The sequence below is a fragment of the Somniosus microcephalus genome, unplaced genomic scaffold (assembly GCF_052327205.1).
Source record: "Somniosus microcephalus isolate GS21.2 unplaced genomic scaffold, FLI_Smic_1.0 scaffold508, whole genome shotgun sequence".
NCBI classification, from domain to species: domain Eukaryota; kingdom Metazoa; phylum Chordata; class Chondrichthyes; order Squaliformes; family Somniosidae; genus Somniosus; species Somniosus microcephalus.
In genome coordinates, this window is record NW_028225695.1 from 40,987 (window position 1) to 113,075 (window position 72,089).

General features: G+C 43.7%; 2 protein-coding genes across 2 annotated transcripts in view; one reads left to right on the forward strand and one right to left on the reverse strand.

The window, feature by feature from the left end:
• LOC147081632 (uncharacterized) overlaps window positions 1-292 on the reverse strand; it is a 2,091-nt gene extending 1,799 nt beyond the window's left edge. Inside the window, exon 1 of the mRNA XM_085980762.1 lies at window positions 1-292. This exon is cut by the window's left edge and continues 1,799 nt beyond it. Within this exon, the coding sequence (XP_085836888.1) occupies window positions 1-240 (240 nt within the window). The 5' untranslated portion in view covers window positions 241-292.
• Window positions 293-14,072: 13,780 nt separating this feature from the next.
• LOC147081633 (V-type proton ATPase subunit C 1-A-like) lies at window positions 14,073-50,732 on the forward strand. Its single transcript, XM_085980761.1, has 9 exons — window positions 14,073-14,192; window positions 20,361-20,452; window positions 20,906-21,004; window positions 27,017-27,085; window positions 28,953-29,045; window positions 29,134-29,227; window positions 37,191-37,288; window positions 41,921-42,047; window positions 50,053-50,732. The coding sequence occupies exons 1-9, from the start codon at window positions 14,136-14,138 to the stop codon at window positions 50,146-50,148; spliced, it is 825 nt and encodes a 274-aa protein (XP_085836887.1). The 5' UTR covers window positions 14,073-14,135; the 3' UTR covers window positions 50,149-50,732.
• Window positions 50,733-72,089: the final 21,357 nt, after the last annotated feature.

Here is a 72,089-nt window from a genome sequence, read left to right on the forward strand (position 1 = left end):
TCTCCATAGGGCAATTAGTTCTTTGGCAGTGGTGCCCCTGTTACTTTTCCAAATTAGTTCTTGAGCCTTTTTAGCGGCATCTAGATTCTTAGTTCCTCCTAGTGGCCATTGATCACTTCCTAATTTCTTATTTAATCCTCCCGACAACTGTCTGAGTTGCTTCGCTTTGTCAGGATGTTGTTCACAAAGGGTCTGTAAGGCGCTACCCGATTCAGTCGTGGTATCTAAACAGTTGCCCATCTTACTCCCCTTGTGAACTTTACACAGTCGCGTTTTAAACTTGTTCAGAGCCTAGGCGGGTCAAGTGAGATACTAGGTCGACACCTTACCTGACACAAGTACTTATTACTAAGTTTACACAGTTCCTAGTTATTCCCTCAGTACGTATACTGACTCTCAGTGATATCCGATCACTGACCCTCAGTGATATCCGATCACTGACCTAATACTCTAGTTATTCCCTCAGTACGTGTACTGACCCTCAGTGATATCCGATCACTGACCCTCAGTGATATCCGATCACTGACCTAATCACCTATCCCTTCCAGTATTCGCCAGACTGACCTGGATCTCGGCGGGACACCACACGGGAGTTAGCGATTGGCCGACTTGTCGTCAGACTGGCGGAATCGGAGGAAAACCGAGGCAGTACAAAAATTACTCACATCGGGGGCCCATTTCCTCCCTCCACGTCCGAGACGATTCAGCTCCGAGTTCGCAGACTCTCGGTGACTGTCCGTTGAGATCCCACTTCTGACACCAAATGATAGAACGGATTCTTTTACCCTCAGTCTGGTTCAGCAAACACTGAGTCGAACAACTGGAGAATTCAAACGATTTATTACCCGCGGAGTCTTACTCTGAAATGTCAGCACCGACTCCTGCAAGAGTCTAACGAACCCAACAGAGCAAGCCATTTCTCATACAGCGTGCTACATTTTTATCCCTGCTTTTGAGAGAGCATTAACACCTCGTACATTCTGCACCAATCATGAGCTGTGCATGTATACATTTAATTGGATTTCCTGGTCTGGCAGTTTGAAATAAAGAAGTCACATTTTACTGAATGGGTTACAGCTAAGTAAACATCATGGTAATGTGTTACGATCACCTCAACATTATGGTAATGTGTTTGCAATCACTAAAGTCTAAACAGTTTCTGCTACATTGTTTCTATCAGCAAGGGGTAACATCATGGGTGCCAGCCTCGTTAACAATTAAAGATCAGGTTAGCCCTTTTTACTTTTCTGCTGCTTTTACAGTTTCTGGTTTCTGTTTCTCGAAATGATATTCTCAGATTGAGCTGGTTCATGGAAGATTTTACCTTCGGCGATATGCAAATGTGCTTGAGGGAAACTTGAGCAATAATTTCAATTCGGAAAACAAACGCAATTTGCGCCTGATTGCCAATTGCGCCCAAAGCAGAAACTCTGCCCCTCCATACCCAAGTCCAGGTCATTTATATATAACAAGAAAAGCAATGGTCCTAATACCGATCCCACTGGATATATCTCTCCAGTCAGGAAAAACTCCTGTTCACCACTACTCTCTGCCTCCTATCCCTTAGCCCATTACGTACCCAAGTTACCATCATCCCTTTAAGACCATGTGCTTATATTTTCTGAATCAATCTGTTATATGGCACTTTATCAAATGTCTTTTGAAAGTCCATACCAATGTTGCTCCTGATTTTTCTTTTGGGTGCACGGCTCCTTTAACGGTCTGTGGCCCATTCAAAGTTTCGTGCATGCATGAAATTTCGCATCTGAAAAGCCAGTCCAGGGCTGCACAAGACCAGCATATGGCTGTGCAGTTTAGAGGGAACTTTGGTCCATACATACATGTACCATTATTATCAACCCTCTGTTGCTTCATCAAAGAACTCAATCGGGTTAATCAGATATGATTTGTCTTTAACAAATCCGTGCTGGCTGTCCCTTATTAACCCATGCTCCTCCAAGTAAGAATTTTGTCCTTGACAATGGTCTCGAGTAGTTTTCCCAGCAATGACATTGGACTGATTTCCCTGTCATTACCAGGTTTATCCCTCTCTCCTTTTTTGAACAGGGGTGTATCATTTGCAATCCTCCAATCACCTGGCACCACTCCCAAATTCAAGGAGAATTGAAAGATTGTGGTCAGGACTTCCGCTATCTCCATTCCATTCCTATAGCAACTGTGCCAAAAATACTGCCCTGCAGAATTAATGATCACCCAACAGTTGCAGTTCCTTGGATATTGTGTTCCACAGATGTTGGTGCAGGTCTTGCAGATTCCTGTCTAGAGTTATGACCTGGATATCCTGCAGTGAGGCCATCGCCCTCAGTTGTTATAGGCCACTATTGTTAACGGTTTACATTGGAGAGGAGTCCATAAAAGTGAACAAGCAGAATGACCAGCCTTTTCTGTCAACACAACAAGGCTGCAATGTATCAAAGGTTACATCGACTGAGCTGCGTCTGGTGTCCAGTTTCGCAGAACACGTATGGATCTTTAAGCAGACCGCTAAGCCACATCCAAACTGAGGGCGATGGTCATCGGGCGACCACTGCGTTGTTTGGCGTGATTCAGGTGGTAGCGGTTTGAACAAAAAGCTTTGTGCCCGATGCCATTATTGAGTGGGCCTCTATTTAATCAGCCATTCAAAACAGGATGGCTGATTTAAATAGAGGCCTCTTGAGCACATAAAGCTAGGCTGACACTCCAGTACAGTGCTGAGGGAGTGCTGCACTGTCGGAGGTGCCGTCTTTCAGATGAGACGTTAAACTGAGGCCCCGTCTGCTCTCTCAGGTGGACGTAAAAGATCCCATGGCACTATTTCAAAGAAGAACAGGGGAGTTATCCCCGGTGTCTTGGCCAATATTTATCGTTCAACCAACATAATAAAAACAGATTATCTGGTCATTATCACATTGCTGTTTGTGGGAGCTTGTGTTGTGCAAATTGGCTGCAACGTTTCCCACATTACAGCAGTGGCTCCACTTCAAAAAGTACTTCATTGGCTGTAAAGCACTTTGAGATGTCCGGTGGTCGTGAAAGGCGCTATATAAATGCAAGTCTTTTCTTTTTTTCTCATGGAAGAAGGAATGTGGACAGAGCTAATAACTTGGATGGGTTAGTGGGGGATTGAACATAAATTCTGCAGTTTTGAGAAGGATTTTGAGGCTTTGGAAGGATTGTCACATTTTTCAATTCTTCCATCAGCCTAACCTATTCTCTGAAAGTCTATGATCTTACGTTGTATCAGTGGGAGTCAGCTGGAATCTTTATGCTGTATTCCTGATCCACACTAAGTACTATACAGATGCAGGCAGTTCACTATTGGTGAATCTCACTTTTCTACCAAAATTTTGAAACCCATGAAAGTAAAATTAGTCATTAATGACCGAAATTACAATGATGGGAATGTTAAAATTATGATTGCTTAAAGTTTACTTTTATTGCTCATTCGGTTGGATTTCAAAGTACAAATGTAGGCTCTCCATATATTACCCTATGTACATACTAAACACTGGATTAAAAATTACATTTTCAGCAATGTGAAAACATATGAAAGGTTACTTTATACTATGGCTTCTGTCTTTATACTATTTTGAACACCATTGCATATGTTTTTCTCTGCTGTTCTATGTAAACAAGGCTGACATTATTTGTGCCAACCCTGTGTACAACAGAGTATAGGAAACTTTGGTTTATCCGGAGGTTAACTGTCCGGAATGCTCGAGCCACCGGCAAAAATCAGGAGCAGTTTCGTTAGCTTTTTTTTCTTTTCGTTGCTTTTTTTTCACCAGTCAGGCTCTGCAAGGTCTCGCTGAAGCTGTTGCTAAGCTACAGAGACGCTTGCAAGGTACGGCTGACTGTTTAGAAGCTGTTGCTAAGCAACAGGGTTTGTTGCCAGATACGGAGCTCAAAATCTCCGTATGTTTCAACATTAGCGCTGGTTTGTCCGGCAGTTTTGATGGGACAGTCCCGTCGGTGCCGGATAGCACAAAGTTTCCTGTACTTACTTCCTCTGCTATCATAGCAACACTCCTCTGCCTACAGAACAACGGATAGCTGTAACAGAATAGAATTTTCACCCTTCTAAGCATGTGTATCTTCTATGTATTATGTCTTCTAAAAAGTGATGTAATCCCATTTTAAAAAGGACTATATGCATTGTTTTGGAAACTGATGGCTGTTCAGAGAAATTGCTTAGTTTTGTAAGAGACTAGCTTGATGGTCTTGCTATTGGACAAAGCTTTTGGGATCTGAGGAAGAAGATTGGGTTCATTCAATGGCCTCAACATGTTTCTTTTTGGAGCGGGAGAAGATAACGTTTGATATATTGTACATGCTACAAAGATTTAAAGAACTCTAACCTCATTACACTCCTGCTGAGACAGTGCATCAGATGTGCCGTGTTGATTTATGTAACGAAAAGATACTTCTGCCACTTCGTAGCAAAACATCACGAGCTGAGATACAGTTTCCTTAAGGTATGATGTTGATTGTGAAGTTGCTTTCTTTTGTTGATTTTATTGACTAATTTACATTTTTAAATTAAATTGCATTGTTTTCACTCACCAGAAAACATTGATGGTGTGACGTATTAATGAAAATCAATTGTAGTGTGAAGTTTTAAGTGTCGGGTTCTTTTGGCGGGGCAGTGCATTGGGATACCAAAGTACAGTGAACACTTGGTGAGTTCCTGATCCCAGCCATGGCTTCATGGATGTGGACAGTTATTTATCTACACGGATCGGGTGGAGAAGCAGCTGAGTTGCTATGGACCACATTTATACACAACTGTGAATTGCAGTGTCCTTGCCCCCTTACTCCCGTCAGCTGTGGAGATCTACAAGGGGTTTATATTGAGTTAGGTGAGACAGGGTTTTGTGTTAATGTATGATTTAAGATATATGAATTTCACTAGGACATTAATTTTGTAGTATTTGACCATGTTGTAACTAGTTTTTGTCCATTTTGAAAATGAATTTTCTCTGCCAAACAGAAAACGAGTGACTATCATTCTACATCATCATCTTGTGTACTTTCAGTAGGCAAAGTTTAATTGACAGGCTTGATTTTAGTTACATTTCAGATTGTAGATGAGATTAAGCTTGAAAATGATGCTCTCCATACTTGGTATGAAACTGGACTTGAAGTAGTTATGGGAGCCTTAAAACACAAAGCATTGTGGAATATTTACTGAAATGCATACAGCATTTAAAAAAAATCAGAAGTTATAATTGCCAAGATTGGACACATAGTACATTGCAGAAAATTCTCTGTAGCTGCCCTTTTCATTTCAGTTAGATGAACTGCAGCTCATTTTATTTAAAGAAACTGAAAAGGAGAGTAGAGCAAACTATACCCAGAACATTAGCCATTCTCTTTTGGGTGCTGTCTGACCAGTGCATTTTCCAGTATTTTCTCTATAGTAGATCTTTCTTGTGTTTTTAATTTTCATGTCTCCAGGATTTAAAAAATTTCATCATTTTTCCCTCTAGTTCAGTACTGTACTGTAGTGTGAAGTTTGAAGTGTCGGCTTCTTTTGGTGGGGCAGTGTATAAGGGCACCAAAATACAGCGAACACTTGGTTCAACACGAGGCCAGTGGTTGAGCGCCTTTGCTTTGCCGCTGACCGCAAATTACGGGCCAATAATGACGTGACTTCAAAATTTGTTACAGAATAGATCATTACATCTTTTTCTATTCGAGAACAAATTTATCAATTCCATTGCAATTATGCTGATTTGCTGAACTTTTTTGCTATAAATAAGGGTCATTTTTAACTTTTAAACTTAAATTTGTTGTAAATGCCTCTTCATATAAATCTTACAATTATGGGCTTCTTTCTTTCTGGTTTCGTTTCGGAGGATTATAATCCAGGTTGTTGGAATCTGATCTACAATCTATATTTCTTGGAGTCCTTCACTCCTTGACCCACCTATTTCTGCACTATTCATAAATGATTACCCTAATGTTTGTTTCAAAGCTGAAGTCTTAAATGTAGACAGACCCATTTTATTATTCATTGCTTGTTTCTTGTTTGACTTTCATCCATGTAATGACCTACATTGCTAGCTTCTTGCCCTAGTAGGGAGAAAAATAAGCTAATGGTGTGTTTACTTTTTATGGTTGGTCTGGATTTATTTTTTTGGAAGTGCAGCACCTACACTGCTCACTTGCTTTAACATCCCATGTCAGGAACTAGTCGCTGTTAGGTACACCAGACTCCGCTGTATAATGTGGATACTAGGACAAATTCCCTACATTTTTACTTCATGGGTTTAACGCCTTGTTCGTAGATCCATGTGCTCTCGGGTTTACAATGACATTGATTCCTTGAACTTTGACTTGGTTATAGTGTAAAACTGCAATATTTGCCACCAAAATTACTACTTTATCACCAAATTCTGTTTCAATCATATGATTGTGTATCGTATGCAGAGTACATTGAAATGCTGATTGATAGATTATTATGTGCATGTGAAAGAATTTGACTGGGGTTTAAAGCCAAGTTTGGTTATTTTGACGTTTCTAATTTGTTTCATAACAGTAAGTGAAAGCCCAGAAACCAACATTCAACCCCTCTTCCATAATTGTTTTAGCTTGTATTTACTGAATCAGTGCTTGCTTAACCCAGATCTCCCCCAGAATTGGCTGTATCAATGTAAACAGATAATAGTCTTGCACATACATCCAGTGTGTACCTCCTTTTGAAAAATATCTTTACTCTTGTCTGCATGTGCACATGTGCTCGTGCTCAACATTTAGAAATACGGTTGTGAAGTGCCCTGCTGAGAGCCAGAAGTGTAAGTGGGTCACTCTGACCACAGCTATTTGAATGCTGCTCCCTGATGATGATACTAGATCTCAACATAATAGCATGAGATGATTAAATAACAAATCTTCTGTCATTTTGAGCGTATTTGTATTACTACATAATCAATGTGAAATGTTCTGTACAATTGCAGTGCGGCAGTAATGCTGAAATAGGACTGCAAGGTAAACCATTACCACAAGTTAAACTGACTTTCTGACTGGGAAATGATCCAACCGGCCTTGGCTTTTTCTGCTGCCAACTTGTATTAAACAATCTTATTGCCTTCGGCCCCCACCACAAAGTCCTTACCCTTGCCACTGATTCTGTCACCCTCCCTGGCCATAGTCTCAGACTGAACCAGATTGTTTGCAATCTCAACCTTCTATATAACCACGAGCTGAGCTTCCAATCTCATATGCTCCAAGTCTCAAAGACGGCCGACTTCCACCTCTGTAAAATTACCTACCCACCATACCAGTCTATCTGCTGCTGAAACCCTACAGACCAACTCTCCTGCCTGGCTGCCGTTCTCCACTCTCTGTAAATGTCATCTCATCAAAACGCTGCCATATTCTGTCCTGTACTCGGTCCCGCTCACCCATCGCCCTGTTCCTGCTAATTCACATTTGTTAAGTCTGTGTGTTATATTGAGAATTACTACACAGACCACAAGAGTAAAATTTAACAGGTCTTTACTGGTTGAAGGTCAGGGCGGAACTGCCCAATAAATCATTACACAGCACTTATATACTGGTGTGGTCACCGCCGGTATTACAGTATACAGCAGCCAAGAGAAAGTAGTGCAACTCTTAAAATAGTTCTCTTAAAGGTGGAACGGTTACATACACTACAATCCTCCCTTTTTAGCTTAACAGTACATATATTCCCCATTAAACATAACATCATAACATATATACACAACTTCATGTAAACACAGTTCACAGATTCAGTCTCTGAGGCGGCGCCTCCTGCGCCTCCTGACTCGGTCCGGATAACGCCTCGGTGGTGTAGTAGTTTTCGGTGGTGTAGTAGGTTCTTGTTGCTGGGGTGACTCATCTAATAGTCCTTCACTGGACTTAACAGCTTGAACTTTCGTAACTGCAGAACCAGCATTGCTGCCTTCTAAAGGCTCAAGTACCTTGGGAAGTTTTTCTGCTTCCAGACTGATTTGGCTCAGTTCGGAGGGACCACGTGCGTGACCTGGTAGGGGTGATAATGGTTCAGATGAGTCATCATCTTCATCATCATGGGACAACTCGCATGAATATACTAGATTGCTGTCCTCCTCAGTATCTACGTCCTCCAAATGTTTTATTATTTCTATTTTTGGAGCGTCAACTGTGAGTGTGGCTGTGGTCTGTGCATTACTTGATTTGTAGCTATATTCACCAGAGTCTTTGGGTGTGAGGTTTGTAATGGTAAGTTCTATCACATTCTTATTTTGTTTAAATTTGTATCGGTCAGCAGATTCGATTAAGCTCTGGTCTTTGTACCATCTGACCATCTTGGGAGTAGGTGTAAACTCACAGCTCAAAGTAGCAGAATGCTTCTCTTCCCCTGTAATGTTCTGTAGTTCTTTGACCACCTTTGACGGAGGCTCTTTAATAGTCAGCCTCGCCTCAGATTTTGATTTCCCTGCAATAAACTGCAGCAAGCCGGTCATCTTACAAGTTGTTTTTTCCAGAGTGAGACGATGAATAGTGCCACGATGCTCAATGTCCACATCTTCAGAAGCATGAAGAATTTCACCATTTAGTATCCATTTTGGAGGCTTCACGTCAGCAACTGAAAGCTCACACTCAAGAATGGCGTCACTTAGCTCTGTCACTTCCACATCACATATGGTTTTAATGATGGCAATTGGTTGCTCTTCTACATATAACTTTGCTGGGCTTTGGTCATCTATGGCATCGCACATGTAGTTGCCTTCATCTTCAAAAACGACATTATTAATAACGAGCTTCCTGTACACATCTTCACTCACAATCTCATATTTATTACTGGGATGAATCTCTTTGTCTTTGTAATACCACTTGACAGCAGCATTTGGCCTGGAAACCTTGCATTCGAAAATGACACGATGTTTCTCCATGCCAATCTTCTCTCTTAAGGGTTTCACAATTTTAACTGGTAATTCTTTAATTCGAAGCAAAGCTCTGGAAGTAGCGCTTTCAGCAACAAATTTGATCTCTGCAGCATCTTCAGTTTTTGCCTCTGCCACCAATTCCCTGAGTGGCTTATTACTGCTGACACTGCTCACAAAAGGGTGCTCTTTCTTCTTAGCTTTCAACTGATCGATGAATTTGACATATTCCCTTTCTTGCTCAGCTTTGATTCGTTTGGCCTCATCGCGCAGACGGTTTGTGTGTTCCTGTTCCATTTTCTCAATCAGCTGCTTCTGCTGTCTTACCAGATTCTCCCACTCTGTGTCAAAGAACTTTTTCTTTGCATTCATCTCTTGCTCAAAACGGCGAATCATTTGTTCTAATTGCTGTTGTAGTTTGAAATTGAGTTGAGTTCGAGCCCGGTGTTCCTCAGAAATGTGCATGTCTGTAGACTGGACAGACTCAGAATCCTCTGTCAAACTATGTTGTTGTTGTTCAGTGGAATTCTGTTCTGATACTTTATTCTCTTCTGAAGCATTTATGCACTCCTTCGTTTTTCCATCATTAGTCTGCAAGTCCATTTTAGACTTGTCTTTGGCACATGGGCTGGTCTTACCATCATCAGTTCCAGAGTCTGAGCTGATTGTCTTCACCGAGTTCTCACTCTCTGCTTTGTCACTGTCACTGCTGCATATGCCCTCATCCAATATTCCGGACAATCGTGCAGGTTTGACATTTTTTTTCTTTCCGGAATCTACCGTTATTGCTTTTAGGGAGTGCCAGTCCATATTTATTTTCCTGATCCACTCCCATCCCAGAAGTGGTGGACCTCCCTCAGGTAGTACATATATGTCCATTCCTTGGTGTTCTTTGCCCTTGTGTACCACCTTGACTTTTATCTTTCCGATGGGGTATACTCTTTGCCCCGTGTATGTCTTTAATACTATCTCCGTATCCCGTAGGGGAATATGTTTGAATAACCTTTTGTAATCTTGCTTATTCATGACTGTCAACGCCGATCCGGTGTCCAATTCCATCTTCCTTTGGACTCCTGCTATCTGCAGTGTGACCCAGATAGTTTGTCGGTCAGCTTCCTTACTCACATTGTGAATTCTCAGACTACCCAGTTCCTTGCTGTTGGAGTCTGAATCCGAATTCTGTTCATCCGAACTCTTCTCAGCCACCTTATGTACCTTTCTGCACTTTTCCTGCGGTGACTTTTTGTTGCTGGTCTTCTTTCCTGACCGGCATACTTTAGCTATGTGACCAAGCTTGCCACATTTTCTACATTCCTGGTTTTTAAACCAGCATTGGTTCTGATCGTGTGTTGTCTTCCCACAACGATAACATTTCGTTGTACCCAAAGCCATTTGATCTACGCTGAGTACCGCTGCCTTCAGCTGCATTTCCGCAGTGCCTCTCGCTGCGGCTTCGTGCGATGCTGCAATAGAGACAGCCTTATCAAGTGTAAGATCATTCTCTTCAAGTAGCCGCTTTTGTGTTCCTTCTTTCGACAATCCGCACACAAATTTGTCTCTCAGTGCCTCTGTCAGTCCTTCCCCAAACTGACAGTATTTCGCTAGCTTACGCAGTTCAATTAAGTACTCCACGTTGCTTTCCTCTTTCAGTTGCGTTCTCGCATAAAATTTAAACCGTTCCGCTAACATCAGCGGTGTGGGGTTCAAATGATCCTTCAGGACAGCAACAATATTAGCGAAAGTCTGATCCGTCGGTTTAGCTGGTGATAGAAGATGCTTCAATAGTCCGTATGTCTTCGCACCCATTGAGTTTAGTAAGGTTAGTGCTTTATCTTCATTTGATATTTTATTTGCCTTACAATATATCTCTATGCGTTCTACATACGTGGCCCAATCGTCAACATCGGGATCAAAATCGTTGATGTTACCACGCTTAGGCATCCTCGCGATCTTCTTGAGAAACAAAAGAATTATTTATTTTTTTTCTTTTACAAAATGGTGGTTTCCCGCGCTTGTCTTCTTCCCCCGCCTCCGAAAATGGCGGCTTCCTGCGTTTGCTTTTCTCCCCCGCTGGCTGTAATGGCGATTGCCGTATTGCTGCGTTCGCCCTCCCCCAGCGGTTTTCAAATCGCGCCTCCCAGCCCCTCTTGCAGTCCGGTCCTTTCCCCCGGCTGCGGCTGAGTTCTCCGCGGTTTTTTTTTTTTTTCTTTTCTCCCGCGCCTTACGCTGACCCGGTCGCTGCGCCTCACGGCCTCGGTAGCTGCCCGGCCTTTTTCACCGGTCGCGGTCGAGCTCTCTCTCGACGCTGTTGCGTCTCCCAGCCCGCTTGCAGCCCGGTCTCTCTCACCGGCTGCGTTTGTATTCACCGCGGCTTCCATGCCTTACGCTGCCCCAGTCTCAGCGCCTCTGGCCCCGACTTCTGTCCGGCTCTTTTCCCCGGCCGTGGTCGAGTTCTCCGCCCTTATATCCTCCGTTTTTTTGTTGTTATTTTCTCCCCTACTCACAGTCAACGTGGCCGACTTGCTGCTCGTCGCTGATCGGCTTACCCAGCACCGTGATAGAAGGGATGATCACTGCCTGTTGCTGATGGAAGGCTTCGTGTCAGAATTCTTCCTTCGCTCTGCAGACTCGAGTCTTTTCTCAGCAGAATGGTGAGGGCGGATGCCTCTTCTCGACGCCCGTTAAACTGCCTTGGATGTATCTCTGCCGCAGGGTAAGATCGTACTCATCGCCACTGTTAAGTCTGTGTGTTATATTGAGAATTACTACACAGACCACAAGAGTAAAATTTAACAGGTCTTTACTGGTTGAAGGTCAGGGCGGAACTGCCCAATAAATCATTACACAGCACTTATATACCGGTGTGGTCACCACCGGTATTACAGTATACAGCAGCCAAGAGAAAGTAGTGCAACTCTTAAAATAGTTCTCTTAAAGGTGGAACGGTTACTAAAATAGTTCTCTTAAAGGTGGAACAGTTACATACACTACAACATTGGCTCCCGATGCATCCAATTTAAAATTCTCATTCTCGTGTTTAAATCCCTTCATGGGTTCGCCCCTCCCTATCTCTGTAACTTCCTCCAGCCCTACAAACCCCTCCCCCAAAGTCTTACTTTGACTCTGGCCTTTTGTGTACTTCCCACTCCCTTTATTCATCATTGTCAGCTGTGCCATCTAAACCAGACATGCTCGAATTCTCTCAAAACCCCCCTGTCCCCCCTCACCATTTAATTTCAAGTAATGTGGTTTGAGCACAGGAACCTGCTGTCTATTTCGTCAGTTTGCTGCCTACTTAACAAGACTTTTGAAAACTGAATAAAACTGGTGCTACAAACAACCATTAAGAACACAAATGTGTTAAGATTATACCGTATCTCTATTCAGATGAGACTGAGATTTACTTTGTGGCTTTTGATATTATTTAATCCCTTTTATAAGCTTACTACCTTGTAACACCTTCCACGCCATGTGCTATCTTCATGCTAGTTTCATAGTGTGTTGTATAGTATTTATAATCTTCCTTTACACCTCATTCATTAATGCTTTTTGGAATACTTAGCTTTTTTTTCCCCTGCCAATTTTATTCCTCTTATGAAGGCATTGACCTCTTGCGGCACTGATCCACGGGTACCCTATATAATATGAACCTCGATGTTGCATTTCTCATCTATTCTGTTGCAAGGGCATCGTTGTTGAATCCGATCATGTCTTTGCTCAGTGTCCTTGTGTAGATAGCCAGCTTGGTGCAGGTGGACAGCAATGATCAACTAACTCAGCCAAGAATGGGGATTGAACCCCTACCTGCCCCCAGGTCCATATGGCTCAGCTTCTTGTTACTTTAAATAGTTGATTTGGTGAAGCAGTTGTGGGTTAAATGGGCTTTATAATCAAGTGAATGATCTCCTGGATTGCCGCTTCCACTCACTGTTGGGTGACTTTAGTTCTATATGCTTTTAAACAATTGACAGTGTTCATTGCCACCCTAATGTTAAGAGCTCACTGTAACTTGTTTCAGGCTGAATTTGAACTTGAATTTTAAATGTTGAATGCAGAATTATGTATATAACCATGAAATGGTTAACTTTGATCTTTTTGTACGAAATTAAATTTCATGGAGTATACTATTCATATTGAATTCTTGTGATTTAGCTTAGCTACTTATTACAGTAGTTTCATATCTGTGCTCCTGTGTACAAATAAAGTTTCCATTTTACTGCAGTGTAAAGTTTGCTTTTCAAGGTCAATTCTCTAAGATTCTAGCTACTTATGATTCTGAAACTATGTTCCTATACACAAGGCTTTTATTTAATTAATTAATAGATGAACAGTGTTCAAGGCTGTGGGTCAAGCTTTTACACCAGGTAGAGATGGAAAAGGAAACCCATTTGGCCCATCCGAGCTCTTCCTTCCAGAAAGAAATGCTGCAGTCTGAGCCACAATATCCAGCTGTTAAATGATTCCAGAGTTATTGCTTCCACTACTTCACCTGGAAGTTCATTTCACCTGTTGATCACTTTGTGTGAAGAACTTCCTGACTTCAGGACAGCACTGATGCTGGGGGCACTGTACTCAGCACTGCTTTCTTGCCCTTCCCTGCACCCAACCCCCCCCCACCGCCCTTTTATAAAAAAAAACTGAGTAATGCTCCTAACAAATATCAACTGCTTCATATCTTTCAGCCAATTTCATAGGCATTCCCAGGTTTTTGCATTGAATTCCTTATGCTTAAGTAGCTGTAGCAAGGGCTTTTTGAATGTCCAAGTAGACCATATTGTATAGCTTTCTACCATCCATTTGAGATGTTGCTTTGTCAAACTTACAGGCAGGACTTTCCCCATCTAAATCGCTGACTGCTATTTACTAGATGATTGTCATATAGTAAACCTTTAGTTAATTTATCATTGATTCTGTTATTTACCTTGTTCTGACATAGGATTGCCAAATCTATTTTGGCACAGTTTTTGAAAATTAGTACAATATCAGCTTGTTTCTACTCTAGTGGGATTTGTTTAAAAAAATCTGAAATTTTGACTGCTTAGTGCGCCAACATACCTGTGCGAAATACTGTCGGCTCACAATCAAAATAATTCAGATGGGTACATAGAATTTGTTTAACTGGTCACGGCTGTTTTTATTCTAACAAAAACTGAGAATCTTTGTTCTATTACATTTTTAAAACAGGTTGTGTTTTTTCCCCTAGTTGACTTGGTCACCTATATCACAAGTTTTCAGTGGGACATGGCAAAGTATCCAATCAAACAGTCTCTGAAAAACATTTCTGAAATCATTACTAAGGTCGGTGTTTAAATTCATTTTTGGAACTCAATAATGTGCCTTTAACACAAGTTCTGCAGTCTGCCAAAATTTCCAAGGGATATTGTGTGTAAATATTTCGTGTTCACTAAAGATATTTCAAATGGTTTAGTTTTGAGTGTTTTTATCTTCTAATTTTATAATTGTTAGAATCACTTTGGAAACTTGTGAGCAGAAATTAACAGTAATGTTTAGATTTTACTCCATACATTATCTAGTTGCGGAGGAATATAAATATTCTTCTGTGTTAAGGCCAAATAACGTACAACTGTAATGTCCATAACAGATGTTCTAATATTTTATTTGCTTTATTGAGGATACATAGTCATACGTTATAGTCATACGGCACAGAAGGAGGCCATTCGGCCCATCGAGTCCGTGCTGGCTCTCTGTAGAGCAATCCAGTCAGTCCCATTCCCCCGCTCTATCCCCATAGCTGTGCAAGTTTATTTCCCTCAAGTGCCTATCCAGTCTCTCCTGGAAAACATTGAGTGTCTCCGCTTCCACCACTTCCGTCGGCAGCGAATTCCAGGTCGTCATCACTCGCTGCATTTAAAAAAAAGTTTTCCTTACATGCCCCCTGTATTTCTTGCCCAAAACCTTAAATCTGTGTCCCCTAGTCCTTGTACCATCAACTAGTGGGAACAGCCTTTCCCCGTCTAGCCTATCCAAACCTGTCATAATCTTGTACGCCTCTATCAAATCACCCCTCAACCTCCTTGACTCTAATGAAAACAAATCCAACTTCTCCAACCTGTCCTTGTAGCCAAGACCCCCCATCCCCGGAACCATTCTGATAAATCTCCTCTGCACCCTCTCGAGGGCCTTCACATCCTTCCTAAAGTGTGGTGACCAGAACTGGATGCAATACTCCAGTTGTGGCCTAACCAGCGCTTTATAAAGATTCAGCATAACCTCTATTTTTGTACTCAATGCCTCTATTTATGAAGCCCAAGATCCCATAAGCTTTGCTAACCACTCTCTCAGTATATCCTGCCACCTTTAGGGACCTATGCACATTAACTCCCAGGTCCCTCTGTCCCTGCACACTCTTTAAAACTGTGTCATCAAGTGTATATTGCCTCTCCCTGTTCCTTCTGCCAAAATGCAGGGTAGCAGTGACGTACAGGAAAATAGAACAATTGTTTGTGTTTTATGGACTGTCAACTTGTTGATAATGGTGATTTTAAAATGGTTTGCCGAGAACCAGAAAGCTACTGTTTAGAGCTTGCTACATTTTTTTTTTGTCATGCCCACATTCCCAACTATGGTAGAGTTGAAGTTTAGTTTGGTATGAATAGAGCTTTTATTCTGTAAATTTGCCAAAGAACCCTTGATAGCAGTGGCTGATGCAGATGTAATGTTCTTGGAAGCAGTGGGTTGCATGTCATTGGCACCAGTCAATGGCATGGTCATAACAGTTGGGTACAGATGCTATTCTGCAACATAAAATTTAGCATCAACTCTCTCTACCATTTCCAAGTAGCAGTGGGAGTGTGGATTCTTTACCTGAAACTTCAGGAGCAATTGCTGGTTAATCTTCCAAGCAGCAATGATTGATGACAGCCTCGGAGTTACTACAGAGGAGGTGAAAGGGACAGTAGTGGCAACATTTCTGAGCTCCCTGCAATGATCTCCCACTTGATGGTACTTAATACTTCGAGTCTTTCTGTTAAAGGAATAAGATTGAGGTGAAGGTGGTTAGGTCATCTCTGGCCTGGTCAGCTAACTGGTTCTGGCGGATCATCCCAAGGATTGCTTTCAAGTTTTGTTATTTATTCGAATGGTCTGAAATGGGAATGTTCAGTACTGAATGGATACCATTGTATGCTCTGCTTGGTACTGAATGTTAGAGTCTTGGATTCTTTCCATTAGATTTAGGATGGAGTGAAATATCGAGCTCCAGAAGTGTTTTGAAACCTACTTTCTCCCACAAGACAACACTTCTGAATCAAATTTTCATTGTGTTTTGCTATATGATAGATTTTATTGCTCAACAGTATGTTATACAATAGCTTGGTATAACTGGCCACTTATGTAAAGCACTGAGCACTGTTTTAGAAACATAGAAGATAGGAGCAGGAGTAGGCCATTTGGCCCCTCGAGCCTGCTCTGCCATTTAATGAGATCATGGCTGATCGTCCAAATTCAGTACCCTGTCTCTGCTTTCTCCCCATATCCCTTGATCCCTTTAGCCTTAAGAAATATATCTAACTCCTTCTTGAATATATTCAATGAATTGGCCTCAACTGCCTTCTGTGGTAGAGAATTCCACAGGTTCACCACACTCTGGGTGAAGAAATTCCTCCTCATCTCAGTCCTAAATGGCTTATGACTTACCCCTTACCCTTAGCCTGTGACCCCTGGTTCTGGACTCTCCCGCCATCGGGAACATACATCCTGCATCTAGTCTGTCTAGTCCTGTTAGAATTTTATAAGCTTCAATGAGATCCCCTCTCATTCTTCTAAACTCTAGCGAATATAAGCCTAATCGACCCAATCTCTCTTCATACTTCATTCCTGCCATCCCACGTATCAGTCTGGTGAATCTTCGCTGCACTCTCTCCATGGCAAGAACATCCTTCCCAATCTGTTGCTGTTCAGATAATAATCTGCCTTCCTGTTTTTGCCACCAAAGTACATAACCTTGCATTTATCCACATTGGGCAGATGCATGGCAGATGCAGTATAATCACCCAATCTGTCCAAATCACATTGGAGTTTCTCTGCATCCTCCTCACCGCAAACACGCCCACCCAGCTTTGTGTCACCTGCAAACTTGGAGATATTACATCCAGTTCCTTCAACTAGATCATTAATATATATTGTGACTAGCTGGGGTCCTAGCACCGATCCCTGCGGTACCACACTAGTCACTGCCTGCCACTCAGAAAAAGACCTGTTTATTCCAACTCTTTGCTTCCTGTCTGCCAACCAGTTCTCTATCCAAGTCAGTACCTTACCCCCAATCCCATGCGCTTTAACTTTGCGGGACCTTATCGAAAGCCTTCTGAAAGTCCAAATACACCACATCCACTGGTTCTCCCTTATCTATTCTACCAGTCACACCCTCAAAAAATTCCAGTAGATTAGTCAAGCATGATTTACCTTTTGTAAATCCATGTTGACTTTGTCCGATCCTGTCGCTGTTTTCCAAGTGCTCTGCTATTACATCTTTCATAATGGACTCTAGCATTTCCCCACTACTGATGTCAGGCTAACCGGTCTATAATTCCCTGTTTTCTCTCTACCACCTTTTTTTAAATAGTGGGGTTACATTAGCTACCCTCCAATCTATGGGAACTGTTCGAGTCTATAGAATTTTGGAAGATGACCAGCAATGCATCTACTATTTCTAGGGCCACTTCCTTAAGTACCCTAGGATATAGATTATCAGGCCCTGGGGATTTATCGGCCTTCAATCCTGTCCATTTCCCTACAAATACTGATTTCTTTCAGTTCCTCCCTCTCATTAGACCCTATGTTCCCCGATATCTCTGGGAGGTTCTTTGTGTCCTCCTTTCTGAAGACAGAACCAAAGCATGTGTTTCATTGTTCTGCCATTTCTTTGTTCCCCATTATAAATTCCCCTGATTCTGACTGCAAGGGACCTATGCTTGACTTCACCAATCTTTTTCTCTTTACATGTCTATAGAAGCTTTTACAGTCAGTTTTTATGTTCCCTGAAAGCTTACTCTCTTACTCTATTTTCCCCCTCTTAATTAATCCCTTTGTCCTCCTTTGCTGAATCCTAAACTGCTCCCAATCCTCAGGTTTGCTGCTTTTTCTGGCCAATTTATATGTCCTCGCCTTGGATCTTATGCTATTCCTAAATTCCCTTGTTAGCCACAGTTGAGTCACCTTTTTTGTTTTATTTTTTTGCCAAACAGGGATGAACAAATTCTGTAGTTCATCCATGCGATCTTTAAATGTTTGCCATTGCCTATCCACCATCAACCCTTTAAGTAACGTTCCCCAATCCATCTTAGCCTAGTCGCACCTCATACCATCGTAGTTTCCTTTATTTAAATTCAGGACCCTAGACTCTGAGTCAACTACTTCACTCTCCATTTTAATGAAGAATTTGATCATATTATGATCGCTCCTCCCCAAGGGGCCGCGCACAACAAGATTGCTAATTAATCCTTTTTCATTACATAATACCCAGTCTAAGATGGCCTGATCTCTAGTTGGTTCCTTGACATATTGGTCCAGGAAACCATCCTGTATACACTCTAGGAATTCCTCCTCCACGGTATTGTTACTAATTTAGTTAGCCCAATGTATATGTAGATTAAAGTCACCCATGACAACTGCTGTGCCCTTATTGCACGCATCTCTAATTTCCCGTTTAATGCCATCCCCAACCTCCACATTACTGTTTGGGGATCTGTATATAACTCCCACTAACGTTTTCTGCCCCTTGGTATTTCTCAGCTCTACCCATACAGATTCCACATCATCAGAGCTAATATCCTTCCTTACTATTGTTAATCTCTTTAACCAGCAATGCTACCCCACTTCCTTTTGCTTTTTGCCTGTCCTTCCTGAGTATTGAATACCCCTGGATGTTGAATTCCCAGCCTTGGTCACCCTGGAGCCATGTCTCTGTAATCCCAATTATATCTCATCCGTTTACATCTATTTGCGCAGCTAATTCATCCACCTTATTACGAATGCTCCTTGCATTAAGACACAAATCCTTCAGGCGTCTTTTTTTAAGACTTAGTCCTTTTAGAATCATTATTTACTGTGGTCCTGATTGATTTACACCCTTGATTTTCTGCCTTCCACTTTTGCTTTTCTCCTTCCTGTCTTTTGCTTCTATTCTTGCTCCCCTTTCCCCTGTCTCCCTGCACAGGTTCCCAACCCCCTGCCATTTTAGTTTAAACCCTCCCCAACAGCACTAGCAAACACTCCTCCTCGGATATCGGTCCCGGTCCTGCCTAGGTGCAAACCGCCCAGTTTGTACTGGTCCCACCTCCCCCAGAACCGGTTCCAATATCCCAGGAATTTGAATCCCTCCCCCTTGCATCATTCCTCTAGCCACGTATTCATCTGCAATATCCTTCTATTTCTACTCTGACTAGCACGTGGCACTGGTAGCAATCCTGAGATTACTACCTTTTTGAGGTCCTATTTTTTAAATTTGCCTCCTAACTCCCTATATTCAGCTTTTAGGACCTCATCCCGTTTTTTACCTATATCGTTGGTACCTATATGCACCACGACAACTGGCTGTTCACCCTCCCTCCCCCTTCAGAATGCCCTGCAGCCGCTCCGAGACATCCTTGACCCTTGCACCAGGGAGGTAACATACCATCCTGGAGTCTCGTTTGCGGCTGCAGAAATGCCTATCTATTCCCCTTACAATAGAATCCCCCATCAATATAGCTCTCCCGCTTTTTCTCCTCCCGTCATGTGCAGCAGAGCCACCCATGGTGCCAGGAAGTTGGCTGCTGCTGCCTTCCCCTGTTAAGCCATCTCCTCCAACAATATCCAAAGCGGTATATCTGTTTGCACCTACTACTCTGCCTGACGGTCACCCATTCCCGTCCTGCCTGTGCAGCCTTTACCTGCGGTGTGACCAACTCCCTAAACGTGCTATCCACGATGTCCTCAGCATCGCAAATGCTCCAGTATGTATCCATTCGCTGCTCCAACACCGCAATGCGGTCTGCCAGTAGCTGCAGCTGGATACACTTCCCGCACACATGGTTGTCAGGGACCCAAAGTAGCATACATTGTAAGTATATAGTAGAGACAAACAGAACGGCATTCAAAATGCAGTTGGATGTTAATACGCAAGCTGCACTGGAAGATTCAGTGCTGATGGGGTGAATGGCCTTTTTTTGTCCTTTTACATATGCTCAGGCCATAATTCTTGCTGATTTCGACATTCATTCTTTTGCGAATGTGCTAGGTAGGCCCTAGTTCATTTATAACTTTTGCAGAGAAGTTTTAAATAAGTAATCGACTGCTGGGATACTGGTTGTCTGTGAAAAGGGGATAGTTTCAATTTACACTGAATTTTAGCATATATTTGATTTCCAAATGCTACAGAAGGTTTTCACTTATTTTTACTTGCACACTGTTCCTGGGCCATTTGAAAGATCCATTAACTATTATATGCTGTTTGGAAATTTGCAGCAAGTATCACAGATTGACAATGATCTAAAAGCAAGAGCATCAGCATACAACAATCTGAAAGGAAACTTACAGAATCTAGAGAGGAAGAATGTGTAAGTTATTTTTTCATGTGTATCATAATTTAAATTGAATTGCCTTGCATTTAATCTGCTTTACAATTACTGTAAAGTTAGAAGTATAAGTATTTTTACCTCTTGCTCTTTTGTTCTCCCTTTTTATGCCACATCCCCAGCTTAAGAAGTTAGATACCTCAAATAGTCATTTTACAGTCACTGGGGTTTACAGTTGCTTCAATGATGGGAATGTTGGAAGTTATGGTGGGACCACTTTGGGATTAAGTGGTTATTCCCATTTGTAGCCTATTTCTTGTCCATTCGAATTAGGAAATGTAAATGTAACCTTTTGAGAATTAATTCTTCATCCTTGGCCTCGACCATTATTGTGTCCTTTCGAAGCGCTTGTAAGTATTAATGATATATTATTTTCCCCAGGAGAACTGCAGTATTTACCTTGTGCTGATAATTGGTTTGTATGGTCATTTGTAGGGGAAGTTTGATGACGAGAAGCCTTGCTGATATTGTGAAGAAGGAAGACTTTGTAATGGACTCTGAATATCTTGTTACTTTGTTGGTAGTTGTGCCGAAGTAAGAAACTTTTTTTAATTGTTTTTTTAAAAAAGTTGTCAAAAGTTTAAAAATTGTGTACTAGTTCAACATGGCTGGTTAATATGAAAAAACCCAAATATTGATGGTAAAAGCTGAAAGTTCTAAGAAAAATCAGATGAAATGTGAAGAGATGCATTTTGGAAGGAAAACTGAGGAAAAACTAAAGTAAATGGTGACATTTTAAAGCAGGGTGCAGGAACAGAGACCTGGGGGTTCACATACACAAATCTTTGAAGGTGACAGGACAAGGTGATATGGCTGTTAAGTGTTTTACTTTAAAGTTCATTATCCTCCATATTATTACAAGCATGTCAATGCCTTGGAGAGGGTGCAGAGGAAATTTCCTGGAATGGTGCCAGGGATGAGGGAATTCAGGTGTGTAGAGAGACTAGCGAAGCTGGGATTGTTCTCTTGGAGCAAAGAAGGTTAAGGGGAGATTTAATAGAGGCAATGCATTTGGGGAGGGCTAAAAAGGCAAGGGAATACACAATAAATGGTAGGATACTGAGAAGTGTAGAGGAACAGAGGGACGATAGCAAAATGCTGCAGATGCTGGAAATCCGAAATAACAACAGAAAATGCTGGAAAAACTCAGCTGACACAGCCCTCGACCGTGTCCATTTTATCTCCCGCACTTCTGCCCTCACCCCTGCCCCTCCCTCCCGGAACCACGATAGGGTTCCCCTTGTCCTCACCTTTCACCCCACCAGCCTCCACATTCAACGGATCATTTTCCGCCACCTCCAAAGTGATCCCACCACCAAACGCATCTTCCCCTCCCCTCGACTTTCAGCATTCCGTAGAGACCGCTCCTTCCGCGACACCCTAGTCCACTCCTCTATCACCCCCAGCACCCCTTCCCCTTCGCCCGGCACCTTCCCGTGCAAGCGCAGGAGATGCAACACCTGCCCTTATACCTTCCCACTGTCCAGGGCCCCAACACCCCTTCAAGGTGAAACAGCGATTTACTTGTACTTCTTGCAATCTAGTATACTGTATTCGCTGCTCACGATGCGGTCTCCTCTACATTGGGGAGACCAAACGCAGATTGGGTGACTGCTTTGCGGAACACCTCCGTTCAGTCCGTAAGGGTGACCCTGAGCTTCCGGTCACCTGTCATTTTAATTCACCGCCTCATTCCCACTCAGACCTCACTGTACTCGGGCTCTTGCATTGTTCCACGGAAGCTCAGCGTAAACTCGAGGCACAGCACCTCATCTTCCGATAAGGCACTTTACAGCCTTCTGGACTCCGTATTGAGTTCAACAATTTCAGATCATAACCTCAGCCCCCATTACATTTTTACTTTTTTTTATCCACACCTTTGTTTTGGCCCTCTTTCTCCCCCCCCCCCCCCCCACACTTTTTTTTTCTCTCCCACATGGCAGCTGTCTCTCATTCTGCCAGCGCATTTCACACCTAATCTAGAGCCGTCTTTTGTCTCCACTAGTCCTATCACCATCTCGTCTCGTTTTGAATACCTCTTAATGTCTCTTCACTTCTCTTTTGTTCTCTCCCAGCCTGGCCTTTTAATCTATTTCATTTCCTGTGCATTTCCAGTCTTGACAAAGGGTTTGACCCAAAACATTGACTCTATTTTCTCTCCACGGATGTTGCCTGGCCTGCTGAGTTTTTCCAGCATTTTCTGTTATTGAGGAACAGAGGGACTTTGGAGTGCATGTCCACAGATCCCTGAAGGTAGCAGGTTGGGTAGATAAGGTGGTTAAGAAGGCATATGGGATATTTTCCTTTATTAGCCGAGCCATAGAATATAAGAGCAGGAAGGTTATTCAACTGCATAAAACACTAGTTAGGCCTCAGCTAGAGTACAGCATACAGTTCTGGTCACCACATTACAGGAAAGATGTGATTGCACTAGAGATGTTGCAAGGACTGGAGAATTTTAGCTATGAGGAAAGATTGGATAGGCTGGGGTAGTTTTCTTTGGAACAGAGGAGGCTGAGGGGAGACTTGACTGTGGTGTATAAAATTGAGGGGCCGAGATAGAGTGGATAGGAAGGACCTATTTCCCTTAGCAGAGAGGTCAATAACCAGGGGGCGTAGATTAAAAGTAATTCGTAGAAGGATTAGAGGGGAGTTGAGGAGAACCCAGAGGGTGGTGGGGGTCTGGAACTCACTGCCTGAGTGGGTGGTAGAGGCAGAAACCCTCATTGCACTTAAAAAGCACTTGGATATGCACTTGAAGTGCGGTAACTACAAGGCTACGGACCAAGAGCTGGAAAGTGGGATCAGGTTGGATAGCTCTTTCGGCCGGCACAGACACGATGGGCCAAATGGCCCCCTTCTGTGCTGTAAATTTCTCTGATTCTAGGTGTTCAAAATTGAGTAGTTTTGATAGGGTAAATAGGGACAAACATTTTCTACTGGCAGGAGGATCGGTAACGAGAGGACACAGATTTAAGATAATTGGCAAAAAATGCCAGGGGGGCAAGATGAGATTTTTTCACTGAGTTATGATCTGGAAAGCACTGCCTGAAAGGGTGGTGGAATCAGACTCAATAGTAACTTTTAAGAGGGAATTGGACATATGTTTAAAAAGTAAAAATTGCAGGGATATGGGGCAAGAGCAGGGGAATGGGACTAATTGGTAGCTCTTTGAGAGTCGGCACAGAGCTGAAGGGCCTCCTGTGCTGCATGATTCTTTGATGTCCATTCAATTATCCATTATAGTCACTATTATAACAATTAGTGTTGTTTTGTTGACTTCTGGGTAGACCAGAAGTTGAAATCTTGTAACAATACAAACCTCCTGAATATTTTCCAAGTGCTTTTCCTGGAGTTTTATCATTAAATGTCAGAATGTGGTGTTTCTGGTTCCATCCAGTGTTTGAAAGTGGAATTGCAAAAATAACATTAGACTTGCCATTCAACGTTTGATGCTTCATAAGGCAGAGCAATAGTTGAAGGGTACAATTTATAGTTCAGTGCATATATACAGTATATTGATCCCACATTTACTAACCTGAACTTTACCACAAGGTCGAACTATATTGAAGGGAGCTAATAAGTTATTCTTGGGCCTTACAAGTCTGTTACTTCCCTATTATAATTTAGTTTTTTTTCCTGCACCTTTTGAATTCTCATCTCTGTAGCCAAGAATAGTGACTACTGTCTATACTTGCTTGTCCTAAATTGTAATCAGGATTGAATTTTCAGGCACCTAGATATGAACCTGCATGTAGGGGGCAGGCTGTTTGAGTTTTGCATAAGGTAAACATTCCAAAGGTTAACTTCCTATATCTTTAGTCATTATTTCAGATTGGGTAGATTCTCGGTTAAACCAGTTTTGCTGGAGGCTTCTTTCAGGGTCAGTCACAATGAAGGCAGCAATATCTAGCGTGTTCCATCTAATCTTGTGCCATGCCTGGCCCTGAAAATAGGGCATTGTGCAATCCCAACTGCTCTCAAACTATAATTAAGGCAAAATGGCCCTACCTTGGTTTAGAAATTTTAAGATAGTATTATGTGATCTCAAGAAATGGATGAGTGCACTGGATACAGCAAAGGCTATGAGCCCCGACAATATCCTGGTTGTCGTGCTGAAAACTTGTGCTCCAGAACTAGCCGTGCCTCTAGTCAAGCTGTTCAAGTACAGCTACAACACTGGCATCTACCCGACAATGTGGAAAACTGCCCAGGTATGTCCTGTCCACAAAAAACAGGACAAATCCAATCCGGCCAATTACCGCCCCATCAGTCTACTCTCAATTATCAGCAAAGTGATGGAAGGTGTCATCGACAGTGCTATCAAGCAGCACTTCCTCATCAATAACCTGCTCACCGATGCTCAGTTTGGGTTCTGCCAGGACCACTCGGGTCCAGACCTCATTACAGCCTTGGTCCAAACAGGGACAAAAGAGCAGAATTCCAGAGGTGAGATGAGAGTGACTGCCCTTGACATCAAGGCAGCATTTGACCGAGTGTGGCATCAAGGAACCCTAGTAAAATTGAAGTCAGTGGGAATTGGGGAAAACTCTCCACTGGCTGGAGTCATACCTAGCACAAAGGAAGATGGTTGTGGTTGTTGGAGGCCAATCATCTCAGCCCCAGGACATCGCTGCAGGAGTTCCTCAGCAGTGTCCTAGGTCCAACCATCTTCAGCTGTTTCATCAATGACCTTCCCTCCATCATAAGGTCAGAAGTGGGGTTGTTTGCTGATGATTGCACAGTGTTCAGTGCCATTCGCAACTCCACAGATAATGAAGCAGTCTATGCCTGCATGCAGCAAGACCTGGATGACATTCAGGCATGGGCTGATAAGTAGCAAGTAACATACGTGCCAGGCAATGACTATCTCCAACAAGGGAGCGTCTAATCCCGCTCCTTGAATTTTAACGGCATTACCATCGCCGAATCCCCCAACATCAACATCCTGTGGGTCCCCATTGACCAGAAACTTAACTGGACCAGCCACATAAATATTGTGGCTACAAGAGCAGGTCAGAGGCTGGGTATTCTGTGGTGAGTGTCTCCCCTCCTGACTCCCAAAAGCCTTTCCACCATCTACAAGGCACAGGTCAGGAGAGCGATGGAATACTCTCCACTTGCCTGGATGAGTGCAGCTCCAACAACACTCAAGAAGCTCGACACCATTCAGGACAAAGCAGCCCGCTTGATTGGCACCACATCCACCACCTTAAACATTCACTCCCTCCGCCACCAGTGCACCGTGGCTGCAGTGTGTACCATCTGCAAGATGCACTGCAGTAACTCGCCAAGGCTTCTTTGACAGCACCTCCCAACCCACGACCTCTACCATCTAGAAGAACCACACGGTTGCAGCAGTTCAAGAAGGCGGTTCACCACCACCTTCTCAAGGGCAATTAGGGATGGGCAATAAATGCTGGCCTTGCCAGTGATACCCACATCCCAGGAACGAATAAAAAAAAAAAGTGGCATTTTTCAAATTTTTGTGATGTTTCACCAATAATGCAGTGCAATGGTAAAACTGCATCTGTTAGTGCATGTTCTCACTCAGGCCAACATCCCCAGCATCGAAGCTTTGACCACGCGCGATCAGCTCCAATGGACGGGCCACATTGTCCACATGCTCGATAGGAAACTCCCAAAACGAGCGCTCTACTCGGCAAGAGAGCCCCAGGTGGGCAGAGGAAATGCTTCAAGGACACTCTCAAAGCCTCCTTGAAAAAGTGAAACATCCCCACCGACACCTAGGAATCCCTGGCCCAAGACTGCACAAAGTGGAGGAGAAGCATTCGGGAAGGTGCCGAACACCTCGAGTCTCTTCGCCGGGAGCAAGCGGAAGGAGCGCACGTCAACCCAAGCGCCCCTTCAACCACCGTCTGCCCCACCTGTGACAGAGACTGCAGGTCCCGCATTGGACTCATCAGTCACCTGAGAACTCATTTTTAGTCTGGAAGCAAGTCATCCTCAGTTCCGAGGGACTGCTGAAGAAAAAGAAGTGGTGCATGCTCTCGTAAACTAGTACTTGCTAATTTGTTAGAAAAGTGTTTTCCCACCTATTCACGAATGCATCAACAGAAAATTAGAAACTTGTTGCATGAGCACAAGTGCCGTACTCTCATAATTATGCATTTTGGTGTTTATTTTACCGTCATTAAAGTCATCTAGTGTTGATGTCCAGCAATTTTGAATTGGGTACAGGATGACATGTTGAGTAAGATGCTTTTGTATTTTAGTATAATTTAGAAAATAGTAAAAGCAACCATTTGATTGCAGATTAAAGTAGTTGTGGCGAGCAGGTACTTTTTTTGTTTCAGTGCTTTAGGCCATCACAATTAGAAAATTGGTATCCGCAAGTAGTAATGGACAAACTATAAAGGGATACATTGTGAAGTCTAAATAGTCTTCAGCAATCATCAACTTCATGGCATACATAACTTCATCATATAACTAAAAATGATTACAGTTAAATGACCAATTGGATGTGAAAATATCACCCTGGCCCCTGAACCATTGCATAATTATTCAACCACTTTTTTTCTTTAGAACAAGTTATCTTGAATGGGAGAAAACTTATGAAACTCTGGCGGAGATGGTGGTCCCACGGTCAAGCAAGTAAGGGAGGTCTTTGATCTATTTTCTGTAATCTTTCTATCCAGTATAAGCTGAAAACCTGTGCAATGCATTCTAACCTCTGACTTTTATTTTGGTGTGGAGCAGCTTAATCCAACTATTTAGAAGCAGTGTAGTTATTGGGTCTAAGCTTAATTTAAGGCTGAACTAACTTAACTTTCAGTTAGCGATGATAGAGATTCCTGGTATACTTAAGTTTAGCAGCCTAATAGTGCAGCATTTTAATATGAACATGCTATTCTGTAACATAGGGCACTAAATTAACTGCTATACATGCATACCAACTGAGAGTTTCATGCTGATGGTCAGTATTTGCTGACAACATTCAACACACATTGGACTGGATTCCTCTACCCTCAGTGAGACTCCTTTGAGACTCCTGCGGCTAATGGAAGGGATTCTAGCTGGTGCATGTTGTAGGCAGGAATTATCATCTACTGTATGCAACAGCTGGAACCCTTTCAATTAGCAGCAGGACTCTATAGGAGTGGCGCTGCAGGGACAGGAGGGAGGGAAATGGATGTCAACTGAATGGGAAAGGGAAGGGAGAGGTGGAGGGGAGTAAGAACCTGGGAGTGGAACTTCGGCTGGGGCTAAGAGGGGAGAGGCTCAGCAGTGTTTTGGGAAGGGGAGGAGGCAGAGTGCCGACATGAACTAAGGGGGGGGGGGGAAGAGAGAAAGCATGCCAGGTTCAATGGGAGGGGAGTGGTGAAAGAATACGGAGTTGGAGGGGGGAGAAGAGTCACAGGTTGAATTGGCGGGGGGAGAAGGGGTGGAGGAAGAAAAGAATTGAGGGAGAGGAAAAGGGAGAAGAGTACTATGAACTGGAAGGGTTGGAGGAGGAGAAAGTGCCCCTTTGAAAGCGTGGAGAGTTGGATGGGTACAGTCATGAGTAAATTTACTTAGAATTTATGTGGAAGAGTGACTTTTGAGAAAATGGTGGTATGTTAGTAATTCAGTTTAAAAAATCTTTGTGTGAAACATACAAATACTTACAATTAACCAGAATGCATCATTTTTAATGTCAAATTTTCAAGCGGAGCATGCTCCCGGACCCATTAGCACCAATTTTATATCTTTAGCATTTCCTTCTTCAGCATTTCATGTACTTAAGTTTACTTTCCTCCAACACAAGTGAAGGAATGTTTGGTATACCTACAACCTGTTACAAAGCTTGTGTAACTACCTGTTTTCACATGTTGTAGGCTTATAATCAGGGCTGTTCTTACGATGTCAGCTGTTTTGAAGCTGTTGGTCAGCTTTTGCTAATTTTCTATGTTGCTTATAATTCCTCACATGGTGAAGTTTGGAACTCCGGTGGCCATTCCAAAGGGGAGATGTTGCAGAGGCTGGGTGTTAGCTGACAGGGCGAGAGTTGGACGGGGTATCGTGTCTTGGTGAACTGGGGCAGAAGTTACCTGCCTCATTCTTGCATTCTTTTCCAGTGTTCTCAAAAGAGTGAGGTCCCTTGCTCACCTGTGGTGTACAAGATGGCAAGAGAAGAAGAGGGGAGAAGATGTTGGGCATACTTTTAAATAAATATCTTGTACGTTGGTCAGGCATGCAATATGGATTGAACTGCTCTGCTTTTTAGCATTAAAAAGAACTGATTTATATTTAAAATATATCTGTCACTTGTGCTTAACATGCTGTGAGTGAACATTGGGTGAGACCCAGCCACAACATTGCAAGTTCAGTGCTCAGCCTACATTTAGAGTGGGTACATTTGTGAACAGGATAACAATCTTCTTGTACTTTAAATATCAGGCCTCCGAAATCTAAGCAATGATGTATAACGATTTTAGATGTGCCATTTTTTATGAGAGACTTTTTTTTCCCCTCCTGAAAGGTTGATATGTGATGACAACGATAGTGGCTTGTTCACGGTCACGTTGTTCAGGAAGGCAGTTGATGACTTTCGACTAAAGGCCAGGGAGAACAAGTAAGGATTTCTTTCCAAATAATTTCCTTTAGAGATCTGCATTTCAGAAATGGTTGCACTCAGTTTTCTTTCCTTCCCTTCCATTCAGGTTTATTGTTCGGGATTTCCAGTATAATGAAGAGGAGCTGAAAGCAGATAAAGAAGAAATGACTCGACTTTCAACTGACAAAAAGAAACAGTTTGTATGTATTCAAATCTAAACTGTGATACAAGCCACAGCCTATGCAGCTGTAAAAGTCATGCTCTTCATGTGCAGTGTACTCCCAGAATGAGCATGTAACTGGTCATTCAATACAACTTAGTGCACAATCTGTGCTGTAGGTTGATGACCATTTAGAAACTTAACAAAAAAATATGAAGTGGCATTCTTATTACTTGTACTGGATTGGTTTTGAGCAGTTAGTAATTTAACATCAGGTGAAGAAATTTGAGGATCGTCATGTCTTAATTAAAATTGCCAGGACATTGCTAATCTAATAGGTAGCTACTCTCTAATAAACATTTACAATAGAACCTCACCCTATTCAAGTAATTTCAAAGTAGGCGGACCACACTGTACTAAAGCTCTGGCCTACTGAAACACTAAATTTAACAATGGCCTCCCAGACCTGGTGATTTACCCTCCTGCAGACAATTGTCTAGGTATAGAGGGAGCAGCACCGAGAAGCCCATAAGCCCATGAGTGCGAGTCATCAAAGAGTGCTGTGAGTTTGGGTAAGTGTGAGAGTTCTTTAATTGTTATTTCTCTTTAAATCATTCTTGATAAGATTACTTAAGCAGTTTAAGTAAAGGGGAAAAGTTAAATATTTGGGATTCTGTTGGTTTAAGAACAGTAAAACAAGGTTACACTGCAGTAGGAGTAAATTGGCACAGCAGGCAGTGGAAACCAGCTTTCTAACCAATCAGCAGGGGTGACTCATTTGGCTGTAAACAAACAAACAGTATAAAAAGACCAGTCCAAGTGTGAGTCATCAGAGAGTGCTGTGAGTTTGGGTAAGTGGGGTGTTAGGTGCTCTTTTCAAACTTTAACTCTGTGGGTTGTAGTTAATAAGGCCTTTCTGGTGCAGAGTGACTGTTGGTAAACCATTTAACTGGTGTAACTAGAGGGATTGATTTAATTTAAATCCAATTAATTAAAGGGGATACTAGCATCTAAAATCGGGCAGAGGGTGTCCATAACTAACAATAAAAAATTTAATTAATTACATAGAATGGAGCAGGTGATGTGTTACTGTTGCGCGATGTGGGAACTGGTGAACCCCATTGAGGCTCACAGTGATTACGTCTGTGACAAGTGTCTGCTGCTACAGGAACTCCAGCTCCGTGTTGATGAGCTGGAGTCTGAGCTTCAGACACTGCGACACATCAGGGAGGGGGAGAAGTACCTGGACTCTGTGTATCAGGAGGTGGTCACACCTATGAAGTTAATTAATTCAGATGTAGCCCATGGTCAGGGACAGGACGGTGTGACTACGAGTGAGGCAGGTACGGGGATCCAGGAGGTAGAGCTGGAGGAGCCGCAGCCCTTGCTCTTGACCAACAGGTTTGAGGTTCTTACTCCCTGTGGGGACAGGAGCAGGGACTGCAGGGAGGATGAGCAACCTGGCCACAGCACCGTGGAACGGGGGGCCATTCAAGAGGGGGGAGTAAATAGAAATGTTGTAGTGGTAGGGGATAGTATTAGGGGGATAGATAGAGTTCTTTGCAGCCGAGAGCGAGAGTCCCGAAGGCTGTGTTGCCTACTCGGTGCCAGGGTTAAGGACATCTCCTCTGGGCTGGAAAGAAACTTGCAGTGGGAGGGGGTGGATCCAGTTGTCGTGGTCCATGTTGGTGCAAACGACGTAGATAGGACTAGGAAGCCGGTTCTGTTAAAGGAGTATGAGCAGCTAGGGTCAAATTAAAAAACAGAACCTCAAGGGTAATAATCTCTGGATTATTACCTGAGCCACGAGCGAATTTGGCTAGGACAAATAAAATTTGAGAGTTAAATGCGTGGCTCAAAGACTGGTGTGGGAGAAATGGGCTTTGCTTCCTGGGACACTGGCACCAGTACTGGGGCAGGAGGGAGCTGTTCCGTTGGGATGGGCTTCACTTGGCCAGTGCTGGGGCTAGAGTCCTGGCGGATCATATAACTAGGGCTGTAGAGAGGGCTTTAAACTAACTGGGGGGGGGGGGGGGGAAGGTTCCTAGAGAGCAAATAATAAAAATGACAACAGAGAAGGTCATAGACTTAGGTAGCAGTGGGGAAATTAAAAACCAGAGCGTGTCAGGAAGGGGCAGAAGGTATGGAGTAAAAGGTAAAGTAATAAAAAGGGCAAAAGCAGGAACTAAGTGTCACAAAACATATTTGAAAGTTCTCTATCTGAATGCACGTAGCATTCGTAACAAAATAGACGAGTTAATGGCACAAATAACTACATATGGGTATGATCTTGTGGCCATTACAGAAACATGGCTGCAGGGTGACAATGCCTGGGAATTAAATGTACCAGGTTATTTAACGATCAAGAAGGACAGGCAGGAAGGAAGGGGAGGTGGGGTGGCTATGTTAATAAAGGAAGGAATCACTAATACAGAGAAATGATATTGGGTCAAAAGATCAGGATAATGAAACAGTTTGGGTGGAGGTAAGGAATAATAAGGGGAAAAAAACACTAGTGGGCGTAGTCTATAGGCCTCCGAACAGTTGCAACTCTGTGGGACGGAGTATCAATCAGGAAATAGTTGAGGCTTGTGATAAGGGAACATCTATAATTATGGGGGATTTTAACTATCATATTAATTGGACAAATCAAATTGGGCAGGGCTGCCTTGAGGATGAGTTCATTGAGTGTATTAGGGATGGGTTTCTTGAGCAGTATGTAACTGAACCGACCAGGGGGCAAGCAACCTTAGATCTGGTCCTGTGTAACGAGACAGGATTAATAAAAAATGTCCTAGTAAAGGATCCCCTTGGAATGAGTGACCATAACATGGTTGAATTCCATATTCAATTAGAGGGTGAGAAGGTTGGATCTCAAACAAGCGTGCTAAGCTTGAATAAAGGAGACTATGAAGGTATGAGAGCGGAATTGAGTAGAGTGGATTGGGAAAATAGATTAAAGGGTAAGACGATACATGATCAGTGGTGTACATTTAAGGAGTTATTTTACAACTTCCAAAAAATATATATTCCACTGAGAAGAAAAGGGTGTAAAAGAAAAGACAGCCATCCGTGGCTAAGTAAAGAAATTAAGGCTAGTATTCGACTAAAAACAAGGGCATATAAGGTAGGCAAATCTAGTGGGAGGATAGAGGATTGGGAAAACTTTAAAAGACAGCAAAAAATAACAAAAAGATTGATTAAGAAAGGGAAGATAGATTATGAAAGTAAATGAGCAAAAAATATAAAAACAGATAGAGTTTTTATAGTTATATAAAAAGAAAAAGGGTGGCTAAAGTAAATGTTGGTCCCTTAGAGGATGAGACCGGGAAATTAATGGTGGGAAATATGGAGATGGCAAAAACACTGAATGAATATTTTGTATCAGTCTTTACAGTAGAAGGCACTAAGAATATCCCAACACTGGACAAACAGGGGGCTAAAGGGGGGGAGGAGCTAAACACGATCAAAATCACTAAGGAAGTGGTACTCGGTAAAATAATGGGACTCAAGGCGGATAAATCACCTGGACCTGATGGCTTACATCCTAGGGTCTTGAGGGAAGTGGCGGTAGGGGTTGTGGATGCATTGATAATTTTCCAAAACTCCCTGGACTCAGCAAAGGTCCCGGCAGACTGGAAAACTGCTAATGTAACACCCTTATTTAAAAAGGGCAGTAGACAGAAGGCTGGAAACTATAGACCGGTTAGCCTAACATCTGTGGTAGGTAAAATTTTGGAGTCCATTATTAAGGAGACAGTAACAGGACATTTGGATAATCATAATTTAATAGGACAAAGTCAGCATGGTTTTATGAAGGGGAAGTCATGTTTGACAAATTTGCTGGAGTTCTTTGAGGAAGTAACATATAGGGTGGATAAAGGGGAACCAGTGGACGTAGTGTATTTAGACTTCCAAAAGGCATTTGACAAGGTGCCACACAAAAGATTATTGCTTAAGATAAAAAAAATCACGGGATTGGGGGTAATATTCTGGCATGGATAGAGGATTGGCTATCTAACAGAAGGCAGAGAGTTGGGATAAATGGTTCGTTCTCAGACTGGCAATCAGTAACTAGTGGTGTTCCGCAGGGGTCAGTGCTGGGTCCCCAACTCTTTACAATCTATATTAACGATTTGGAGGAAGGGACCGAGTGTAACATATCAAAGTTTGCAGATGATACTAAGATGGGAGGGAAAGTAGTGAGTGAGGAGGACATAAAAAACCTGCAAGGGGACATAGACAGGCTAAGTAAGTGGGCAGAGATTTGGCAGATGGAATACAATACTGGAAAGTGTGAGGTTATGCACTTTGGCAGGAAAAATCGTAGAGCAAGTTATTATCTTAATGGCAAGAAACTGGAAAGTACTGAAGTACAAAGGGATCTGGGGGTCCTGGTGCACGAAACTCAAAAGGTTAGTATGCAGGTGCAGCAAGTGATTAAGAAGGCCAATGGAATGTTGGCTTTCATTGCTAGGGGGATAGAATATAAAAATAGGGAGGTATTGCTTCAGTTGTACAAGGTATTGGTGAGACCGCACCTGGAATACTGCGTACAGTTTTGGTGTCCATACTTAAGAAAGGACATACTTGCTCTCGAGTCAGTACAAAGAAGGTTCACTCGGTTAATCCCGGGGATGAGGGGATGGACATATGAGGAGAGGTTGAGTAGATTGGGACTCTACTCATTGGAGTTCAGAAGAATGAGAGGCGATCTTATTGAGACATATAAGATTGTGAAGGGGTTGGATCGGGTGGATGCGGGGAGGATGTTCCCGATGATGGGTGAAACTAGAACTAGGGGGCATAGTCTTAGAATAAGGGGCTGCTCTTTCAAAACTGAGATGAGGAGGAACTACTTCACTCAGAGGGTGGTAGGTCCATGGAATATGCTGCCCCAAAAAGCTGTCGAAGCTACATCATTACATAAATTTAAAACAGAAATAGACAGTTTCCTAGAAGTAAAGGGAATTAAGGGTTACGGGGAACGGGCAGGAATTTGGACATGAGTCTAGGTTCGGATCGGACATGGCCCTGTGGGTAGCGGAGCGGGCCCAGGGACCGTGTAGCCTGATCCTGCTCCTATTTCGTGTGTCTAATTCTGTTAGATTCAGGAGATGGTTCAGTGATAGATTGGCGGTTAGGATCAGATCAGCCATGATCTTATTGAATGGCGGAGCAGGCTCGAGGGGCCGATTGGCCTACTCCTGCTCCTATTTCTTATGTTCTTATGTTCTTATAAGTCAAATCATGGAACACAACCGCATCACCAGAGTAACAAACGTTGCGGCAAATATGAAGTGTTGCTTGCAGGAGGGATGCCATGGGTGCTGTTTTTATTTATCTCTAGATTAAGTGTGTTTTTCGTATTGCATCCTTCAAGCAAGTGGAATGTTTGATTTCTGGGGGTTTTGGTGGAATGACTTCATACTGGCCAGCATTTAACCGTCAACCAACATCATCAAAAACAGAAAAACTGGCCATTAATCACATTGCTGTTTGTGGGACCTTGCTGTGCGCAAATTGTTGTCGTGTTTGCCTACAAAACAACAGTGACTACAATTAAAAAGTAATTAATTGGCTGTAATGCACTTTGAAATGTCTTTATGACATCAAAGTTGCTATATACATACAAGTTTTTGTTTTTTCTTGGAAATAACAATTTTAATGATTTCAGTAATGAAAGAAATCACCTGCAAAGTAGCTTGACTCCATGAACACCGCTTAGATTTTTTAAAGAATTCCATAAACAAATTTAGAACATATACTTGAAAGATCAACTGCAACGACTTGGAGCAGCCCATTTGTAGGTTTATGGGTATCCAGTTATATTTTGTTTAATTGTTATTTTTAGGTTTGCATATTGGTGATTGTTGGTTGCTGCTCTTTCTAGGGAATGGAACTTGTTTTTTATTGGTTCACATTTAGTGGGGTATTTGAGGTAATCAATATGATTAACTGAACAAGTATTAGTTATGTGGGATTGTCACTTTTTTGGGTTAATTTTAAATAAAAGAATATGTTTTTTAAGTGGCTGGTTGATGTAAGGTGTTAGGACTAATTGGATATTTAAATTAATTGATTTCATATTAAAATAGGTGCAAAGTAACATGACAATAGCTTGCAACCTAGTGGAGTACAGGCAAAGTCCACCGCAGAGCTGCTTAATGTGTGACTTGATGAACTGGTTGACTGACAAATTCTTGCATCTTAAAAGGATTCAAGAGAGAAATTCAATGAAATAAAATTTTAGTATTGTAAATTCCAATTCACCAAAATGTTGACGGATGTCAACCAGCATAGTTTCCCCAAATCTCTCTCTCTCGTTTTGGTTCTTTGTGCCTTTCAACTGCATGTGATGTGGTCTGTATTATTGCTATCCAGTACATCACAACATTAAATAATTATAACCTGAAAAAAAAAAGCAACAATGAAATGTAAAAGGTCTGTATTACTAGTAGAAGGCACAGAAGTTTGAATGTCATTACATCAAATTCCACTTGTATTTCCTCATTTCTCCCCTGGTTTTCTCTTCCCTCCCCCACCCCACCCCATTTTTTTCTACCTCAAGAAAACTAAAGTTGCCAGGAATTAAAAAAAAGCAACATAGCCCAGGAACCATAGGAATGATGTATATTGCCCTGTTTGTATTTCTCACAATTAGAAAACAACGGCCACATCTTCCTTTTGAGCTGCAAGTGTTGCATGTTAGCATGGCACCATTAGTTTTTGCTGATCAGTTCAGCTTTCCCCAGATGGTTCCATTGCTGCAATAATTTAAATTAAATGTTAAAGGGAAGCAAATGAGGACAAATGGTTTGGACACTTGCCCACAAATCCTTTCTTGATAAGGTTCAGTTGATTATTAATTGCATTTATTAGCAGCGGCAGGCTGTGGTGAGGCAAACATGAACTCGGAGGGGCAGAAGTGCGATCCGGGCCCTGAGAGCATTTAGGCTTGGAAATGTGCGAGAAAGCAGCCACAGTGAGGAAGCAGTGACTGGTGCAGAATGTGAGTAGCTATGGCAGACAGACAATGGAGGGTGGGAGAGATGGACAGCGATAGCCTCGTCAGCTGAAGACAGCGGGGAGCAGAATGAAGCTCTGCAAGGGAGGCTTGCTAATTATATTGCATTTGGGAGCTAGGGAATATATTCATTTCGTGTGGAATATATGTCTTTCTAGAACTTGGGAATATGTATATTCATATAAAAATGTAAAGTAAAACACATTTGCAAAGAGTAGCCTAGGGGCACCAGTTGCAGGTGATGAAGCCAGCCAGAAGCAGGCATCCAATTAAACTTCAAATTTTAGAGGGGAGGCAGGAGGCTGAAATGTGGCAAGATCTTAAAAAAAAATAGAGAAAATATTGCAATTAAAATTGCAAGTATTGAGATACCACCTAGAGGCATGACAGAAATGGTGAGGAATGATGAGTGCACGGTGTATGTACAGAATTTAATATGGATAGATTGAGTTAAATGGGTGCTTCATTTTTGGTTGAGGGAAAATGATAAAAAATACCCGATGATCATCAGCACCATGCCTCGCCACAACCATGTGCTGTGCTGCAGTCCCTGTCTTACAATTTTAAACGTTTATATGAAAACTGCTGTTGCAAATGACCTTTGACATAATGTTTGCTTGCAATAGGCATTTTGTACTCAAGAAGGCTAAAACATGTACAAGTAATGAGAGTATAAAATAAAAGCAAATTATCCAATTTGGGTGGTAAATCTGTTAATGCAGCACTTGAATAAATTAAAATAGAGGATTCCTTCATATTTTGCAATATTACTTTTATAAGAAACAGTAAATACAGGTAACCAAGTGCACAGATTTTGTTTTATACATCCTAGTTGAAAAATAAATATCAACAGTTTTGTAAATGATTATCATAAAGCTTGAAGCTAAACAAGTGATATTGTGGAAAAAGATACAGAAGACTAACAGCATTGCAATAAACTAGTCTTTGCTTAAAGTGCTAAACTGTTTGTTTACAGGGTCCCTTGGTGCGATGGTTGAAAGTTAACTTCAGTGAAGCTTTCATTGCATGGATTCATGTGAAAGCATTACGGGTTTTTGTAGAGTCTGTTCTAAGGTATGGTTGATTAGTAACTTCACTAATTTGAAATTTCTCACGATGCAATTGCAAATGCTATCTCACAATCTCCTTTTTAAGCTTTTCTTTAGTTTCAACGCTTACTTTTATCATCAATTTAATTTATAATCATTGCATAATAGTTCCACTAAATTAGTACAGTATAATGTTTGAGGTTGGTTATTTGACTATTGGTCAGAAGCCTCTTCTTCGAATGTACTTGACATCTCACTCAAGGTAAATCACCTCTCCAGAAATCCAACTTTGGAGATGAAATTGTTTGATCTTCCAACTTTTGCACTATTTAAGGTAATCTCTGGTTGGTGATCAGCTTTTGTTTTTCTATTTCTTTCACTTTCGATTTGAGTTGGATTATGCTTGCTGTATCATATCTGAAAATAAGTATCTCTCTTTGGTTTGAATTATATTTTTATAACTATCTCAGCCACACTGATGAATGACATTGCTATACAAATGAAGTATGAGATAAGGAGAGGTGGTACCTTTGTTAAATGATGTTTCAAGCTGGTAATTCAGAATTACAAGTAATGACTGACTTCAGCCACAAACTATCTTGTACTGAATAAAACATTTAATTGGATATTGGTTTATATGCAAAATCCACTCTGTTCTGAGGAAGGGTTCAAACCTGAAACATCAACTGACTTGTTTGCTGAATGATTCTGTCTGACCTGCTGAGTGTCTCCAGCATTGTTTTAAATTTCCAACATCGGCAGTATTTTGCTTTTTGATAGATGGTGTGTTTCCACCCCAAGTATTTCAAGCAAAGATGGATTGTGGGAAATGTGTTTAACTAAAATGTAAATTCTCAGAATTTCCACTAACTTGAATTGTGATTTTAAAGAATGAAGGAAATATGAACATAAACTATATAATTGCCCAGCCATGTCTAATTCACAAGATATTCATTCACAACTGGTTCTTTTGCAATTTTTGAAAAAGTTTAAAATTGTTTATGGTGCAGTTTAAATCATGCATCGAGTGGTAAGACCCATCTCCACTATTGACAACCATGCAGGGTAGGTTTTCTCCCCTCAATTGTAGTCTCAGTTCACATGAAACTTGAGCAGATCTTTAGAAGAAGGTGTTGGGCAAGAAGCTTCAATGATTCTTGCCCAACACCACCTTCTAAAGATCTGCTGAAGTTTATTGCTTCATTGATTATTGCCCTTCATCTGGGTAGAAACACGCAGGCTTTCAAATCATGGGGCTGCCTTTTCTCATTTTACGTTTATATAAAAAAAAAACAACATCAAGAATGAACTGAATGCTGCATAGAATATGTTTTTAGAAATAGAGAAATGTTGAGTACTGTACATTGGGCTGCTAAACTTACACCAAATTTATCACCGTTATCCAGAACTTTGCACCAGTGTTGGAGACAGAATCAAGTATAGTTAGTCAAAGAAAGACTCCATATTCAGAGCTAGCACAGAAAAAAAAATTCTCTGCTGCTTTTATGCCAGTTCAGGTCATCTTCAAGGGTGTGACCTTGAAATTGAGCTCCATATCAGGCACTGGTATGAGCCAGCTGAAGCAGATTACACGACTGTTGGTGCTTCTTTCCTTGGTAGTATGCACATCTATGTTGTTGGAGGCCCAGCAGGCCAATCTGTTCAGACACAGCTACAACAATATTTATGGAGTTGGGTCAATTCTTGAATCTGGGGACCATTCTACAAAATGTGTGTTCACAGCCTTTCCCGAGTGATGAAATCTTTTCAAGTTAAATCACCCAGGTCTCAATTGCGCACACCCCTTCTAATAACGGGGCCACCAACATTCGAGGGCTCTTGGTCAGGTTACAGGTTGGGAGTAATTTGTGTTGTATTTTTCTTGAATTTAGGTCCAAAAATCAGATGATAGCAACCTTGAGCAAATAAATGATTTTCTGGGTGAATGTTTATAATCACAACTTCAGGTTTAAAAAGGAAAACCAAATTGCAAACCAAATGCTTCCTTCCTTTTCAATCTTTCTTGGTGATCAATTAGTTCGTCCAACTTTTTATCTTTGGTTTACAGCACATATTTCTTTCCCTCCCATGAAATGTTTAGGGTTTCATTGAGTTACTTGCTGAAATCTGTTAATGCTTATAGTGGTCAGAAAGAACTGCAGATGAGCACCCATTTAAAGTTCCATGAAAGAGAACTTAAGTGCAGAACTCTCAAAAGGACATGTGTCTTTACAGTTTGTTCCCCTTGATAAGCTGTTGATCCACGATGTATACTTTTGGTGGGGGAAAAAGTCTTTGTTTTCAGCTCTTTTTAAAAAAAAATTTGAAATCTGAAAATGATGGCTGCCCATCGGCCGAAAGACATTTACGTTTGATTGAGGCTGGCATGGTGATGCTGTGGTATTGCTAGGATATTATACTGGTTTAGTCTGCAGATGATGGAAATATAGCTGTATGGAAAAAGAAACATTGATTTGATTTGACACAACAGTAAGTATGGAATTGTAGAATAAGAGGCTTGAAATCTCTTCAGTTTGATTATAATATACTCAATGGACACTTCTTTACAAACATGAAGAAAAAACCTATTTCAGCACCCTCAATTTGGCAAGAATATACGTTAGAAGGATGGTACAGCAGCTTAGCGTGTGGTTTATAGGATCATCAGACCCCAATTACCGTGTTTCAACCCTTAAGACCATGCCAGCTATCTCTATTTTTGCATAATGTTTTTTCTGTTAAATTCTATGTCTTGCATTACTGCTGTAATTAACTTTGTATTATATCATTGGGAGGGGAATGAAAATGGTAGTTTTCCCGTGGCATAGAAAGGACTAGCTTTACTGAGAAACACCTCCTTTACCAGGATAGTCCTGTAAATTTATCTCTCATAGTTTAAAGTGTGTGATTGACTTACAGAATCAGATGTACTTTTATCCAAAGTACAATGAATAAGAGTATATGTGAAATGTCTAATACAGAAGCTAGGTCTGAAGAATACAAGCACCTTCCACTCATTCCTTCATAATTGAGCTTGTCATGAAAGCAATGTATTCCAATTATGCAGAAGTACAGGAGGGGGAGAAAAGTCTGTGGAGAATATTTTTGTTTAAAGTATTCCTTCAAACTGTCTGTTTGAAAATATATATATACTGATGAAAATATGACTTGACATTTATTTTAAATGTCAAAACGGAGACTTGCCACGCTAGATCTCCTTGCATCTCGGCTGTCCTGGTGACTTCTCTGGATCAACTCCCTGCGCCCCTCAGTAGCTTCATTGATTGTGATGGGGCTGTTGCTTCAGGCTGATCTGAAGCGACTCCAATTCAGGAAAACCTGCTACCAGCTGGGGGCGCTGCATACTCTGGAATAAATCAAAAGCCCAGTCATCCAAAGTTGCTTCCTTTGCTGTAGATTAGCAGAGAGCGGGAACACGATCATTTTGACTAGAGAAGCTGTGTGTGTGCTGAGAGGCAGTTGAGAAATAATTTGTGGAACCAAAATGTGGTCCCCAAGCATGGAGGGGAAAAATATAAATAAACCAAGCATGGGGGGGAAAAATATAAATAAACTAGTCAATCTCCTGTGCAGTTGCACATGGCGAGGAAAGATCAGTCTAATGTTAATGTTTATTTCACTATTCCAAAAGAATGTGATGAAAGCACTCCTCAAATCAGTGCGTGACGGAGCCTGCTACTGAAGGGATGTGCACACAGAGCAACTGAACAAATAGCAGAATTTTAATTACTGTGAAATATCATTTGATGTGCACTGCAAGCAGCCAGCAGCTGCAACGGCAACTGGCAGTTTATTGGTAGTGTGAAAAATTTGGGGAAATGACCCCAGTGAAAACCGGATAAAATCTCTTTACGGTCTCATCTGATACTTGGAGCATTTGCAGTTGAAGGACTGCCATTTATTTATCAGTAGAATTAAAATAATATCGGGAAAATCTTAAATATGAGACACTAAAATATTAATTCTAAGCAGAATAAAGTTTATAAACATATTTAAACTATTTACAGGCTATTGGTTGTGATGAAATACCTTTAACTTTGTTACAGTGAGGCAAGAAGCTCAGGCAGGCTCAGGGCAATGAACAGAGGTAGTAGAGTGAAAGAAGGGTAGCAGCGTCACCTAGTGTAGCAGGACTGAAAGGTAAGTATATTAAAGGAGGCGTTTCATCATACCCATTTAAAAATAATGTATATCAGTGTTACTACATTGCCACAAGTTGTGACAAAATCATGACACAGGAAGTTAAAAGTGTGACACATAGTACGTGCAGTTGTAAGAAATTTTGTATTATAATGGGGTACATAGGGTTCCTATATTGCATTGGAATTTTTTTAATAGGGAGTGGACTGCTATGTTGTACGTGGAAAACTTAAATTAGTTTCTCCCAAAGAATTACTTTGTGCTAAGCTTCAATAAAGTTTTCTTCAGTTTTTCATCTGTGTAGAAATTTTTGAAAAGAATTATATTTGAAACTTCAAGAAAGGGTTGGTTAAAATTCAGTTTAACGTGAAAGTTATAAAGCATCTCTACATGTGTTTGGCACCGTATTTTACACATGAAAAGACCAGGAAATACTGCTAATATCTTGGCATCATTCTTTGTCACTTTGTAATTTTGCCTTGCCTCTTGTATTCAGATATGGTTTGCCAGTAAACTTCCAGGCAATGCTGTTACAACCCAACAAAAAGATGTTGAAGAAGCTTCGAGAAATTCTTAATGATCTATACAAACACCTGGACAGCAGTGCAGCTGCCATCATTGATGTAGGTATCTGCATGGCAAAATTTGATTTTCTGTCGATGGATGCTACCAATAAAGCAGAACAATTAGTTTTTCTAATTATAAACAAAAACAGAAAATGCTGGAAATACTCAGCAGTTCAGACAGCATCTGTGGAGAGAGAAACCATTAACGTTTCAGATCAATGACCTTTCATCAGAATTGGAAAAAGTTAGAGCTGTATCAGATTTTAAGCAAGTTGATTGGAGTATAAAAGCAGGGAAGTCCTGCTACAACTGTACAGGGTATTGGTGAGACCACATCTTGAGTACTGCGTACAGTTTTGGTCTCTTTATTTAAGGAAGGATATACTTGCATTAGAGGCTGTTCAGAGACGATTCACTAGGTTAATGCCAGAGATGAGGGGTTGACTCATGAGGAAGGATTGAGCAGGCTGGGCCTATACTCATTGGAATTTAGAAGAATGAGAGGTGATCTCATTGAAACACATAAGATACTGAGGGGGCTTGACAGGGTAGATGCAGAGAGGATGTTTCCCCTCGGGGGGAATCGAGAACTCGGGGGGCATAGTTTCAGAATAAAGTCACCGTTTTAGAACTGAGATGAGGAGGAATTTCTTCCTTGAAGGTCGTAAATCTGTGGAATTCTCTGCCCCAGAGAGCTGTGGAGGCTGGGTCATTAAATACATGTAAAGTGGAGATAGACAAATTTTTGCAAGATAAGGGAATGAAGGGTTATGGGGAGCAGGCAGGGAAGTGGCTTTGAGCCCAAGATCAGCCATGATCTTATTGAATGGCGGAGCAGGCTCAAGGGGCCAAGTGGCCAATTCCTGCTCGTATTTCTTATGTTCTTATGTACAGAGGCAGGGAAAGGTGGGAGGGGAAGAAATAACAAAAGGGAAGGTCTGTGATAGGGTGGAGGGCAGAAAACATTAAATGACAAAAGGATGATGGCGCAAGGCAAAATAGGGTGAAAAAATGGGACCAATGGTTATGATCTGAAATTGTTACAGTCTAATGATTCTGCTATTCCCATTTACACCTCCTCTAGACCCATCTTTTGTTTCTTTATTTGTCCCATTGCCCTTCCCTTGTGCCTTGCACTATCATCCCTTTTGCCATTTAATCTCTCCTGCCTTCCACCCTATCACAGACCTTCCCTTTTGTTATTTCCTCCCCTTTCTCTGCCTGTGTACTTGCTTAATACCTGTTACATCTCTAACTTTGCCCAGTTCTGATGAAAGGTCATCGACCTGAAACGTTAACTCTGTTTCTCTCTCCACAGATGCTGTCTGACCTGCTGAGTATTTCCAGCATTTTCTGTTTTTATTTCAGATTTCCAGCATCTGCAGTATTTTGCTTTTGTAATTCAAATAGTCTAACCACATGGGTGCATTTTAGTGTCTCCATTATTTTAAATGTCTCAATCAAATCTCCCCGAAGTCTATGCTTTTCTAGAGTAAAAAAGAAACCCAGCTCTTTAAACCTATTGTGATAACTAAAGGCTTTTAAAGTAGGTTTCAATTTAGTGGCCCTCCTCTGAACCTTTCTAAGGGCCTATAATTCACCAAAAACTGAATGCAGTATTGTACATGAGGCCTAACCAAGGTCTTGTACCATGATAGTCATATAATGGTGTAACCTGGAGGTCCCAACAATGACCCCTAGCTGGATTCCATGATCTCATATTGCGTCAGAATACAGTTTTCATGGAAATTCAGTCTATTTCCTGTTCCTTGTAACATCAAGAATAATAATGGGCCCTGCCTCACTTTACAAGTCAGTATTTGCTGAACTGACCGGCACTGACTTTAGGAAAAAAGTGTTCTCCGCCCCTTTGGCTTCCAAATTCAAAATTAAGAGAAATGCATTTTTCCCCCAGAGGGGGAGAAAAAAATCCACCAGCTTAATCTCTCGGCCTTTCCAACTCTCTGCCAAGGACTTGCTCACTGAGCCAACAATTGTACTATCATCGCCTCCACCCTTCCCTCCTTGATGTGGGGATCGTGGCAACAAATGGAAGCCATTCTAACATCACATCCAATTCCTCTCGGGAATTTTCTAACCAATCTCATTGTCTGAAACTGATGAGAGATTTCTGTTAACTATTTTGTTTGGTCCGACCTAATGAAATGTAATCCATATACTAGTTAGGTTAATTTTGGTCCACAAGGGGTGAACTCCTAACAGCAGCAACATGATATAAAGCAACCTAAAAATTCTCCTGGACCCTCCCCCCTCCTTCGCTCCCTTTTCGCTCCCTCCTGCCCAACCCCCAAGTTTAGACTTCTGTATTACTGAAAAACAGCACAAGGAGTTGGTGCAGGGAGGTGCAATTTGTGATTTCAGTTTTAGCAATCTCTTTGAAAGTTCCCTTCAAAGATGTAGACATGTTCCCTTTTAATCTCTCTCTCCTCTCTCTCCTGCACACACCACCATCTTTTAGGGGAGAATGGTGTAGGCTGAATACATCTCTATCTTTACTGACACAATTTGGGCATAGAATAAAGTTTTGTTATTTCTTTATCTCCCTTCTTCCCCCTACCAGAAAGTGGAATGTTCCAGTATTACAAGGTACCCATCCTAACAGCCAACTGAGCTAGTTGAGGTTGGTGTGTTTAAGTGTCGGCTGTCTTTGTGTTTAAACCAGTGGTCTCTGGAAATCTCCCGTGGTGTTGCTCAGTAATCTGGGTTCAGGAGGCTAGTTGTGCTGTATGGCTGCGAACCTGTCCTGTCTCGTTAAAACACAACTACTCAAGTGCTCCCTGTTGGGAAGTGGGCATTGATATGCTTATCAATTACTTCATAAAAGGTGATGAGTCGAAGAAGAGATGACGAGTCGAAAGAAGAGATGAATAAGGCTTTTATTAGCTAAGAAGAGACCATGCTTCTTCGTGAGTGACTGAACAAGTCTGAACGAAACCCACACAGTGGTGGGTGGAGTCAGCTGAGGCATGCCTCCATACACAGCGCCACCCAGAGGTGGCAATATACAATACAGTGGTTTACCACATTCACCCCTTGTTTAATGTGAAGTCCGGCGGGGTGAAGGGTACTACAAGTTAAGTCTATCAGGAGGCCTTGTCTGACGTCCTGATCGTCGTGGTGGCGGCGGTGGTGTTGCAGCATCCGACGTCGGGTCTGGTGTCTGGGTGGTTGGCGAAGATTCCTGGGGCTTTGGCATGCCGTCTGCAGGAGTTGGGTTGGGAGGGGTGGTGGGGGATAACAGTGGTAAGGGGGATAACGGTGGTAAGGGGGATAACGGTGGTAATTCAGGGGTACCCGAGGGTGCGAGATCTCGTATGGAGACCGTGTCCTCCCGCCCGTCTGGGTATGTCACCCAGGCATACTGGGGGTTGGCGTGTAGGAGGTGCACCCGCTCGACCAGGGGGTCCGTTTTATGCGTCCTCACGTGCCTCCGCAGTAGGACGGGCCCAGGAGAAGTCAACCATGCCGGTAGCGAGGTTCCCGATGTAGACTTCCGGGGGAAAACGAACATTTTCTCATGAGGGGTCGCATTAGTGGCAGTACAAAGCAGTGACCGAATGGAGTGGAGCGCTGCAGGGAGGACCTCCTGCCAGCGGGAGGTCGGAAGGCCCTTAGATTTTAGTGCTAAGAGGACTGCCTTCCAAACCGTCGCGTTCTCCCTTTCCACCTGGCCGTTCCCCCGGGGGTTGTAACTGGTGGTCCTGCTCGTGGCGATACCTCTTGTTAGCAGGTACTGCCGAAGTTCGTCGCTCATGAACGATGAGCCCCTGTCGCTATGTATATAGCTGGGGAACCCGAACAGAGCGAAGATGTCATTCAGACACTTGATGACCGTGGTACTGGTCATGTCTGGGCAAGGGATGGCAAAGGGGAAACGGGAGTACTCATCAACTATGTTGAGGAAGTACACATTGCGGTCAGCGGAGGGGAGGGGCCCTTTAAAATCAACGCTCAGGCGTTCGAAGGGGCGGGTGGCCTTGATCAGGCTTGCTCTGTCCGGCCTATAGAAGTGCGGTTTGCAGTCGGCGCAGATTTGGCAGCTCTTGGTCATGGTCCTGACCTCCTCGATGGAGTAGGGCAGGTTACGGGATTTGATAAAATGGAAAAACCTGGTGACCCCCGGGTGGCAGAGGTCATTGTGGAGGGACTGCAGCCTATCACTCTGCGCGTTGGCGCATGTACCACGTGATAGGGCATCTGGGGGCTCATTGAGTTTCCCTGGCCGATACAAGATATCATAATTGTAGGTGGAGAGTTCGATTCTCCACCTCAAGATCTTGTCGTTCTTGATTTTACCCCTCTGCTTATTATTAAACATAAAAGCTACTGAACGCTGGTCAGTGAGCAGGGTAAATCATTTCCCGGCCAGGTAATGCCTCCAGTGACGCACCGCTTCTACAATAGCCTGGGCCTCCTTTTCGACGGAGGAGTGTCTCGTCTCGGGGCCCTGGAGGGTCCTTGAGAAAAAGGCCACGGGTCTGCCCGCCTGGTTAAGGGTCGCGGCTAGGGCGAAGTCGGAGGCATCGCTCTCCACTTGGAAGGGGATGGACTCATCCACCGCGTGCATTGCGGCCTTCGCGATATCGTTCTTGATAAGAGTGAAGGCTGCACACGCCTCTGGTGTCAGGGGGAAGGAGGTGGCTTTGATGAGGGGCCTGGCTTTGTCTGCATAGAGGGGCACCCACTGGGCGTAGTAGGAGAAAAACCCCAGGCATCTCTTCAGTGCTTTTTGGCAGTGGGGAAGGGGTAGCTCCATTAGGGGGCGCATTCTGTCGGGGTCGGGCCCGATGACTCCGTTCTCCACCACGCAGCCGAGGATGGCCAGGCGCTTGGTGTGAAACATACATTTTTCCTTATTGTACGTTAGGTTCAGCCGTTGGGCCGTACGGAGGAAATTTGCTAGATTAACGTCGTGGTCCTGCTGGTCGTGGCCGCAGATGGTGACGTTATCCAAATAGGGGAAGGTTGCCCGCAGCGCGTTCTGGTCAACCATTCGGTCCATCTCCCTTTGGAAGACCGAAACCCCGTTGGTGACGCCGAAGGGGACCCTAAGGAAGTGGTAGAGGCGGCCGTTTGCCTCGAAGGCAGTATACTGGCGGTCCTCATGGCGGATGGGCAGCTGGTGGTACGCTGACTTAAGGTCGATGGTGGAGAATACTTTGTATTGCGCCATCTGATTGACCATATCAGATATGCGAGGGAGGGGGTACGCGTCCAGCTGGGTGTACCGGTTTATGGTTTGGCTGTAGTCGATTACCATGCGGCGTTTTGCAGTGGTTTTAACGACTACAACCTGGGCTCGCCAGGGGCTAGTGCTACCTTCGATAATGCCCTCCTTCAATAGCCGCTCCACCTCAGAGCTGATAAAAGCTCTGTCCCCGGCACTGTACCGCCTGCTTTTGGTAGCGATGGGTTTACAGTCGCGGGTGAGGTTAGCGAACAGGGGAGGGGGGGGACTTTTAATGTGGAAAGGCTGCAGGTGGTTTGCAGCGGGCGATTTAAAAGTTGTTGGTTGCAGACTGTGAGTGGGGGGAGGGGTCCACCGTATGCTAGTGTGACACTCTTAAGGTGGCACTGAAAATCCAACCCTAGCAGGACGGCAGCGCAAAGACGGGGCAGGACTAGCAGTTTAAATTTTTTATATTCAGTGCCCCCTACTGACAGGGTCACCACACAGTAGCCGCTGATGTCCATTGACTGGGACTTGGACGCCATAGAAATGCGATGGTGCGTTGGCAGAATCGTGAGGGAGTGGCTACGTACCGTGTCGGGGTGGACGAAACTCTCTGTGCTCCCGCTGTCGATCAGGCAACTGGTGGCGCGGCCGTTTACCGCGATATCCATCATGGAGCTGGATAGATGGTGAGGGAGGGCTTGATCCAGCGTCACGGAGGCCAGTATGTGGCTTAGTGAGTCACTATAGTCATCCGCCGAGACGGTGGTCGGTTCCGGTGACGAAATGGCGGTTGAGTGCGTTGGATACAATGGCGGCGGATGCCATGCGGCCGGGGGTACACAAAATGGTGGATAAGATGGCTGCTCCCACGGCCCGCACGCTGCACTGCTGGCTGGCTTCCCCTTGCAGGCGTTAGCGTAATGGCCTTTCTTCCCGCAGCCCGAGCAGGTAGCTGTCTTAGCTGGGCAGTGCGCTCTGGGATGTTTTAACTGGCCACAGAAATAGCATTTTTGGGCCTGGTTACTGGGCATCGAAGCAGTTCTTACCGGAGGCTGCTGTCTCGGTTGGGTCGCTGCAGCGGTTGGTGCCGGGGGCGGCGGTCCCGTGTCCCACGGTTTCGATTGCCATGTCTCGGCGCCGTTACGGGGGTATGCCTCGAGGTTTCGGTGGGCCTCCTCTAACGAGAGCGCAAGGGCAATGGCCGTCTTCAGGTCGGGTTCCTTGCTTTCTAGCAGTCTCTGCCGGGTGTGGTCTGACTGGAGGCCCCTGACGAAGGCATCACAGGCGAGTCCCTGCGCGTGCTCCACAGCCGTTACCGCTTTACAATCGCAGTCTCTGCAGAGTGCCAGTAGCGCCCGTGCAAATGCCCCTACCGATTCTCCCGGTTGCTGCCTGCGGGATCCCAAGAGGTGTCGGGCATAAATTGTGTTCACTGGGCACGTATATTGCCCTTTTAGTAGCTCGAGGGCCGCCACGTACGTATTAGAGTCCCGGATTAGCATATATACTTGATGGCTCACCTGGGCGGTCAAAATTTTCAGTTTGTGATCCTCCTCTGTAACCTGTGAGATTGCGAGGAAGGATTCAAAGCAGCTCAGCCAGTGTTCAAACTTGGCTGATGCACCCACCTCTTGAGGGTCGAGGTCCAGGCGTGGTGGTCTGAGGGCTCTCAGCAATGTCTGCTGTATCCGTTGCTGTTGTTGCTCCTCAGGTGTCGCCATTTAACTTTTAGCTAATAAAATTGATACGCTTATCAATTACTTCATAAAAGGTGATGAGTCGAAGAAGAGATGACGAGTCGAAAGAAGAGATGAATAAGGCTTTTATTAGCTAAGAAGAGACCATGCTTCTTCGTGAGTGACTGAACAAGTCTGAACGAAACCCACACAGTGGTGGGTGGAGTCAGCTGAGGCATGCCTCCATACACAGCGCCACCCAGAGGTGGCAATATACAATACAGTGGTTTACCACAGGCATACCATAAATTTGGCTTGCTTTTATTTTTAATAGACCAGTATAACTTTGAAAATACTCATATTGGCCTACCCCTTAATTATTTTACAAAAACCTAACCTATACAAAATATTTAAAAATGCACTCCATACATTCTCCTTTGCACAGACATATATCCATCAAAATGGTTGCCTGATAGAACTATTCCTTGTAACTCTTGCATAATATTTCATTAGGTGGAGATTTTCTAGTGGAGTTCTGTTTGAAGTATGGAGATTTTTTTTTGTAATATAGAAATTTGAGTAATTTTGCACAAAGAAATTGACCTTGGAATTACATTACAGGAAACTTTGTGATATCCGGCACCGACGGGACCGAGCTGTTGCCGTCCCATCAAAACTGCCGGACAAACCAGCACTAATGTTGAAACATCTCCGTATCTGGCAACAAACCCTGTTGCTTAGCAACAGCTTCTAAACAGTCGGCCGTACCTTGCAAGCATCTCTGTAGCTTAGCAACAGCTTCAGCGAGACCTTGCAGAGCCTGACTGGTGGGAAAAAAAGCAACGAGAAGAAAAAAAACCTAACGAAACGGCTCCTGATTTTTGCCGGTGGGTCGAGCATTCTGGACAGTTAACCTCCGGATAAACCAAAGTTTCCTGTATTTGATTGCAAAGTGGTGTCTGAGCAATATTTCATGTAAATAATTGGAACGGGGAATAAAATACTCAGGAAAATATATGGTGGCTCCCTAAAATAGAAGCTTATTTTCTGTAAACGATCTGTATACTTTGGCAGCTACGACACCATCTGAAATTGAGCAGAGATTTTTTTTTTAAACAAAATTAGTAAATAATCAGCTAGAATAATATAAATCAAATGCTGATTTGTTTTTAAACTTCTTCTTTTGCAGGCTGCCATGGACATACCAGGCCTAAGTCTAAGCCAGCAGGAATACTACCCATATGTGTATTACAAGATTGACTGCAACCTGCTTGAATTCAAATAAATGCTAATACAATCTTCTCCAGCCACCTTGGCTTTTAGAGTATGGGTTACAGTAGTATTGGACAGATGCCTGCTCGTCCCTTAATTTTCTTCAAGTCTGGGTTAACTGGTGTTTGCTTACTCATTCCTGCAATTAGGTACAGTCCTGTGATCTGTCTGCTGCTGTTTCCTTTGAAAACATGCGTTGATGTACTTTTTTACCAATCAGGTATTGAATTATGTGCTGCAATAATCTGGATCTATATTTATGAAACAAAGTCATTATTTAAAAACAAAAAAAAACTCATTTGTGAAGTGCTGTGCAGTAAACTGCATTGGTTGTCAATATTCCTGAAAGACCTTGTTTACAACTGTATATTAATAGTGCAGAAGAGTTTGTATCATTTCACCTATTTACCTGTGTTTGATACATAGAATTTTAAATGGTCACTGGTCGTAACAAATCGTGTTTATTGAAAATGTGTATGTGATGTACAGAGTCTGTACTGATGTTTTAAACATGACTCCAATGTGCAAACACTGTAAACATTCATGATTTATCACGCCTACAAAATATGGAATAAATGTAAAAGCCATGGTAACCAAGGTTTTTTCAGTGTTGAACATTTGTCACAGCTTTTGAAATTCAGTAATTTTATAATGTTTAAAAATAATCTTGTTGACTAATATTACAGAATTGTTAAATTAGCTAAGTTTTTAGCTTTGTATATAAGTGTATAATTTATGATCACTGATTTAAGTGGCAGGACTCAACAGTGCAAACAGGACTTGAATATTACTGTTCATCGTTTGCAAATATGTTTCTGCTGGACAATTAGAACTCTACTTGGGTGGAGGAAAGAACCATGCGTAATGACATTTCTACATGTGTTGTCTTTGTTAGAGGTCAAATTTTATTTTTATACTATACGTGGACCAAAAGGCCATTTTGTAATTCTGCAAGCTTACTTTCCATGGTTCATGTGTTATCAGGCCAGTTAGCTTCAGTCCTACTCACATTACTGATTCTTTCTAGTAATATGTCAAAACAAATATCCCAGCTACACTAAAATGCCTCTTGCAAATTATATACTTACAGTTTTTACCATTTTTTCACCCTTTCGTGTGTCCCTTTTTTTCTTTTTGTTCTGTTGGTGTCCCTCTACAACGTTGGCCTTTTCTGATACTTTATTCCCATTATTCTTGGCAATGTATGTCTCGTGGCCCTGATTTTGACTGTTCTCCATCCCTGCAGTAGCTCAGACACACCGCATTAAAGAGCCACATCTCCTGCATTGTAGTATATGCTGATAACTCGCCCTACCTTCACAAATGGAAGTGCTGTCTGGGAGTGAAAGTGGAAGAAGTTTCTTAATGTTAAATTATTCCTCACTTAGCAAATTTAAAGGAAACAGTATGGATCAGTTGATATAAAAATAAATCAGTAGTCGGCCGTAGATATCCCGGGTCTAATTCTGAGCCAGCAGGAATGCTGCCCATATATTTGCAAGTTACGCACCCAGTTCACTCCATTTATTTTAGAGAATGGAGTCTCGTGTCTTAAATTTGTATCACAGGACTGAGAATGTCCTAATGTTGCGTCATTTTAGTTTTGGGTGCACTTGAAAAATGTTCTAAATGATTACTGCACCATAACAATTTTAGATCTGATACAACAAAATTATGTTGTTCCATTGCATATGTTAGACTGTTTTACTCTTAAAGTACTGTATTTGGAGCAGTGCAAGTGGCCCAAATAGCATCACTGCACCATTTTAAAGGCTAGGTTGCCAGTGTTATTTCCCTCAATCTTGTTTCTGTACAATTGAGCCCACAATCCTTTGTGGTGATGAACACAAAGTCAATCTCTGGCAAAACTTTAGGTTACCCTTCCTAATCTCTTCATTTTTGGCTCAGTGTCTCTTTTTTTCAGCCGAAGGCATTTCATAAATATGTGTTCTCCAAGTTAAAGGAACGATATAAACGCAGGCTGTTTGGTTGGGTGTGTATGTATTGACACATAGGCCCCGATTTTCTGCCAGCTGTTGGGCGGGTTTTCAGGCGGGCGGGGGCCGAAAATCGCAGAAATAGGGGGTCACGACCTCCCACCACACAGCCCCCCCACACCCCCCCCGCCTGATTCCCTGCCCCGTCTGACTTTCGGACCGCCGTTAGTCTGTGACCCGAATCAGTCCCGCCCGCCGCTGGCGGGACTGGCCATCGGAACACTAATCAGCAATTATTACCATCTTTAAACCTATTTTCAGGGGCCGTTGCGATTTTGTGGGTTCCCCACGCTAAACACACCTGCGGGGAACCCTACTGACGAAAGCTGGCGTGAAGCTTGCCGGCTTGCTTGCTTGCTGTCAGCTGCAGGTCATTCGGGGAAAGCTGCGATTTAAACGGAGAGCATTTGTATGGTGAAAGACCTTGTTGCTGCAGGCTTGGGGCTACTTCTTTAAGGCTTAGGCACAGCTGTGGAAGGTTGGAGCCTCACACACTTCTCCAATGTGATCTCCTGGGAAGCCCCTCTCGCCACCCTCACTCAGCGCTTCCTCAGCGGAGGCATCTACGAGAAGCATGGGACGCCTTTTTTTCCTTCCCTTCTTGCCATTAGAGGATCTCCAGCAGCAGAGGTGGCAGCAGCAGAACCAGGAACAGCAGGATGAGCGCCAGGAGCACCAGGCTGCTGCTCACTCACCTGAAGCTGCATAGGCCAGAAGGGGCCAGCGCTTGGAAGTGGTTTGAGAGCACCTTGCTGCGCTTTAGGGGGCCATGGGGACCCATATCTGCACTGGCAGTCCTACTCAGAAGGACTTCCATGAAGGTCTCGTTTCTCTGTTCAATAGATGGCCAACGCTTCTCAAGAGATGTCATTCTCTTATGAGCACTCACCATGTTTTCTGTACCCTGGCGAGCTATCTCCTCTATGGAGGTTGCCAACCTTTTCCATGGTGATGCGTTCATGCGCCAATGACTCCACAAAGGCTCTGCTCATGGTCGCTATGGACTTCTCCACACCGGCAGCGACCCTGGAGACAAAACCTGCCAGAGACTCCTGCATCTGTGCATGGAGATCCATCACCACCTCTTGCGGATGGACCCAGAGGCAGAGGGTAGGCATGCAGCGCAGCTGGGCTGAGCTGGCAGAGTCCTGCGCCCTCCGACGAGGACTCTCCACTGCTGTCCCTGTCTCCAGAATCTGCTGAGGCTCACTTGTGAGCTGTGAAACACCAGGTGACAACACTATATGTCCTGAAGGTCCCCCTGAGGTGTGAGTGTCTGCGCTGGTGCTGGGTGCGCTTACTTCTGCTGATGCTGCGCCCTCAGAGGTTGGAGCTTCCTCTGAGGAGTCTGGCTGCACAGCCTCTTTCTCCTCCACAGTGGGGACGGGGGCTCTGGATGGTCCTGTGGGGGAGTAGAGGAAGGAGTTAGAGATGTGATGCCAAGGTTACATGCACATTCGAGTTGACCTCTGCTGACACCTGCATCCATGCAGCCTTGGTCTCAGTGGGAGGCCTCTTCCTGCCTGACCTAGGGAAGAGGACCTCCCTGTGGGCCCTAACCCCATCCAATAATGCCTGCAGTGAAGCTTCATCGAATTTGGAGGCAGCTCGGGGTCTGGCACTAGCCACAGCTGCTGCAGGCTCCTCTGCCATCCTGTCTGGTTTGTTTGGAAGCCAACAGAGGAAGCAATGCTTGCTGTGGACCTTGAAAGCACCATGAATGATGGCATCATACTGTAGGGCTTTCTGACTAGAAATGGGCAATTAGCAAGGCTGTTCACACGCTGGCAATTAATTGGCCACTTGATGGAAAATTGCGTGCAGCTGGCTGACATTTTTTTTGTGTGTCAGAACCCCACATTCGGGGAACCCGACCATTTCCCACACAAGCCACAAAATCGGGCCCATACACTTAAATTAATAAATCATATAAGTTTACAGCACAGGAGGAGGTCAGTCAGCCCATGGTTTCTGTGCCAGCTTTTTCCTAGAGCAGTCTGAAACAATTCTCACTGTTCCATTCTCGACCTTTGCTTCAAATATTTATCTAATTTCCTTAAAAGATGTAATGCTCTCTTCCTCAACCAATCCACGTCACAAAGTAATCCACGGTCCAAAAAGCTTGTGTGTGAAGAAATTTCCTCTGATCCCTTTCCTCACTCTGATTTTAAATTGATGACTTGGCCACTGACTCCCCACCCTATTCATTCTATCAAAATTTAAAAAAATCTGTATTAAATCTCTCAGCCTTCTCTGCTCCAATGGAAATAGTTCCACTATTTCAAGTCTTTTCATAACTATAGTTTCCTATCCCTGGCACCCTACTGAAACTATGCTCTTTGGCTTTAATGTCCTTTTTATAATGAAGTGCCCAAAACTGTACTTGGTACTCTGTGACATAACTGCTGTTTGGTATAAATTCTATCCTCTTGTCCTTTATGCCCCTATTAATAAAATCCTAAATTCTATTGGCCTTTTTATGGCTTTACCTGTACTTGCATTTTCAGGGAATTGTGTACTTGAACTCCTAGGTCTTGCTGTTCATCCACACCCTTCAGTATCTTTCCATTGAGCATATACTCCTTTCCTTGTTTTTACCTCACTTATGAATTGCATCTGCCCATTCTCCTAATGTGTCTATCTCCCCAAAGGCTGTTAAAATCCTCCCCACTGTTTTCCAAACCTCCTACGTTTGTGTTGTTAGCAAACTTGGAGGTTGTGTTCGCTGTGCCCACATACAAATCATCTGTATATTAACTGATATCAAACGTGGACCCGGCACTTACTCTGGGGATACACTACTCCTAACCCTTCTCCAGTTTGAGCACACATTTACCCGAACACTCTCCCCAATTTTAACTCCAAGCGTGGGGGCGGCAGGCTTGCGGACATGCCAATTTGAGGCCCTGGCCATTTTAACTAATGGGCCTCATTACTGTAGTCCAGGTCCCAACTCCTGGCCAAACCTGGCGGGACTGATGTGGAGGCCTTCGAGCGGGAGTGGAAGCTGCACTTGGGGTGGGAGGCTGCAGCCGGGGACCCACAGGAACGATCCCTGCCATTCAGGTAAGTGGTGCAAGTGGTCAGCAGACAAGTACGGTCGGGGAAGGACGGTTGGAAGTCTATGGCTGGGAAGGCCCAACGTTTCCTTATTGGGGCCCTGACTCTCATGGAAATGATTTAAATTTTTTTTTAATTTACTGACCGCTGCCCTTTTCTGGGCTTGCTCCTGTGTTCCAGCACCAAATGTGAGACTGCGCGTTAAAGTTGGGTTGGGGTCCTAATGACTCTCAACTTTTGTATTTTGATGAGACCTGGGATGAGGGTCTCCGAATCTGCCTAAAACTTGCCTGTTAAAATGGCGTGGGCCCGAGTGTGGCGGAATCGGGTGAATCCCACTCTGCCGATATTTGAACCCCCACACGTCCTGTTGTGCTCTTCTCTTCCTGGCTCCACATTAAGGTAAGTTTAAAATTGAAAAAAATCTTTGTATTGGCAACCTCCAGCAGCCCCTTTAAAGACCGCTGGTTGGAGTTTTCATAAGTCCTTTGTAGTTTTAGTTTTCTAACTGTTATCCCTGTTTTTGACTAATCTACCACTTAAGTTTGAATTTGCAGCTGTTACTTTGAGCCAATCAACAGAGTGACCAAGAAAAATTGACCAATGAGAAATAAATTACATTTGCAGGAAGCACATGTTACATGCAAGACTTTTGTAATAGTGGATCTCTTACGATGTTGCTAAAGTAAATCTGAGCATACGGTCTTTTGCCTGTATTATATTCATACTGTTCCTTCTCTGTCTCTCTTTTTTGTTTCCCTGTCTCACTTTCTAATCTTTTCTGCTTTTCTCCATTTCTCTCTTCCTCGTTGCCCTCTTCTATTCTCTTTCTCACCCTACCCCCATCCTCTCTGTCCTCTGTTCATTTTCTTCTTTTGGGTGGGAGTTGGTGTGTGGTGGGGAAGGGAGCCACTGAAGGCCACAGGTGGTGAATGGGGTGCAGTGAGGTCAATAAAGTAATACAAACAGGGCATCGATCAACAGGTGTGAGGGGTGGAATCTGCTAAAGCTACAGCTTTGTTTGGGGCGGTGGATTGCAAGGTGACTTGGGCGAAGAGTGGTGGGAGAATTTGGCTACAGGCTGGCTTTTGGTCCTGGGTAGGGAGCGGGGATCTGGCCAGGGCAGAGGGTAGCGCCAGAAAGCAATGTGAAGCGGGTGGAGCTCAATCCTTTGCCCATCATTCCATCTTGTCCTTACCCGCCCTCACCAGATTAATGCTGGCAAACTAGTGAAGAGTACATGAAGTGAGAACTGCAATGGTGAGGCCTGAAGGCTACCAGGTGGCAGGGAACAAGCTGTGGAGTACACCAGAGCAGGCATAAGGGCAACAGTGAGGTCCTAAGGCTATGGCAGTAGCAAACAGGCTGGGCCAGGGTAGGCCAGAGGGTGGTGGTCGTCTGCCACTGGCAGTGGGAAGGGAGGATAGAATTATTTTACAACATATTTTACTTTTAATTTATTGTTCAACAAATTTGCGTGGAAGGCTTGAATGTTCTGAAGCAGCACAACCTGCGATGCCTCAAAGGGAAGAAACAGTGCCACCTACCGGGGAGACCAGATATTGCAGGATTCGAAGAGTTAGGAGAATCAGTAGGAGAAATGTGACAAAAGTGTGATGGCAAAAGTTAGTGTTACACAACGGAAAGTGCATGTCACAAGATGTACTATACAATAGGTCAATTAAGGTGCTAGGAGACTGGTGACAGTGCAGCTTAACAGGTGGGAAGTAGCTTTTATTAAGGCTTTGTCGATTTTTGTTGAAGTTTTTCAACAATATGTTGCCCACCAGTTATTGAAAAATAATTTATTTTAATTGTTTAGATTATTTTATATATGTTTGCAATACTTAATTGTACAAAATATGAAATAGATGCTATATCTCAGTAGGACTTGGCTATATGCATGCAACTGGTTACCAGGGAAACATGAAAAATGTATAATTAGAAGCTCTAGATGAGTAAATGAAAAATAGAACTTCATTTCATGTTCTTTGAAATATGGATGCAGAAGCATTAATGCTTTTCCCTCACTAAGCTGATTTATGACTTATGAATATGACTATTTTATGACTCTTTACTCCGAATAAGGATTGCTCAATGTAGACTGAGACAAAAATTGGAAGTGCTGGTCCCTGTGAAACCAGTGAAAAATACCTTTTCCCTACTCCTATATTTGTATTACAAGAATTCATCAGAATTTAACTAGTCATCCTCGGGGGAGCTCATTGAAATGCCATTATTTTCTTCAGTTTTACTACTGAAAAATAAACAGCAATAATACAGATTAGAAAGAAACAACTTGCATTTATAGAATTCCTTTCACGTCCTCAGATGTCCCAAAGCACCCACTTCACTTAACAACAGTGACTACACTTAAAAATAATTTACGTAGACAAAGGTGGCAGCCAATTTACACACAAGGTCCCACAAACAGCAATGAGATAAATGACCAGTTAATGTGTTTCTTTTGGCGTGGTTGGTTGAAGGATAAATGTTGGCCAAGATGCTGGAATGTGTTCCTGATGCTCTTCAAATAATGCCATGGGACCTTTTTTAAGTCCACCTAAACAGGCAGACGGGGCCTCGGTTTAAGATGACACTTCTGATAATGCAATACTCATTCTGTACTGCACTGAAGTGTCAGCCTAGATTTTGTGCTCAAGTGCTTGGATTGAGGCTTGAAGCCACAACCTTCTGATTCAAGCAAGAGTGCTACCGTTGAGCCAATCTGATTGCTCTTGCGACTGAATTTTCAAGATGTGTGTTGTACATGAATAGTGTAAAAAGGCCTTTTATTGGAAAGGATAAGGAGAAAGGGTGACTAACAGATACCCAAATATTTTACATCATGCATCAATATCCACACTGTTTTCAAAGTTTAAAATAGTACAATTTTTCTAAAGGAACTTCCATTTCAAGGTACATTCGTAAATCACCCCAGAAGAGTATTGAGATTTTTGTGATTTGAATTTATCTGGAATATCCCGTTAGGATTTTTGGGGCTTCACTGATATTTGTCTTGTGCTCTCCACTTCAAAGATCACTCCCATAGTGAGTCTTCATTCCTTACAATTCAGAGTGCAACTTTTAATGCACAAAATCTGGTAATGCAGTGTATCCTAGGGGAAAAATTAAAATAATTGTTACTGTAATTAGATCAGAAAATTGGAGCATTGTATTCTCCTAATCTTTGGATAATGGAAGAATAAACACTATTATGCCAGCTATAAATTAAAATTATTAAAAAGTAGGCAGCAAATTAAAATCCGTCTTGGATTTTACTTGATTAGTAAACTTAACTGACAACATAAATGTGAAACTTAGAATCAGAATCATAGAAAAGTTACAGCCCAGAAGGAAGCCATTCGGCCCTTCGAGCCCATGCCAGCTCTCTGCAACAGCGCTTCAGCTAGTCCCACTCCCCTGTCCTTTCCCCATAGCTCTGCAAACTTTGCTGACTCCCTTACGAATATCAAACCTGAATCAGCACCTTTAATGCAAACTTATGATTGAGCTATCATTTAACGACCATAGTATCTCCAAGACACATAAACTGCCCTACATGAAGAAAATAAGTCATAAGAACATAAGAAATAGGATTAGGCCATTTGGCCCTTCTGAAAATCCAAGTACACCACCTCCACTGGCTCCCCCTTATCTATTCTGCTAGTTACAGCCTCAAAAAATTCTAACAGATTTGGCAAATATGATTTCCCTTTCATAAATCTGTGTTGACTGCCCAATCCTATTATTATTTTCTAAGTGCCCTGTTACTACGTCCTTAATAATAGATTCTAGCATTTTCCTTACTACTGATGTCGGGCTGTAGTTCCCTGTTTTATCTCTCCCTCCTTTGTTAAATAGTGGGGTTACATTTGCTACCTTCCAATCCATGGGAACCGTTCCAGAATCTATGGAATTTTGGAAAATGACAACCAATGCATCCACTATCTCTATAGCCACCTCTTTCAAAACCCTAGGACGTAGGCCATCAGGTCCAGGGGATTTATCGGCTTTCAGTCCCATTAATTTCTCCAGTACTTTTTTTTACTAATATTAATTTCTTTCAGTTCCTCATTCTCGCTAGACCCTTGGTTCTCCACTATTTCCGGGTAGTTTTTTGCGTCTTCTTCTGTGGCGACAGACACAAAGTATTTGTTTAATTTCTCTACCATTTCCTTATTTCCCATTATAATTTCTCCTGCCTCAGCCTGTAAGGGACCCACATTTACTTTTGCTAATCTTTTTCTTTTTACGTACCTATAGAAGTTTTTACAATCTGTGTTTATGTCTCTCGCTAGTTTACTCACATTCTATTTTCCCTTTCTTTATCAATTTCTGGGTCCTCCTTTGCTGAATTCTATAATCCTCCCAATCCTCAGGCTTACTACTCTTTTTGGCAACATTATAAGCCTCTCCCTTTGATCTAATACTACCTTTAACTTCTCTTGTTAGCCACGGTTGGACCACTTTTCCTGTGGGGTTTTCATGCCTTAAAGGAATGTATATTTGTTGTAAATTATGTATTAATTCTTTAAATGCTAGCCATTGCTTGTCTACCGTGATACCTTTTAATGTAGTTTCCCAATCTACCGTAGCCAATTCGCCCCTCATACCTAAGTAGTTTGCTTTGTTTAGGTTTAAGACCCTAGTTTCGGATTTAATTAAATCACTTTCAAACTCAATATAAAATTCTATCATATTCTGGTCACTCTTCCCTAAAGGCCCCTTTACTACAAGGCTATTAATTAACCTTTTCTCATTGCACAATAGCTGATTTAAAATAGCCTGTTCCCTAATCAACAGAGAAACACATACAGCTGGGAGATTCTATCTCTCTGCATTCAGTAATCAAGTTTGAAGTGACCAGACACACTGCATTAGATATTAAAAATATTTAGATTTATGATTTGAAATATGACAGTGCTCCTATCTATAACAGCCTCTTTAAAGCTATATAAACTACTCCCCACCCACCTGCCTTTTCAATGATCTGTCGCACAGTTTACATGTTTCTCTTGCATTTCATCATGGGGAGTGGGTGGATGAATGACTAGTTATAAAAAAAAGTAAAATAAACCTGTAACATGATTTGTCTGACTTTCTAACGGTGTTTTCCCATTCCAAAGATTACACGGTGAGCTTAGTACATTCCATTATCATTATAAAATCGGTTAAACAAAACTCCTCAAATGTGTAACTTTAGTGTGCATCACATTCTAGTTTCACACTTGCATAATCGTGTGCGTTACACTGCATCAAACTAGCAAAGTGCCAGACCTAGAATGTGTCCATTGGCCATAGGTTTCCTAATTATGTAAAGTAAATACTGACCGAGCAATGCTGATTTAGTGCAATTTAACTACACAGGTAGTGCAACTACTAAGCAGCAAAAAGTGTGCCAGTGAAATCCAGCAAGTGGAGTAAAACGTTTTTTCAAAATTATTTCGGGGCCACCTTGACTTCTCACTGAGACAAGGATATCTGTTTATCCCTCTCTCCTATTTAATTCCATGTGGGGGAATCACTGGAAAAGTTGGGCCTTGTGTGTTGAGGGGTGGGGGTAGAATTCCTGGTTGAGTGGCACAATTCCTCAGAAGGTTGGACCACAGGGCAAGTCCGATGCATCTGGAGATTCAGCAGCAACAGTTTCTTTACCATGGTTCTGCAATGGGCCTGTGACCCCATTCCTAACAGGCGTTCATCCAGTCCTTTCTTAAATCTGTCACAGCGATCTGCTCCACCATGCCCACTGATATCTATTCCACGATTCTATCAAAAAAAAATGTCCTATATACTTTCAATGCCTTTGTCTTTAAGCTGTGCCACTTAGTGTTTGAATCCTGTGCCCAGAAGAAGAACTTTCCTGGATCCAATTTCTCCATATTCATTAAAACCCTTGACTTTGTGACAAAAATGAAACCATTCTCTCTTGTTTTTGTCTCGGAGCTGTCCTTTTAAATCAGTCACATGCATGTCATTTAAAAAGTATACATAAATCAAGACAAATGTTGAGGTTTGTTGCCATGGTTACAGGCTGGGGGGAAAAAAAGCAAGTTTTGTATTTCAAATAGATTAATGTTGAGATTTGCCAGTTTGTTGCCAAGGTTACAGGCTTGAGAGCGATAGCAAGCTATGTATTTCAAATCTATTCACGCTGTGTGATGGCCAGCTATTTTTGATTTGAGTGTTAATTATTCAAACAAAATGCTTTTGAAACAAAATGTTGGAAATACGTAACAGATCAGTCAGCACTGATGAAGAATCCATACCCAAAGTGCTAATCTTTTTCTCCTCCCGATACAAAATATCTGGGATTGGGTGGGGAAGTGGCAATGAAGTCGAAGATCAGCCATGATCTTCTTAAACGGTGGAGCAGGTTCGAGGGGCCTTACGGTCTACTACTCCTCCTATTTCTTATGTTCTTATGTTGTGTACTTCCAACATTTGCAGTTTTATTTTAGATTTGCAGCTTTTCAACTTACAGCTTGTGAAGGGTTCAGCTTGAAAGAGCTGGGGTTCCAGCAGTTGGTTGGAATAATGCAAGCTACCAATAAAACTTCTATTTCAAAGGCTTACATCTTAATTGAATGAGCAAGGCTGCACCAACATATCTGCCAGACTATACTTTACCACCAGAGGATGCTGTTGGTTTGTAGAAAAGGCTGGCTATTGCCAGTTACCTGTATCTTTCCTTTTCCTTACATTAACAGTTGCTTTTATCATTAGCTATTAGATTTACTGATCATCCTTTGCAGTGATAAATTACATATAAAGTCCACTTTCCAAAATCACAGCCCATCTGATGCTTCGTGTTTAAAGATTTGATGGGGCAGATACCGAGAAACCATTTCCTCTGGTGGGGGAGCCCAGAACAAGGGGGCATAACCTTAACAATAGAGCTAGGCTGTTCAGGGGTGAGGTGAGGAAGCATTTCTTCACACAAAGGGTAGTGGAAATCAGTAACACTCTTTCCCCCAAAAAACTCCTGCAGCTGGGCATCAATTGAAAATTTCGAAACTGAGACTGACTGATTTTTGTTAGGCAAGGGTATTAAGGGAGATGGAATCAAGACGGGTAGATGGAGTTGAGCTACAAATCAGCCATGATCTAATTGAATGACTGAACAGGCTCGAGGGGCTGAATTATCTACTCCTGATCTTATGTTCCTAGGGTTGGCAACTCTGGTTGGATGTATACCTGGAGGTCTGATCACTGGATGTCTTTTATTTATTTGTTCCTGGGATGGGGGGTGTCAATGGCAAGGCTAGCATTTATTGCCCATCCCTCATTGCGCTTGAGCAGGTGGTGGTGAGCTGCCTTCTTGAACCGCTGCAGTCTGTGTGGTGAAGGTATTCCCAGTGTACTGTTGGGGAGGGAGTTCCAGGATTTTGACCCAGCGATTGATGAAAGAACGGCAATTATATTTCCAAGTGAGGATGGTGTGCGACTTGGAGGCGATGGCGTTCCCATGCGCCTGCTGCCCTTGTCCTTCTAGGTGGTAGAGGTCGCGGGTTTGGGAGGTGTTGTCAAAGAAGCCTTGGTGAGTTGCTGCAGTGCATCTTGTAGATGGTACACACTGCAGCCACGGTGCGCCGGTGGTGGAGGGAGTGAATGTTTAAGGTGGTGGATGGGGTGTCAATCAAGTGGACTGCTTTGTCCTGGATGGTGTCAAGCTTCCTGAGTGTTGTTGGCGCTGCACTCATCCAGGCAAGTGGAGAGTATTCCATCACACTCCTGATTTGTGCCTTGTAGATGGTGGAAAGGCTTTGGAGAGTCAGGAGGTGAGACACTCGCCACAGAATACCTAGCCTCTGACCCGCTCTTGTAGCCACAGTATTTATGTGGCTGATCCAGTTAAGTTTCTGGTCAATGGTGACCCCCCAGGATGTTGTTGTTGGGGGATTTGGCGATGGTAATACCGTTGAATGTCAAGGGGCAGCAGTTACACTCTCGCTTATTGGAGATAGTCATTGCCTGGCACTTGTGTGGTGCAAATGTCACTTGCCACTTATCAGCCCAAGCCTGAATGTCATCCAGATTTTGCTGCATGCGGGCATAGACTCCTTCATTATCTGAGGATTTGCGAATGGAACTGAACACTACAATCATCAGCGAACATCCCCACTTCTAAGCTTATGTTGGAGGGAAGGTCATTGATGAAGCAGCTGAAGATGGTTGGGCCTAGGACATTGCCCTGAGGAACTCCTGCAGCGATGTCCTTGGGCTGAGCAGTTGGTAAATGTTACTGCGTTTACCTTATAAAGGTTGGGTCCCCTGTAATTGAGCCTTGCTTGCGGTTTTGGCTAGTAGCTGTCATGCGAGTAATTTGTTTTGCACGTAGAAGATGTTGAAAGGCAGAGCTGCAGCCCTGTTTACCAGAGTCAGATGCTCTGAGATAAGTTGTACCAGTACAACTACAACACTGGCATCTACCTGACAATGTGGAAAACTGCCCAGGAACATCTTATCCTCAACGTAGAGAATCAATCAAATGCGGCAGATTAGCCTAACGGCGGCCTCCTACTAATAAATAGTGATTGAAGGATTCATCAATAGTGCCAGCAAGTAACAACTAATTAACAACAACTTGCTCACCGACACTCAGTTTGGGTTCCACCAAAACCTTCAGTTCTGGGCCTCACCACAGCCTTGTTTCAGACATGCACACAACAGCTGAAGGCTAGTAGAGAAGAGAGTAGCTGCCCTTAAGAATTTCTCAGGGCAATTAGGGATGGGCAATAAATGGGCCTTGCCAGTATCGATCGCATGCCAGGAGCAAACAACAAAAACCCAGAACTGTAGGGGGAAGTGGAAATCAATGGCAAGAAATTAGTTGTCAGCATTTCATGATATCAGAGGGAAGCCCCAGGCACCCCAAATATTCTTACCAGACTTGAAGCAATAATTACACAACTGTTCAGTATTCAGGATGAGAAAGTAGCTCGTGTGGAGAGTCTGCTGCTCATTCTAACAACTGATGTAATGTTTTCTGTCATGCCATAAATAAATAGCACCACAGTAATGGCTGTAAAAAAATATTCTATTATCAGCATAGCAACCATGTTTACCAAAGTCTTGCAGAGCCTTCGATACAAGGTTCTGTGTCTAGTCATCATTTATGTTTGAAATAAATTAATTAATTAATGGTTCTGCATCTTCTGGAATATTCATGGGGGAAAAATTGGGTTGCTTAACGGGGCGCAAAGCCCCTGGGCGCAGTGCCGCTAATGCCTCCTGCGGATTTTAGCGGGGGGTTAGTGGCGGCGGTAGCAGCGCAGCGCCTCCAGCGATGACGTCATCGCCGTGCGCAGCGCCCTGACTGCAAACTTCGGTCGCGTCCCCTGACCCACCGCCGGATGATAAGTCCGACAGGATCAGGGTGGCGTTTTTGCGGTTGCGGTTGTGGCGGCGCAAATTAAAGGGCAGGTGCTGGGTGGCCTTTTTTTTTGGCAACCTACCTGCACCTGCCCCCTTCCGCTTTTTTGTGCGGGCTGCGATCGGTGCGGGCTGTTTTCTTGGCACCCCGCTCCCCGGTGGTCCAGCAGGGCCCCGGTGCATACAGGCCCCTCCCCTTTAATCAGGGGAGGGAGGTCTGCAATATCGTGGTGCTAAGTGCTGATGCGCGTGGCGCTGTTGCACGTAGCACCATGATATTCAATGGTAGTGCCCCAGGAAGGAGGGGGAGTGCTTTCAGTAGCGCCCCGCCTCCTGCTTGGGGTGCTACCACTGAATATACGGCGCAGGGGCGTTAGCTTTTTCAGGGCAAAGTTAGCGCCCCAAAGGAGGTGCCACCGAATTTTTCCTCCATAGTGTCAAACACCCACCGTGTAGCATTGCCCAATGTTGCCATTGATGATGCTTCCAAGAGTCTCCTAAAAGGATACTGAAGCTGATGAAGATATGATTGACATGGAGGAATCGCAGGGCTAAATCTGCATTCTAGCAGTTTGTGTCACAGCACACTAGTACAGCAATGCGTTATCGCACCCCCACCTCCTGCTCTCCTATCCTTAATCCTGTCTGGTTCTACACTTGGCTTAAAGTGACAATCCTAGCTATGCCATTACTTTGTCACACTTTCCTCTGATTTTCTTAAATGAGTTTGGTCTTTGATATCTCACTGGATTCGCTCGCGGCCCTGTGTAGTTGCATGGTCCTAACACAGCCTTTGGTGTATGAGCCTGGTGGGGGTATGTGTCGGAGTAGCGGGGAAGGACACTGGCGTGAAGCTTTACTTCTCTCCCGAGCTGCTAGTAGCAGTGCCCGGATGATTCATCTTTCATTCCGGGATACTCCCGGACCAGCCAGAAGGGTTGCCAACCCTATCTGATACAAAACCAGAACATGCTGGAAATACACAGCAGGTTCAGTTAAGAGAAAGCAACAACTTCAACAACAACAACTGTAAGGGGTTTTCTCCGATACCGGTCCCCCGTTACACACAGTTCTTGGACGTCAGGATTTATAAGAACAAAATACACACGGCACAGGGTTTTGGTTCAACCTTTGATTCATTCGTTTATTGAACACACACACGCAATTACTTCCCCAGTATAAATCCCTATGATTTATACTAGACTAACAACCCCAAAATACAAACCCCTACGCAAGGGTCATTTGCATTGACACAATTAAACCCGTCCGCGATTTGACTGTTACATATAAAGTTACCCAGACTCAATCACAAAGCCCTTATTGTGATCTGACTGAAACTCACAAACTTACTCAGACTCAATCACAAAAGCCCCCTCTATGATTTGGCTGAAACATACAATCCCCACTCCCGATCAGCTGTCCCTTGGAGTTGATTGTAGTCCCGAATCTTTCTGTTCACTGTTCTGCCATCGGCTTCCCCCCACACTGTCCTCGAAGTGCTCTTACTTTAAACCAAAACCAACTTTCAGTATTTTCTGGCCCTCTCTGAGCATGCAATGGCCATATCAAAATGTGTGACTTATTCCTGGTATTGTCCATTGATTTGAGATATCTTTTTGACAATGCAACCCTCCCAAAGTGACTGCATGTGCGAAGTTGTACTTATGTTTATTCAGCGCCTTTAATGTAGAGAAATATCTCGAGGTGCTTCACAGAAGCGTAATTTGACAAAAATGGACACTAAGGCAAAAATGGACGCCAAGCCAAAGAAGGAGATATTAGGAGGGGTGTAAAAGTATCCTCCGGACTCAAAGGAAAACCGTAAACAATGCATGCAGGGCAGAACTAGGCCAATATCCATTAATAATCACTATCCAAAAAAGAGCCACCAAATTTTGGAAACACCTAAAAATGAGCAACCCCCACTGCTATCATTACGAAGCCCTGAAATGCCAAGAGAGGACCATAAAGAAGAATACCCTCAGTCAACTAGTCCTGGGACTCAGTGAAGTAACTACTAACACTACTAACAATAACCAGCCCCAGGACAGTGACAGCGTAACACAAAGAATTCGACCCAACACAATCGTCACTAAGCAAAAGGAAAAATATCTGTCATATTGGGCAGAAACAACAAAAACCCAAAACAAACTCAATTGCTACTTGGCCCTAAACAGACAATACAACATGGCTGATTACCTGACCATGGTAAAGGATAGCAAACTGAGAAAAACCTTGACAATGTACAGACTTAGTGAACATAGCCTGGCGATCGAAAAAGGTAGACACAGGCAGACCCAGCTACCAAGAGAGGACAGGATATGCTCTCACTGCAGTCAGGGAGTGGTGGAGACAGAGATGCACTTCCTCACAGCTTGTAGAAAATATCAGGGCATAAGGGAGAATTTCTACCCAAAATTCACAAAAATATGCCCGGAATTCAGAAATTTGAATGACAACCAAAAACTCCCATACCTACTAGGGGAAGAGAGAAATTGTGTAACCTTAGCGGCACACTATGTTACAGCTTGCCATAAACAGAGGGACAACCAATAAATATAAGAAAAGAGTATATACAAATTATATGAATGTATATTTATACACTCAGGGATATATCTGTTTATACACTGTATGGATAGATCTGTATTTTTGTGTTCAACCATGAATGTTTTTTGATGCTTTGACAACATAAGATGTACCTTGTCATGCCAATAAAGCGATTTGAATTGAATTGAATTGAATTGACTTAAAACATGGTCACAGAGGAGGGTTTTAAGAAGGGTCTTGAAGGAGGCGATGGAGGTGGAGAGCCAGAAAGGTCAGGGAAGGAATTCCAGAGCTATAGGGCCTGGGTGGCTGAAGGTACGGCCACCAATGGTGGGGTGAAGGGACTGGGAGGTGCACAAGACATCAGAGTCAGAGCAATGCAGAGTTCTCGGAGGGTTGTAAGGCTGGAAATTATTAGAGATGGCGAGGGGTGAGGCGCTGAAGGAATTCACATGAATTTAAAATTTGAGGTGTTGGAAGACCGAGAGCCAATATAGGTCAGCGAGCATCTTACTTTGGTACATTCCAGCCTACGCCCAGTATTTCTCCAACTCTTGGCTCTCATGCCCCTACCCCCGTGCAAATCCCCACTTGGTGGCAGAACTTTCAGCCATCTTGGTTCCACCCTCAGGATCTCCCTCTTAAACCTCTTTGTCTTCCCTCCCCATCTTTAAAAACCTCCCTTTTAGACTGTGCCTTTGGCTAACTCTCAAATTATCGAACACTTGAACACTTTTTTTTTTGTTAAAGGCTCTTTACAAATGCATGTTGGTTATACAGAACTACAGAATCAAATGACACTCCTTTATATAATGGATGACTCCTTTATAAAATGGATATCAGAGCGAGGACATGGATATGAATTGTAACTGACGAACGGGAAAGAAGCAGAGGATAGCGGCTAAGGGAGTTGGGTTGAAATTGGAGAGGCATTGCTTGGGGTGCCACAGAGTTCTGTGTAGGGACCCTTGCTTTTACTACTATGCATATGAGAAAGATTCCCTATCTCCGAGGTTATTATTTACAGAAGACAGCAAGCTAAATGGGGCTGTGGTGTCTGTGGACTTAAAGGAGGCAATGAAGATCTTACTAAAGGACGTTCACGGGGCTTGCACCTGTGCCAAACAGTGGTAAAACATGGAGTGATACAAGGTGCTGCATGTTAAAGATAAAAATGGGTGTATGAACTCCAGGAATGGGTAGAAATTACCAAGGGGCAAATTGAGAGACCTGGAGGTGTTAGTTCACTCATCATGTCTAAACATGTGAACAGCCAGTTGTCGTGATGCATATAGGCACTAACGATATAGGTAAAGAACGGGATGAGGGCCTAAAAGCTGAATATAGGGAGTTAGGAGGTAAATTAAAAAATAGGACCTCAAAGGTAGTAATCTCAGGATTGCTACCAGTGCCACATGCTAGTCAGAGTAGAAATAGAAGGATACTTCAAATGAATATGTAGCTAGAGGAATGGTGCAAGGGGGAGGGATTCAAATTCCTCGGACATTGGAACCCGTTCTGAGGGAGGTGGGACCAGTACAAACCGGACGGTTTGCACCTGGGCAGGACCGGGACCAATGTCCTTGGGGGAGTGTTTGCTAGTGCTGTGGGGGAGGGTTTAAACTAAAATGGCAGGGGGTTGGGAACCTGAGTAGGGAGACAAAGGAAAGGGAAACAAGGATAGAAGCAAAAGACAGGAAGGAGAAAAACAAGGGTTTAAAACAAACATGACCACAGTAAATAATAATTCTAAAAGGTCTAAGAGCGTTAAAAAAACAAGCCTGAAGGCTTGGGGGGAGAAATTCGGTTGGTTGCGCCAGCGATTAGCACCTAAAGAGGCCGAGAAGTGGGGCATTAGCCAATTTTCGCCTGTGCGCAGTGAACCCAGCGCCTCTTGCTATATTGAGTGGGTTTTAGCGCCGGCGCTAAATCTTAGCGCCCACTTGCGGGCGCAGGCAGATAATGACGTCATTTCAGTGTGCAACGCCTTTTTGGCGCCCTGGACCCGAAATTGAGTGGTGCCCGCCTCCGTTCCGCCTGGCGCTAATAGTGACAGCTTGCTGGAACGTTCCCAAGTCCTTCTCGGGCTAGGGGGGCGCTAGTTAAAGGGGACTGCACTAGTATAAAAGCGGAAGCCATTTTGGGTGGGCATCTTGCTGGTTGTTGGAGAGAGTTGCTGACCTTCAGTGGGAATGCACAGTTTTCATTGAGCCAGCGGTGCCTTTGGACCTTCAGCCCTGTCCACAACAGTTTGCTGGTGAGATATTACTGCGTCTTACTTCTTTCACATTATAATGGGAGCTGCTTTGGAGGGGAACGTCCTGCTGGCTGAACATATGGCAAGGGCACAGAGGCAGAGGGAGAGAGGGCCGGGAATGGCCAGAAGGAGGAGGGGCAATGGACGTCGCCAAATGCGACCGTACGCTGCCAGGGTTTTCAGGCAGCAGGTGTCATACATTGCCATGTCGGAGGAGCAGTGTATGCGAAGGCTCCGATTCGGAAAGGATGTGGTGACTGAGCTGTGCCACCTGCTTGCTGAAGATCTGCAGCCGCGGTTGCAGTGCAGGACTTCTGTCGGTGGCCGTCAAAGTCACTGTTGCCCTAAACTTTTTCGCCAGCGGCTCGTTTCAGGCAGCAACTGGGGACATTGCAAATATTTCTCAATTTGCGGTGCATTGCTGCATCCGGCAAGTTACAGCTGCCCTATATAGAAGGAGGCAGGAATTAATCACCTTCCATTTGACCCTGGAGAAGCAGGGGGAGCGCTCACAGGGCTTCGCGGCTATAGCGGACTTCCCCATGGTGCAGGGCGCCATTGATAGCACACACGTGGCTTTGCGGGCGCCATTACAGAATCACGAAGAGTTCCGCAACCGCAAGGGCTTCCACTCCCTCAATGTGCAGCTGGTCTGTGACCACCGGCAGATGATCATCGCGGTCAACGCCCAATTCCCTGGCAGCAGCCACGACGTGTTCATCCTGCGGCAGACCTCAGTGGCTGACCTTTTTGAGGCCCCGGCTCACCCACGAGGCTGGCTTCTTGGCGACAAGGGCTATCCTCTCTGCCCATGGCTCATGACCCCGCTCCGTTTGCCCAGCACCCCGGCAGAAGAGCATTACAACACCAGCCATCAGGCGACCAGGAACATTGTGGAGCACACAATCGGTGTGCTCAAGCAGCGGTTCCGTTGTCTCGACCATTCGGGGGGAGCCCTGCAGTACTCGCCGGAGCAAGTGTCGCGCATCATTGTGGTCTGCTGCATGCTCCACAACCTGGCCATCCGACGCACTCAGCCAATGCCAGCCGACCTTGAAGGTCCAGCAGAGCAGGCGGACGAGGAGGAGGAGGAGGAAGACAGGAGGGGTCCAGAAACTGGAAGGGCCGTCCATCAGAGGCTCATAAGGACTTGGTTCTAGGCCCCTCTGACGGAATGCTGGGTGTAATTGGAACAGTGCCCTCCGGTTCGCCCAAAGCCTATGAAGGCCACCATGCTTGTAAATAGTCGAGAGTTCCAGTGTAAATATAACATTTTCTTTATTTTCCAAAAAGTGCTTCCTTCCAGCATGACAAATCAATGGCAACAGAAAGCATAACTAATGAACTAACACATAACTGTCTGGCAAACCCGCGACACTACCCAAAACATGACTAACATTCACAGCAGGTGTAGACGGCCTTGAATTCTACAAATGAGACGCCTCAACAGCTCCCTCTACTCTTTACCCCTTGATGGAGATCTACTTCTCTTACGAGATCGGCCCCTTCCCTCCCTGCAGCTCCTCCGTAATTGGACCCCAGTGGCTGCATCAAGGCTGGGGCACGCCTGCTGAGTGTCCGAAAGAGCAGAAGCCCCTGAGGGACGGCCTGGATGACCTCTGGGCTTGAAGGGCCCGGATGCTGACTGCTCCAACTGTGCATGGTTGGAAGCAGTCTGTCCTGCAGGTGGTGGCAGCTGCAGTGGAGACGTGCCAGCGGTGGCATCAGGAATGCTTACATCCTGAGAGCGGACACCTGCTCCGTGGTCGGCCGACGCACTGGCACTCTGACGGGGCAGCACCGCAGCATGCGCCACAATCGGCTAGTCCACAGATTGATGGCCTGCTGTGGTGCTGCAAGGGCCCCAGGTAATCCTGCCTGATCCAGCTAGGGTGGCAGCAGTCAGTGTTCGCGTGGTCTCAATCTGCGTATGCAGGAGGCCAGCAAGTGACTGCGTGGCAGCACTGAGCACTTGCGTGGCAGGTGCCAGTGCTTCGGAGAAGCCCTGGACAGTCCTTTCCACTGCTTCGGACAAGGCCGGGACTGTCCTTTCCACTGCTTCGGACAAGGCCGGGACTGTCCTTTCCACTGCTTTGGACAAGGCTGGGACAGCCCTTTCCACTGCTTCGGTCAAGCCCTGGACAGACCTTTCCAGGGCTGCCCCGAAGCCCCGGACAGTCCTTTCCATTGCTGCCCCGAAGCCCTGGACAGTCCTTTCCATTGCTGCCCCGAAGCCCTGGACAGTCCTTTCCATTGCTGCCCCAAAGTCCTGCACACTCTTTGCCAGTGTGTCGATGGAGTCAGGCATCCTCCCCACTGCAGCCATCAGCTCAGTGTGCCTGAGCCGAGCCTGGGCGCTCATTTCTGAAAGGCTACGCACCTCCTCTGCACTCTGTGCAGCAGTCATCGTGGCCTGCCTCGCCCTCCGGGGAGACGGCCCCCGAGCTTCCCTACCCCCCTCGCATTGCTGCAGCCCACTGGTTCCTGCAACTGGTTCCTCATCAGAGACCCCCCCCCGCCTCCCCTCCAGGGAACTACTATCCCCAGTCTCCAGATGGGCTGGCTCCCCTGAGGCTGGCACGGATGTTCTGGCTTCCTCCTGCTCGTCGCCTCTGGAGGCAGTGGCACTGGCAGCTTGAGGGCCCGGCTCCGGAGCTGGTGATGCAGCATCTGAAAGCAGCGAGGTTGAAGAGTGGCTTTAGCGAAAGGACAGGG

Excerpts from the sequence above, each read along its gene's own strand:
- LOC147081633 (XM_085980761.1), top strand. The coding sequence starts at position 14,136 with ATGGCAAAGTATCCAATCAAACAGTCTCTGAAAAACATTTCTGAAATC. Across the intron at positions 20,453-20,905 it reads AATCTAGAGAGGAAGAATGT|GGGAAGTTTGATGACGAGAA; the intron begins GTAAGTTATTTT and ends GGTCATTTGTAG. Across the intron at positions 42,048-50,052 it reads GTGCAGCTGCCATCATTGAT|GCTGCCATGGACATACCAGG; the intron begins GTAGGTATCTGC and ends CTTCTTTTGCAG.